The 72089-nt window shown below is 44.0% G+C and overlaps 2 protein-coding genes across 3 annotated transcripts; both read right to left on the bottom strand.

Annotated features, from left to right (window-relative positions):
* Positions 1-25791: 25791 nt before the first annotated feature.
* LOC102713386 (fatty acyl-CoA reductase 1-like) lies at positions 25792-34142 on the bottom strand. Of its 2 annotated transcripts, none has more exons than XM_006659211.2 (10): positions 34001-34142; positions 33783-33886; positions 29919-30118; positions 29710-29810; positions 29429-29621; positions 27863-28024; positions 27693-27774; positions 27316-27585; positions 26404-26531; positions 25792-26226 (listed from the first exon to the last, which is right to left on the bottom strand). In XM_006659211.2, exons 1-10 carry the CDS (start codon positions 34095-34097, stop codon positions 26064-26066), a joined length of 1500 nt encoding a protein of 499 aa, XP_006659274.2. In that variant the 5' UTR covers positions 34098-34142; the 3' UTR covers positions 25792-26063. The 2 variants fall into 2 exon arrangements, 1 of the variants encoding a protein (XP_006659274.2); XR_001550802.2 differs by having other exon boundaries at positions 26136-26226; positions 26404-26488.
* Positions 34143-39442: 5300 nt separating this feature from the next.
* On the bottom strand, positions 39443-48377 carry LOC102720392 (fatty acyl-CoA reductase 1-like). The gene is made up of 10 exons (XM_006664854.3): positions 48223-48377; positions 47984-48087; positions 44140-44339; positions 43933-44033; positions 43654-43846; positions 41799-41960; positions 41629-41710; positions 41253-41522; positions 40311-40438; positions 39443-39896 (listed from the first exon to the last, which is right to left on the bottom strand). Exons 1-10 carry the CDS (start codon positions 48299-48301, stop codon positions 39734-39736), a joined length of 1482 nt encoding a protein of 493 aa, XP_006664917.1. The 5' UTR covers positions 48302-48377; the 3' UTR covers positions 39443-39733.
* Positions 48378-72089: the final 23712 nt, after the last annotated feature.

The following is a 72089-nucleotide window of genomic DNA, read 5'->3' as shown; positions in this document are numbered from 1 at the left end:
GTTGACTCAAATTCAAAGTAAATACACACGCCAACACGAATATACCGAATTTACTTCTCTTTTTACGTGGGCGGCGCAACAACTTTTTCATAAGGACTATTTATACCTTCACATTCTCACACACGTCATTAGTCCTCATCACTTGATTGTCATTAATCACCAAAACAAATTAGGGGCCTAGATGCACTTTCAATCTCCCCTTTTTGGTGATTGATGACAACCATATGATTCACAAGAGATAATTGAATAAAATTGACGAAATTTTGACACAAGGTAAAGATTGAGCTTCCCCTTAAGGTATGCATTATACGCATGGAGTAACTCCCCCTTACACCTTGCATCTCACAGTAAGCACAAATATGAACAAGCATAGATATAGCAGGCTCACAAAAGATATTACATCACATCACATAGTCTTAAACGAATAGAAACTAGCAAGTGTTCCACTACATAGACAATGCACATTAAACATGTGATGCAGATAATTCGATGAATGCTATGCAATGTAAATAGTTCAAGTGTTCCAACCAACTCGACACTAAGGAAAGATAGAAGATAGACTACTTCTCCCCCTTTGGCATCAAGACACCAAAAAGAGAAGAAATGAAGGAACATGGTGAGAACTCAGTTGTGGGGTGCATGTGTGTCGGGATCAAACTCATCTTCAGACTCCCATTGCCACACCTCTGGCTCACTCACTTGGCCTTCAGATCCAGTGTCAGAATGTGGCAAGTTGATATGCTTCTTGATCTCCTTCAACCTCTGAGTGTTCTTCTTTCTTGCATTCCTTTCTTTGACAAGAATGCTAAGGTTGGAGGAATAGATGTTGAAGATCTTCTTTAAGAACTTGGTTGGGGAGGAGGACTTTTGCTGACTTGAAGCTCTGGCGCGACCCCGGGAAGAAGGAATGTCACGCTGTCGAGAGCCGCCAGCCTGGCTAGAACCACTACACTGACTGGTGCCTCTTTGCTCCCCCTCTCCTCCAGACTCATAGATTGGCTGATCCAGACGAAGACCAAGTTTGGTGTGCTTCACTTCCTTGACGAAAGTGGTCCCAGTGACAATCTCAATCAAAAACATGATGTAAGGAGAGTAGCCCAGACCCTTTCTATGAGAGACAGAGGTATTGCATATTTCATCCCAAATGAACCTAGGCACATTGAAGGGATTTCAGAGCCTCATCCTGCGAAGAATGTTGCGAGTGTAGGAGTTGATATGGCTAGCATCACCATCCTTGGGAGTAAGGGTCTTCCTCAACATCCTGTTGAGATAGACAAAGGTAGGCTTGAGTCCTTTTACTGCCCCCAAGTCTGGACTGCCTCCAGGAATATACATGCGGGACAACATCCCATCAGCAAGAACATCTTCGCTGTGCACTTTGTTGTAGATATCGACAAGGTACTTATCAAAGCCAAAAAGGACCACATAGTCAAGGTAGGTGACATTGTATCACCTCCCCTGAGTCATCCAAAACATGGTGTTCCCCTCAGGTCCTCCAAAGTACACTGTGGCATAGAACTGAGCTATTATTTCCTCACACCAATCATATTCAAGTTCCATGATCTCCAAGAGATACATGCGCCTGCAGATGCTGATGATCTCATTGACCACAGGAACATCCAGCCGGCGCAGTCCATCCCAGTCTATCCACGGCATGGGGACAGTCTTGTGTTGCTTTGCCATGATCACTGTCTCATAGAAATCCTGCTGAAACTTGGTCCAGAAGCGACTATCTGAGGCAGACCTTGTCGCATCTGGCCCACTCTGAGATCTGGCCCTCACAAGATCTTCCACCTTCTTGTTCTTGTTGGTCACACTGCCTCTGTTGCCAACTGGCCTGTGAATGTACAGCGGACCAACCGCGTCCCCAGTACGAAATCCCTGTCTGGTTGGATCAAAGCGCCCTGCTGGCACCTTGGCTGTGACCCTTCTTTCTGGCAACCTTCCTCCAAGATTCACCCTCTCTGTTTGAGGGACGTGCTCATGGTCGCTGGGAGACCAATCACTGTCAGGGGCATTCTCTGAGGAGGAGGTGGGAGTGCGAACCCTCTTTCCTTTTTGCCTGCTGGAAAGCTTCTTGTTTGGAGCCATGATCCTTTCACACAAACAAGAACAAGAAAATAAGGATTGGAAGACTCTAGGAATGCAAAACATGAGATGGTGCTCGGGGTTGAATCCTCTTCGGAACTTCCGAAGCAGCCGTCGAAACTTCCGGTGACCGGAAGTTCCGGTCAGTCCTTCGGAACTTCCGAAGGGGTTCAAACCCGAACCCCAAAACCTAAGATTTGCATGATTGATCCGTGGAAATTGTGAATAGGCTCTAGGAAAGTACTCTATAACCACGGATCTAAGGTTCTACCAAGTGGAATCAAAAGGCATTGTCCCATGGCATGTAGATCTGAGGAAGAACCAAAGAGAAACCGAAGAAAATACCTTGAGACGATTAACTTGTGAAGAACTTGATGGAGATCGTCCCTTGAAGGCCTCAAATCCCCCTCTACACCACGTGGGATGAGGAGACCCTCCAAAGAACTTGGATCTAGCCCTAGGTGAAGTTGGGGAGTGAAGAACTAGGGTTAGAACCGTGGGAGAGAGGTAAAAAGTGAAAAACTTTTACCCTCCCCACGGCCTCCCCCTTTATATACTTGGAGGCCCCTTCGGAAGTTCCGGTCACTTCCACTGGAACTTCCGTCAAAGATACAGAACCGAAACTGGAGGTTTCGGAACTTTCAGTCGGGCTGACCAGAACTTCCGACGGAGTGGAAATCCGTTCTGTAAGATCTCCAAAACTTCTGGTTAGCATGACCGGAACTTCCGACGATTTCTGGAGGACTCTAAAAAACTTGTTTTTCGAAAGGGAAGACTCGACTAAAGACATTTTGATGACTTGGATGAGTATGATTGAAACACATTGATCCATAATGAGAATGCAACTAGCTAAACCACAGACATTCATGACATGTTGCGATTCAATACAATGAAGCAAGAGATGAATTTTGCACATGCATGTTACACTTCCTAAGAGGGGCATGTATGAATCCATATAAGTTGTGCTAGAACCTAACATTTACATAAAATGGAGCTCCAAAAGCACATGGATTCAATTTATGCACAAAAGAGTGACTAGTGATCATTCATGAATTGAATACGGCAATTTGTCACAATGTGCTAAGCATGCATGCAACATATCAAGCCACATTTTTTGAGAATCCAAGATATTTAGCTCACTCCTTAGGGAACAAAACCTATTCTCATCCAAGGGCTTGGTAAATATATCCGCCAATTGTTTTTCGGTTCCCACATGAGAAATTTCTATGTCGCCTTGGTGGAGTGATCTCTTAGGAAGTGGTGGCGAATATCTATGTGTTTTGTGCGAGAGTGTTGGACCGGATTGTTGGCAATTTTGATGGCACTCTCATTGTCACATAGAAGGGGCACTTTGCTCACATTTAAGCCATAGTCTTGCAGAGTTTGCTTTATCCAAAGCAATTGAGCACAACAACTCCCCACCGAAACGTATTCCGCCTCGGCGGTGGATAGGGCGACGGAGTTTTGCTTCTTGGAAGACCAAGAAACAAGGGACCTACCCAAGAATTGGCAAGTTCCCGATGTGCTCTTCCTATCCATTTTGCACCCGGCATAATCCACATCGGAATAACCAATGATATTAAACCGTGCGCCCTTAGGATACCAAAGACCAAGATTAGGTGTATGAACTATATACCTAAGGATTCTCTTAACGGCCACAAGGTGACATTCCTTGGAAGCGGCTTAAAATCTTGCATACATACATACGCTAAGCATAATGTCTGGCCTAGATGCACAAAGATAAAGCAAGGATCCAATAATGGAACGGTATACCTTTTGGTCGACATCTTTACTTTGCTCGTTGAGGTCAAGATGCCCATTTGAAGGCATGGGTGTACGGGCCGGTTTGGCATTCTCCATGTCAAACTTCTTGAGCATGTCCTTAGCATATTTGGTTTAGCAAATGAATGTTCCCTCCTTTAATTGCTTGATTTGAAGACCGAGGAAGAACTTCAATTCGCCCATCATGGACATCTCAAAACACTTAGTCATCATCCTACTAAACTCATCACTAAAAGCTTGGTTAGTAGAACCAAACATAATGTCATCGACATATATTTGGCACACAAATAAATCTTTCCCATGTCTTTTAGTAAAGAGAGTGGTGTCGGCTTTGCCTATTTCAAAGCCATTTTTCACAAGAAAATCACGAAGGCATTCATACCATGCTCTAGGAGTTTGCTTAAGCCCATAGAGCGCCTTGTGAAGCTTGTACACGTGATTTGGGTACTTGGGGTCCTCAAAGCCCGGCGGTTGTTCTACATATACCAACTCATTAATAGGCCCATTAAGAAAGGCACTCTTCACATCCATTTGATATAGCTTGAAGTCATGGTTAGTTGCATAAGCAAGTAATATCCGAATTGACTCAAGTCTAGCAACCGGCGCGAAAGTTTCACCAAAATTAAGTCCCTCGATTTGTGTGAAACCTTGCGCCACTAACCTTGCCTTGTTTCGTGTAACAACACCGTTTTCATCTTGTTTGTTGCGGACGACCCATTTTGTACCAATCACGTTTTGTTGTGGTCGTTCTACTAGCGACCACACATGATTGCGCGTGAAGTTGTTGAGTTCTTCTTGCATGGCCATCACCCAATCGGTGTCTTCAAGTGCCTCTTCCACCCTAAGTGGCTCAATAGAGGAAACAAACGAGTAATGTTCACAGAAATTTGTAACACGAGATCGAGTTGTTACCCCTTTATTTATATCACCAAGAATGTTGTCGGTGGGATGGTCACGATGGATGCTTTGATGAACTCTTGGATGTGGTACTTGTGGTACATCTTCACGGCTTTCTTCATCTTGCTCATGGATCGTTGGTGACGGTGGTTCTTGTACTTGTGATGTTGATGGCTCAACATGTGTTGATGTAGAAGGGTCATCTCTATTTGACACTTAAGGACGTACATCCCCAATAGCCATCCTCCGTATAGCTTCGTAGGGTATTTCTTCTTCATCTAGCACATGAGAATCAACTTGCTCCTTTTGGGAGCCGTTAGTTTCGTCAAACATCACATCACGCGCGATCTCAACAACACCGGAGGTCTTGTTGAAAACACGGTATGCACACGAATTTGATGCGTAGCCAAGCAAGAACCCCTCATCCACTTTAGGCGCAAATTTGGATGCTCTTGCCTTCTTGTTAAGAATAAAACACTTACTACCGAAAACTCGTAAGTATGAGATGTTCGGTTTGTTACCGATAAGAAGCTCATAGGAAGTCTTCTTTAGAAGGCGATGGAGATACAACCGGTTGATGGCGTGGCATGCAGTGTTGACGGCTTCAGCCCAAAACCGATCCGACGTCTTGTACTCATCTAACATGGTCCTCGCCATCTCTATAAGTGTTCTATTCTTCTGCTCTACTACACCATTTTGTTGTGGGGAGTAGGGAGCGGAGAACTCATGCTTGATGCCTTCATGATCAAGATATTCTTCAATGTTGGTGTTTTTAAATTCACCACCATTGTCACTTCGGATTTGCTTGATCTTGACATCAAACTCATTTTGGGCTCTTCTTGCAAACTTCTTGAATATTTCTTGCGTCTCACTCTTGTCATGCAAAAAGAAAACCCAAGTGTAACGTGAAAAATCATCTACCACTACAAGACCATATTTGTTACCTCCGATGCTTATGTAAGCAATCGGCCCGAAGAGGTCCATGTGTAGAAGCTCCAAAGGTCTTGTGGTGGTCATCACATTCTTGATAGGGTGTCGCGCTCCAACTTGTTTCCCGGCTTGACAAGCACTACACACCCTATCTTTCTCAAAATGTACATTTGTTAGTCCTTCAATATGATCCCCTTTTAGTAGTTTGTGAAGATTTCTCATTCCAACATGGGCTAGTCTCCGATGCCATAACCACCCCATGTTGGACTTGGCCACTAGACATGTCTCAAGGTTCGCTTCTTTCGAAGAGAAGTCAACAAGATAAAGCTTGCCCTTGAGAACACCTCTAAAAACCACGGAGGAATCATTCCTTCTAAAAATGGTCACACCCACATCGGTAAATAGACAATTATAATTTAGAGATTTTAATTGAGAAACGGAAAGAAGATTGTAATTTAGAGATTTTACTAAAAGAACGTTTGAGATAGAGAGGTCATTGGAGATTGCAATCTTACCCAATCCAAAGACCTTTCCCTTACCATTGTCTCCAAAGACGATGTTCTCTTGAGAGGATCCATTTACATCAAGAGATGAGAACATCGACTTTTCTCCGGTCATGTGGTTGGTGCAACCGCTATCGATCACCGAACTCCTTCCACCGGAGACATATTCCTACAAGAGATCAACTTCTTGCTTTAGGTACCCATACTTGCATGGGTCCTTTCATGTTAGTGACAAGTGCTTTTGGCACCCAAATAGCTCTCTTGATGGAAATATGTTTGCCCCGAGAACCAACATAGCGAGCCACAACACGACCATTGGTATTCCTCCTAAGAACATAAGATGTGTCAAATGAACAATGAGGCATATGAGTAATACGGAGGATACTTTTGGCCTTGACAAAGTTGTCAAGTCCTTTGATCTTCTTGATCATCACACTCCTATCAACTCTTCCCTTAGGTGGAGGAATGTATCCAAGGCCTTCACGGTTGTGGTTGTCACGTTGGTACCCGAGATACTCCTTTAGGGCCTTACTACCCATGTGGCACTCGAGAAGGCCGTTGTTGAGTAACCTCATGAGCTTCTCATTTTGAGCGGTCAAGGCTTTTACGGCCTTGGCGTTTGAGGTGCAAGCATCAAGGTCATGGTCCTTGCATTTAACACATGGCTCATTGCTTGACTCCTTTGAGTTTTTAGATATCTCACTAAGGGAGGGAGAACTCTTGTTGAGTGTGTCAAGCTTATCCTCTAGAGAGTGGTATGCCTTTTCCAAGCTTTCCACCTTCTCTAGAAGCTTTGCATTTGACTCCTCAAGTAGTGAGCATGAGTCCTTGGTGTCTTTATAAAGACGCACAAGTGTCTCATATCTCTTTCTCTCCTTATTGAGTTCACTCTCGAGTTCAAGGTTACGCTCTTTCTCATGAAAGAGCATATCCTCTTGCTTCTCGAGAAGGGACTCTTGACCCTCAATAGTGTCAAGCAATTCACACATCGTTGGCAAGGACTCCTTGCTTAGCTCATCGACCAACTCATCTTCAACCTTATCATTATCACTCCCACAAATTTCATCAATCAAGTCATGACTAAATAATTTTGAGAAAGGTGATACCTTGCGCTCTTTTGCCATAAGACAAAAAGGAGCGTCATTGTCGCTATCATAGTTGAAGAGGGTTGGTGGTGGTGGTGTTGAAGACTTGATGGCGACGGTTGCCATTCCATCTTCATCACTTGAGCTTGAGTTGCCCACGGTGTCGGAGGTCCACTCATCACCGATATGAGCTTGCCCCCTTTCCTCCTTCTTCCCATGCTTGCCCTTGTTCTTCTTGAAGTGCCTCTCCTTCTTCTTCTTCTTCTTGTTGTCATCGAGCTTAGGGCACTCGGCGATGAAGTGTCCGGTTTCACCACACTCAAAACACTTGCGTGATGAGTGCCTTCCCCTTGACTTGCCAAAGTTTGACTTGGAGGCGCTTCCCTTGAAGAAGCCGCTTCTCCTCATGTACTTCCCAAGCTGCCGGACGAACAATGCCATGTCATCCTCGGCTTGAGAAGTACATTCTTCATCAACCTCGGCCTCCTTGACGGCTTTCAAGGCTATGTCTTGTTTCTTCCGTGTTGAGCCTTGAGAGATAAAGTTGCAAGCATCCTTGGATTCTTGCTCCATCAAGTCATGAGCGAGGATTTGCCCAAGCACATCATGAGGTGTCAACGTGTTGAAGTCGGCACGCTCACGTATAAGAGTTACCAAGGTTGAGTTCCTTGGTGTAATGGCCCGGAGCATCTTCTTCACAACATAACTATCCGTCATGTCCTTACACCCAAGTCCCTTGATCTCGTTGACGATCTTGCTCAACCAGTCGTACATCTCACTTGGGGTCTCCTCCGGCTTCAACACAAACCTCTCCAATTGTCCCTTCAAGATTTCCACCTTGGATTCACGCACCCCGTCGGTGCCTTCATGAACATTGCGGAGGGTGTCCCAAATTTTCTTGGCGCTCTTGATCCCGTCGACCCGGTTGAACTCACTTGAACTCAATGCACTGAGCAATGCATTGGTGGCTTGAGCATTCTTATGCTCATTCTTGTCATCTTCTTCGGTGGGCGCGGTTGGATTCTGTAAAACATAGCCATTTTCGACTATCCTCCAAATAGATGGGTTAATAGACTTTAAGTGCATCTTCATCCTATGCTTCCAAGCGGCATACTCCGTACCATTGAAGTACGGTGCTCTTCCGCTATAAGAGGAATAGGATCTAGATGTGGAGTATTCATGCCCGACGGTGGAGTAATCACCGCTTCGGCCATGAGGAATAATAGCATCATCACCCTTCCTCTCTCCCGACATGATCTCTCCAAGCGGTTAAGCCTAATAAGGAGATTAGGCTCTGATACCAATTGAAAGAGTATATCAAGGCCTAGAGGGGGGGTGAATAGGCAATTTAAAAATTAAACCTAAAAAGCGGAAGCTGAGACTTTCAGAAGTTCCGGTCAGTGGCTTCGGAACTTCCGGCCTTCGGAAGTTCCGTTGATCTTCGGAACTTCCGACAGCACCAGATCTAGAACGAGAAAGGAGTAGATCTAGCCAACCAAACCTCAAATAAGCAAACCACCTCCAAGTTTTCCACAAACAGCAATTAGAGTACGTGTCACGCCCGGAGTTTTATCCCAAGACTAAAATCGTAAAAAGAAATTCGTAAATAACAATTGGTTTAATTAACTCAGGAAAAATCCCTCTAAAAGGAATTAATTTAATTAAATCGAGGTTCCAAATCAATTAACTGGATTTAAATTCAAATTGCAGAACAATAAAATTTGATGAAACAAATTAATTTAAAACTCGGCAAAAATAGGGTTTTCCTTTTTCCCTCCTTTTTCCTTTCTTTTTCCCTTCCTTCTCAAATTGGGCTGAAGTCCAATTTTCCTCCTCTCTCTTTTTCTTTTTCTTTTTCCTCCTTCCCGGGCCGGCCAGCCGAGCCGGCCCACTTTTCTCGCTCGGTTGGCCCAGCCGACCGACCGCTTTCCCCCGCCCCGCGCGCGCCCCAGCCTGGGCCGCCGCCCGGCCCAGCTCGCCGTGTCGCCCGTGCCCGCGAGTCCGCGCCGCCTCCCTCCTCCCTCGCGACACTGACAGGTGGGGGCCACCTGTCAGCGACCGCCTCCCTGCCAGCCCGCGCGCCCGCGCCGCCCCGTGCCGCGCGCCGTGCCGCGCCGAGTCTGAGTCCGCGCCGCCGCCGCAACCACCGCCGCCGCAACGGCCGCCGCCGAGACCGCGTCGCGCTCGACTCGGTCTCCAACCTCCGCCCGCCCTAGCCGGCGCCGCCACCCTATAAATCCCGAGCCGCCGTGCGCCGTCGCCCACTTTTCGCCTCCGCCCGAGTCGCCGCCGCGTTGTCGTCGTTCGCCGCCGCCAGTTGATTCCGCCGCCTGCCGCCGGTCGTCGTCGTCCAGCTGCGTCACCGCCTCCGCCTCGCTGTTGCCGACTTGCTGCTGCCCTCGTCGCCGCCAGGGAGCCTCCCCAGCGCCGCGCATCCCTTCGCCACCCGGTCGCCGCTGCATCCGGCCTCCTCGCCGTCGCCCACCGATCTCCGCCGCCACCGCCGATCTTCCGCTCCTACCCGCGTCACCACCTTCGCCTCGATCTCGCCGACTCGTCCGCACGGTCGTCGCTGCCGGTGAGCGTCTCCCTTCACCTCCCCTCACTCTCTCCCTTTCCGGCCGACCGCCGCCGAGCCGCACGCCGTTGCCGGACAGGTGCGGAGCTCCTCCTCGCCGTCGCCTGCTACGGTCGTCGTCGCCCTCGCGAGGCTGTCGTCAAGCCGCCGCCATCCGCGCCCGTCCACGTCCACTCTCACGCCCGGCCGTCGTCGTCGCGCCAGTCCGCTGCCACCGCCTTGCTCGGCTGCGCCGTGTGCGCCGCCGTCTCGGTTGTCCGCCGCGCGTCGTCGCTGGTCGCCGGTCGTCGCCGTCGCGCCGTCGTTGCCGTGCCGTGCGCCGCCGCCGTGCGACGCCGCTCCCGCCGCCGGCCGCGCTCTCCCCTCCCCCTCTGTTCCCCTCTCGCTGACCGACGGGGCCCACTCGTCAATCGCCACCGCGCCCTCCCTTCCTCTCTCTCTCCTCCCCGGGCCCGCATGTCAGCCGCCCATTTCCCCTCTCTCCCACCGACAGGTGGTCCCCACCTGTCAGCCGTCAGCTCCTCTCTCCTCGCTGACGTCAGCAGCCCCATTAATTGCGCAATAATTGATTTAGGACTTTTCTGTTTAGCTAAAAAACCCAGAAAACTTCTAAAATTCATAAGTAATTCATCTAGTCTCCGTTTAGGTCCATTCAAGTTTCATTAAATCCAGAAAAATGCCAAGAATCCATTAAAAATAGTTTCTTTCTCTGTTTCAGTAGTTTTTTAGCCTGTTTTTCTTGTTTTGCCTTGTTCGTCGTAGGTTTTTCCCCCGTCGCAGCGCCGTTCGTTCTCGAAGTCGTCGCCGAAGTTCCTCATGGGTCTAAGCAAGGCAAGTGGCACGCTTCTTTGATCATATTGAACTATGATTATAAAATCCCCTGCTTTTACATTCAAACATGCATTGTATTCAAATGTATTTACTTTATTGGGCATTTACCTTTATACCCGTTGATCCCCATTTATTATTATTGTCATCCCAGGGTTAATTTGACTAGATTTAGGATTAGTCAATGCTTAGCCATGCTTAGTTCAACTAGCTCACCAATTCTTATTTAATTATTGATTAGACTTTGATACACCTTTAATGGTTGTTATCATTATTCATTTCCCGATGTGGATTAATACAACTAAAATATTGCTTATGGTGGGCTGTGGGTGCATGGTTTTGAATGTTGTGCCCATGGCAATTAAGGACCGGTTCTCAGGAAACCCTGAAGGTCTTACGCGTACTAACCACAAGCCAGAATGGGCAACGGTGAGACTCGTAATCTAGCTTGTCCCTATTCGACGTACCGAGGCAAGGGTAGGCGTGATGGAGTATGGACGGGCAATCGTGGTGTAACGGAAGCCTCTGCTGCTTCCGGATCTATCAAGGCACAAGAGGGGACTGCCCGATGTGGTGTAAAGGAGGGGGTGCAACCTGAAGTGTGGTGCGATTGTCTAGGGAGGGTTAGGTGAAAGGTCTAATCATGGTTTCCGTACTGAGGTATCGTGGTGATACGTTGGGGCATGGTAACATGCTTGGGAGCCATGTCTTGTGGGTAAAGTTGTACACCTCTGCAGAGTAAAACTATTCGAATAGCCGTGCCCGCGGTTATTGGGCGAACTGACAGACTCACTGGGATTAGTCGAACCCCTTTAATAATTTTACTAATCTTGGAACTGGTTTGACCCTGCGCAATGTGGTGTAACGTTGGCAGAGGTTTGGGTCTGTCGCAACGTGGTTTAACGTTGGGCAGAGGGTTGACCCTGTCGCTACGTGGTGTAACATTCGACAGTGGTTTGGGCCTGTTGCAACGTGGGGTAACGTTGGACAGTGGATGATTATTTTAATTGCTTACTTTACTTTTATTTCAGTCTATTTTATCTACTGTTTTGCTAAACTACTGCAGCTTTGTGCAATTTAACCTTAGCCTATCCTTGTTACCCTATTGCATTCATTATTCTCCTCTCTTGGGTGTTACTTGTTGAGTACGGTGGTTTGTACTCAGCCTTGCTTAATTTTTCCCCCACCAGACCAAGTGCCAGAGCCTGTGTCAGAAGAAGGTTGTTCCGAAGGTTGAAGTAAGGTTCAGTCCGCCGTCAAGAATGCCTGTGGTGTGGAGCCGTCATCGCTAACTGAAGCTGAAGATTAGATGGTCTAGTCTTGTTTTCCTTTTCCGCTGCATTTCGATAGATAATCGTTTTTATTTGTTTTTAAGTTGTGGAACTGTGTATTAATTTGTCATAGTGTGTACTCGGGCTGATTCCTGGACCGAGATTTAATGCATGCTATTGTTTAGAAATTTGGTGTAAATTTCTGGGCGTGACAGTATGTGCGGCAATCAAAAGCAATACTTAAAAAATAAGTTAGAGAGATTTCACCACAAGTGTAGACGGAGACTTTTTACTGAAGTTCCAATCCTTGAGGGATTGTACTCTCCGTTGAGGAGCTCAAACTTGAGCCGGGTTCCACAACCCTTTTCTCGGGGTTGCACTCGTGCACTCCCCCTCACTCGAGGTATCTCTTCCCTTTCGGAGGTGAGATCCAACATTCACAAACTTTTTCCCGGCACACCACAAGAGCTTCGGTGGCTCGAGAAACAACGTCTAGCCGTCTAGGTGTCCTCAACCACCAAGAGTAACAAGCTAGCAAGGAGATCTTAGGATGAATCTAGTGCTCACGAAATTTCTCACGAAGTTAACACCAAGCACTCAAACCAACTCAAAACAACCAACTCTCACACACACAAAAGACAAATCACTTAGATCCGTGGAGAGAAGGAAGTGAGAAAGCATGGCTTAAAGTGAATCTCATGAAAAACAAGCCAAGGGCCAAATGAATGATTAATAGAAGCAGCAACCCTAGCTTGAGGGGTTGGGGGGTATTTATACCCCCCCTCTCAATTTCTGCCCGTTGGGGGCAAAAGATTCCTTCTTTGGAACTTTCGGAGGTTGTCACGCCAAGAAATTCCTCACACGAATTTCTGAACTTAATTGTGTATTAAAATCCCTGTCCAGGACCAGCCAGGGTACACAAAAAGACAATGTCGATTACATAACCATCGTTCTTAGAAACAACTGAAAATAACACTTATTCCAGCGGAAATGCAGCGGAAAGAAAAAGGTAGACTAGCTCCAGCGGGTACGGCTCCAGTCCACAGGCAAAGCCTCGACGGTAGATCAGCTCACTCCTGAGAGACACCTCCATCGGACTCAACTTCTAGCTCTGAAGGGGGAAAAAGTTGGGCAAGACTGAGTACAAACCACCGTACTCAACAAGTGACACGGAAAAGAGGGTAATAAATGATGCATAAGGATTATCAAGGGCAGGCTAGGGTTAGGTGCAATAAAGCAGCGGTTAAACAAATACCAGAGAGTAAAAGGAAATAAAGGTAATTGAATACATTAAAGGATAAGTAAATAACAGTTGTAAAGTACCACAACACTGTCCAATGTTACACCACGTTGCAACAGGCCCAACCACTACTCAACGTTACACCACGTTGCAGTAGTCCCGAGTGATAACCAGTTTACTCAAGTTATTAAAGGTTCACTAATCACAGTAAAGCTGGGAGCTTGCCCGTAACCATGGGCACGGCTATTCGAATAGATTATACTCTGATCAGAGGTGCACTACTGTACCCACAAGACACGACTCCACTACACTTGAACGTGCGCCGACATACCACCATGGTATACCGGAAAGGAGACCGTGATAGGACCCGTCACATAACCCTCCCTATTTAATCGCACCGCACTTCAGGTTTCACCCCCTCCTTTACACCAGATCGGGCAGTCTGCTCTTGTGCCTTGGTAGATCCGAAAGCAGCAGAGGCTTTCGTTACACCACGATTGCCCGTCCATACTCCATCACGCCTACCCTTGCCTTGGTACGTCAAATAGTTCGAAGTCATGCTCCAAATCCCACCTTACCTATTTCGGCATGTGGTTAGCCCTTAATTACTTCCAAGGTTTCCCGTGAACCGGTCCTTAATTGCCATGGGTGCGACTCTCAAAACCATGCACCCACAGCCCACCATTATCAATATTTTAGTTGACATTAGCCCGAACCGGGTAATGAATCAATATCTCAGCTATTCAGAACTAAGCATGATTAAATGTGATCCCATGAGCTACTTGTTCTAAGCACGGCTAAGCATTAACCTAGGCCTAACTCAAATCAAGTTACCAATGGTCCATCATGAATAAAGTTGGATAGACAACGGCATAATAATAAGGTTTACCCAAAAATAACATACAGTAAATACTTTAATTAAAACAATGCATATTTGAATAAACAAAGCGGGGAATTTGCAATAATGGGTTCAATATGATCAAAGATGAGTGCTACTTGTCTTGCTCTGGCCCCTGGGGAACTTCGGCGATGATCTCGAAGTAAACCGGCTCTTCGGCGGGGGCCGAATCTACGCGATAAAGCATAAAAATAAATAAAACAGGCACAAACTCTACTGAAACAGCAAAAGAAAGTATTTTTAATGGATTCTTGACCATTTTATGAATTTAATGAAATTTGAATGGACCTAAACGGAGACTAGATGAATTACTTATGAATTTTAGAAGTTTTCTGGGTTTTTTAACTAAACAGAAAAGTCCTAAATCAATTATTGCGCAATTAATGGGGCTGCTAACGTCAGCGAGGAGAGAGGAAGCGCTGACGGCTGACAGGTGGGGACCACCTGTCGGTTAGGGAGAGTGGGAAGGAGAGACTGACACGCGGGCCCGGGAAGAAGGAGAGGAAAAAGAAAAAGAAAAAAAGAAAAGGAAGGGAGGAAAATTGGACTTCAGCCCAATTTGAGAAGGAAGGGAAAAGAAAGGAAAAAGGAGGGAAAAAGGAAACCCCACTTTTGCCGAGTTTTAAATTAATTTGTTTGGCCAAATTTTATACTTCTGCAAATTTGAATTTAAATCCAGTTAGTCAATTTGCGAGGCTCGATTTAATAAAATTAAGTTCTTTTAGAGGAATTTTTCCTGAGTTAATTAAGCCGATTGTTATTTACGGATTTCTTTTACGATTTAAGGTTTAGGACAAAACTCCGGGTGTGACAGAGGTATCCTTCGGAACTTCCGGTCAGTTCAAAATAGCAGCCCCCAACACTTAGAAAATTCAATGTCAACTGCGAAAAGTCAAGTCAACGGAAGTTCCGGTCAACACCTTCGGAACTTCCGTTAAACTTACAGAACCGATTCTGGCTCCTTCGGAACTTCTGAAGGTCTCCGTCGGAACTTCCGTGAACCTTACAGAACCGATTCTGGCTCCTTCGAAACTTCCGAAGGTCTCCTTCGGAACTTCCGTAAATTCCAGCACAACTTAAAAAAGATAACAAAAGATGCACTTCAAAAACATTTCCGAGCAACGGATTCATTCCTAGATTTCATTTGTACACCCCTCTTTATAGTACGGCATTCCTAGTTGACTCAAATTCAAAGTAAATACACACGCCAACACGAATATACCGACTTTACTTCTCTTTTTACGTGGGCGGCGCAACAGCAACTTTTTCGTGAGGACTATTTATACCTTCACATTCTCACACACGTCATTAGTCCTCATCATTTGATTGTCACTAATCACCAAAACAAATTAGGGGCCTAGATGCACTTTCATTCTTGTTCGATTTCATCTCGTGTCCCCACCAAATTCCCTTTGTGCACCCTGCCTCTGGCATGTCCATGTGCCCCTGCGCCAGCAGCGCCACCGCCACCGTCATCGTTGTCACCAGTCACCAGACGTTCGCTGTGTATCCCCTATTTGTGCATAGGAACTGCCATTTTGCACTATCCAGCCACAAGCCCTGCTGTTGCTGCTATTCCGTTCGCCCGATTTTAGATCGGTGCGACAAATCGATCAGTTCAACAACATGAATTTGTGATTCATACGTGAGTGGTTAATAAGTTCGTCGTGCGAATCTATGGTTTGTACATGAATCAGTAGGAAGTCGTCAATTCAGGGTAAGTTATGATTTCCAGTCCGTTTTCTTGTTTCATTTAGGTTAGTGAGAAAACAACAAAACTTCTAACAATCACAACAAATTAATCCAAAGTGTGTTTAAGCCCATTCAAGTTGCAGTGGATCAATAATTATTTCAAGAATCTAGTAAAAATAGTTTCTTTTACTGTTTCAGTGGTTGTTTGTATTGTTTTGAGTGTTCTTAAATGTTTGTTATAGATTTTGGTGATGGGTTCTAGTCTACTATGAAGTGGTAGCTGAACATAGCCAGCACCACTTCCGGTGTACCTTGTGCTTCATCTGTAGAGACTTGATTCACATGACCTTGCACAACCTGATTGCTTCTGGAACTTGGCGTAGGTCGAGCTCCATTGTTGTTCTGCTTCGACTTTAGGCACTTGTCGGCGAAGTGTCCCATCTCATTACAAATATAGCACACAAGGGTCCTTAATTACACCTTGTGTAAGAGGGGGTGAAGTTGAAGTTGGCGTCGTCGCGCGATGAGGTGCAGCTTAACGTTCTTGCAACAACTGTTGTTGATGTCCCCCTTGGTTATTTCCTAGATAATATGCTCGATGTTGACGAACTATAATTTTAGTAGGGGCACCTGCATGTTAAAAAGATGTTCTTGGCCTTTGAATGCTACTCTGCCTAGACATGAAATGAGCCGCTTTTCTTTTACGGTCCACTTTGTTTAATTGATCCTGTTGGCACATAATCTTGTCCACCAGCTTCTCAAAATCAGCATAATCACTTGAGACCAAGTGATTAGTGATCTCATCATCAAACCTTCGGGTAACTTACTTTGACGCTCAGCATCGACACTGATGTCTTCCAGGGCATATCATGCTAAGCGATTAAATTCATGTAGATACCCGTGGAAAGATTGGTTCCATTTAGTCAGAGAATGGAGCAATTGCTTCTTCCTCTCCCCTAAGCCAGCGGAGATCCAGGACTTGCATAAATTCTCACAAAATTCCACACAAGTAACCTCTGGCCCAGCTAGTCTAGTCACAAGAAAGTTATCCCACCCTTATAGTTGATGTGCTACAAGCGACACTTCTCCTAGTCAGTGCACTGCGGTAGGTTGAGATTCTCTATGGTGAGTAACTAGTCATTCGCCTCAATTGGATTGGAAGTGCTTGAGAAGGTTGGAGGTCTAACTCGCATAAACTCTGGCAACTTGGAGGTGGCGATGGTGGAGGGTTATGCTGCTCTTGTTGGTTGTGAGTAGCGACAACAACGACAACTTGGGTTCCTTGTTGTTGCATTTGATGCATCATGAATGCCATCATCTATGTATGGTTTGCAAAAACTTTAGCAATGGTTGGTTTCTCAGGCACCAGAGGAGGTCCATTGAATCGTTGTTTCCTCCGATCCGGCTCTAGTATCGCTCTTGAGCTTGAGTCATATCCAGTTGCATGGGATTTTCCTCTTGTGTTCACCCCTTATCCCATGAGAAAAAGGGAGACAAGAAGTAAAAGAGAGGCTCAACTAACAGAAATTGAATTATTATCTTTATTACTCAACTGAATTATTGTTTTAAGTGGTAAACACACTGAAAAGAACACATGACACCAAAAACAAGTAGTCATACAACAAACCCACTTGGCATGATACATAGCTAGACCCCAAACACAAGCAGCCTAAGCACACAAACTAGCAAGCACAAAACTATCAAGACAGCCAAACAACTTCCAAAGCCTTCTGAGGTGATCCCATATCTAGCTCCACTTCTATCTCCATCTCTTTATTAGATCCTGGATCTTCGTCGGTACAACTGATGGTCCTAATCCTTGTGCGAAACTGGCTGGCAGGGATAGCACCACAGTCTTCAAAACTTGTGGCGAAGAGTCTTCTTTTGGGTGGACTACGATCTCTCTTAGGGGTAACTTTAGTCTTAGCACCGAATAGTACAAGCACTCCTTTCAACTCAACATTCTCCTCCTGTAGCTTCCTGGTGGTATGCTTCATTAGTTGATCTTCACCAGCATGCCGTCGTTGAGCTCCTTTAGAGCTCTCATGGATTCCTCGTGTAGCTTGTCGTAGGCTTCTAGAAGTTTCCTCATGTGAACAACAGTGGTGTCGTCCTCATCAGTTGTCTAAAAAAAACCATACATAGCATGGTCGAATCATGACATGAATGGTAGCAGTAGGCAGACTCCATAACAACCCATGTTAGTTAACTCGGAGCTCAAACAACATATGGTAGGCAATCTCCTAGCAAGCATGCTGGTGCATGCCACCATAAGTTTTTATTCGCATATTGGGCCAATACCCAGGCACTCTTGAAACTTCTAAGCAGACTCAATGAGACAACTTTCTCACGAGAGGAGGCACTGGCTGTACTCTAGTGAATACTCAAACCCACAAAAGTGTGTCACGAGTGACAACTAATACACAAAATCTCATATGTCGTTACCACAGTGATTTCAAGAAGGCATCTATATAAAAGAAAGCAAGTGAATCAATAGATGCCAAGAGATAGAGAGAAACGGAGAAAAGAACACTACAAAGAACCAAACTTTTTATGAAAGAAAATTTTTCTCATGAACGAGGCAAAACCTAGACCAACAATCTTGACCAGAAATGATTCCAAACATAACTTATTTATAGAAACGCCAAATAAAATGTCACGCCTAGAGATTTACACCAAATTTCTGAACAATAGCATGTATTAAATCTCGGTCCAGGCATCAGCCCGAGTACACACTATGACAAATCAATACACAGTTCCACGACTTAAAAACAAATAAAAACAGTTATCTATCGAAATGCAGTGAAAAAAGAAAAACAAGACTAGACCATCTAATCTTCAGCTTCACTAGCGAAGACGGCTCCACACCACAGGCATTCTCGACAGCGGACTGAACCTCACTTCAACCTTCGGAACAACCTTCTGACCGGAACTCTGGCACTTTCTCTGGTGGGGAAAAAATTAAGCAAGGCTGAGTACAAACCACCGTACTCAACAAGTAACACCCAAGAGAGGAGAATAATGAATGTAATAGGGTGTCAAAGATAGGCTAAGGTTAAATTGCACAAAGCTGCAGTAATTTAGCAAAACAGTAAATAAAATAGACTGAAATAAAAGTAAAGTAAACGTTTAAAATAATCATCCGCTGTTCAACGTTACACCACGTTGCAATAGGCCCAAACCGCCGTCGAACGTTACACTACGTAGCGACAGACCCAAACAACTGCCCAATGTTACACCACGTTGCGCAGGGTCAAACCAGTTCCAAGATTAATTAGGTTATTAATGGTTCAACTAATCCCAGTGAATCGGTCAGTTCGCCCAATAACCGCGGGCACGGCTATTCGAATAGTTTTACTCTGCAGAGGTGTACAACTTTACCCACAAGACATGGCTGCCAAGCATGTTACCATGCCCCAACGTATCACCACGATACCTCAGTACGAAAACCATGATAAGATCTTTCATCTAACCCTCCCTAGACAATCACACCGCACTTCAGGTTTCACCCCCTCCTTTACACCAAGTCGGGCAGCCCTGTCTTGTGCCTTGGTGAATCCGGAAGCAGCAGAGGCTTTCGTTACACCACGATTGCCCGTCCATACTCCATCACGCTCACCCTTGCCTTGGTACATCGAATAGGGACAAGCTAGATTACGAGTCTCACCGTTGCCCATTCTGGCTTGTGGTTAGTACGTGTAACACTTTTAGGGTTTCCTGAGAACCGGTCCTTAATTGCCATGGGCAGGACTCTCAAAACCATGCACCCACAGCCCACCATAAGAAATATTTTAGTTGTATTAATCCTCAACGGGATATTAATAATGATTACAACCATTAAAGGTCTATCAAAGTTTGACAAATAATTAAATAAGAATTGGTGAGCTAGTTGAACTATAAGCATGGGTAAGCATTGCCTAAGCCTATTTCTAGTCAAATTAGCCCTGGGATGTCAATAATAAAGAGTGGGAATCAACGGATATATTGGTAATTGCCCAGTAGATAAATAAAGTAAATAGATTTGTATAAAACAATGCTTGTTTTATGTAAAGCGAGGAATTTTATAAACATAGGTTCAATATGATCAAAGAAGGGTGCCACTTGCCTTGCCTAGACCCACGAAGAACTTCGGCGACGACTTCGGGAACGAACGGCGCTGCGACGGGGTCAAAACCTACGACAAACAAGGCAAAACAAACAAAACAGGCTAAAAAAAACTAATGAAACAGAGAAAGAAACTATTTTTAATGGATTCTTGGTATTTTTCTGGATTTAATGAAACTTGAATGGACCTAAACGGAGACTAGATGAATTACTTATGAATTTTAGAAGATTATCTATGTTTTTAAACTAAACAGAAAACCTTAATAAATTATTGCGCAATTAATGGGGCGGCTGACGTCAGCGGAGGAGAGAGGGGCTGACGGCTGACAGGTGGGGGCCCGGGGAGGGGGAGAGAGAGGAGGCAAGGGGCAGTCAACGGCTGACGAGTGGGACCCACTCGTCAGTGGCCCGGAGCAGAGGAGGAGGGGGAGGCGGTCTCGGCCGAAGGGGAAGACGGCGTCGGCGGAGGGTGGCGACGGCGACAACCGGCGGTGCAAGGGCGACGACGTCGGTGGCATCGACTGGCGACTGGAGGGCGACGACGGCATCGGCGACCACCGGCGCGAGGCGACGGGTGGTGGCGCACGGCGAGGCAGGGGTGACGGCGAGCGGAGGGGGTGGCAGCGATGTCCAAGGCACGCAGGCGCGCGACGGCGGCGTCCCTGGCGACGGCTCACGGAGAGGAAAAAGAGGGAGAGGGGGATGGGATGCGGCGTTCGGCCGGGGAGGCGGCGACGGCGCATCGCGGCGACGGCGGTGACGGCCGGGTGGCGCGCGCACGGAGAAAGAGGAGGGGGATGCAGCAGATTGGCGGTGCGGGAAAGCGGGGCGGCAAAACGACGGCGTGACGGTGACGACGTTGGGCGGTGACCCGACGGCGGCGGGTGCGTGGCTCCTGGCGCTTGCCGACGGCACGGGGAGGTCGGCAGCGGCGGCGAAGAGGAAAGAAAGACGGAGAGAGGAGAGGAGAGCTCACCAGCGGCGATGGAAGGCGGCAGCACGTCGGCGAGGAGGAGGAACGGGCGATGGCGAACGGAGCGTCGCGCGGAGAGGAGAGGAGAGAGCAGAGGAGAGCTCACGGGGAGGTCGCGAGCGTGGATGGCGACGCGCGGATGACGAAGTCGGGCACGACAGCGAAAAGGGAGAGGAGGCGGCGAGGAAGCTCGGCGACCACCGGTGGCGACGAAGGCCAACGGAGAGGCGGCGAGGATGAGGCGGCGGTGGCGACGCGGTCCCGCGGCAACGAATGGCGTCCGGCGAGCGGAAACGATCGACGGCGGCAAGGAAGCGGCGGTGGACGGAGGAGGCGAAAAGTGGCGGTGGGGCGGAGAGGTGGGGGCTTTATAGGGTGGCGGCGCCGGCTAGGGCGGAGCGGCCGGTGGAGACCGAGTCGGGCGCGGCGAGGACTCGGCGGCGGCGGTTGCGGTGGCGGTGGTTGCGATGCGGCGGCGGCGTGACGCGGCGCGGCGCGGGCTCAGACTCGGCTGGCGCGGGCGCGGTCGCTGACAAGTGGGCCCCGCCTGTCAGCGGCGCAAAGGCGGAGGGAGGCGGCGCGGACTTTGCGGCGAGCACGGGTGCGCGAGCGGGCGAGCTGGGCCGACGGCCCAGGCAGAGGGGAGGCGCGCGCGGGAAGAGGAGGCCGGTCGGCTGGGCCGGCCGAGCGGGGAGTTGGGCCAGCTCGGCTGGGCCAGCCCGGGAAGGAGGAGAGGAAAAAGAAAAAGGAAAAAGAAAAGGAAGGGGAGGAAAATTGGACTTTGGCCCAATTTGAGAAAGAAGGGAAAAAGAAAGGGAAAAGGAGGGAAAAAGGAAAGCCCCACTTTTGCCGAGTTTTAAATTAATTTGTTTGGGCAAATCTTATGCTTCTGCAATTTGAGTTTAAATCCAGTTAATTGATTTGCGAACCTCGATTTAATTAAATTAATTCCTTTAGAGGGATTTTTCCTGAGTTAATTAAGCCAATTATTATTTACGAATTTCTTTTTACGATTTAGGCTTGGGATAAACTCAGGGCGTGACATAAAATCCCAATGCATCAAATAACTAGACTCAATCCTATTCCATTGAGTTGACATGCCAAAAATGAATACAAATCAATAAAAAAAACTTGACTAGGTTTTTCTCAAAAGACTTTTGAACTCCAAAAAAACAAAATTATGAAATTTAGAAACCATGAGAACCAACATACTTTTTTTTCCAGAAGACTCAAAACTTTTTGAAAATTCAAACATGCACATGAAAGTGGAATGGCTCCTCATGGGTTCCACTTGGCTTGTCCCTCGGTCAAGGTGGTCTTTGATATAAATTTGTCACACTTAGAAATTTATAGCAATATCCGAACGATAGTATGTATTAAATCTCAATCTAGGACCAGCCCAAGTAGACACTGTGACAATTCAATATGTATTCATCGTCTCAATTAAAAAATAAAATAAACATGGTCTAAACAACTTAACGCAGCGGAACGATAAAATCTAATGCAACATTTCAGGGAAGCGATGACACCGGCAGAACTCCACAAGTAGCCCTTGAGCGTAGCAACTCGCATAATATTCAAATGGCTCCTCGTCGAACGTAACTTCGACTTCTTGGGAAATTGGGAAAAAAACAAGGATGAGTACAACCACCACGACAAGCATGCAATTCAAATGCATAAGGGTTTACAAAGGAAATACGTATAAAGGTTCACTTTTGCAGAAACAATAGTTAAAAACAATTACTTTAGCAAAAGCACAAATAGCAATTAAATAAATAGTAATTAAGTAACAATATTAAATCAACCACTGGTCAGTGCTAAACAACAGTGCATCTGGCTTAACACTAATACCTGTGCTCCCTTTAATACCATGCTAAACCACATAGTACTAGCTCAATAATCTTAACAAGTTTTACCATGTTAATTTAATTATAAAAATAGTAAAACTAATCACAGCTAATCTCGATCAATCGCTCAATAACCAATGGCTCAACTACTTAAACAGTTTTAATTTGATCAGAGGCATACAACTTTACCCACAAGACACGACCCCATGTATGTACCCGTACACTGCCATGTCACCACACCGTCCCGAGAAGAGGTTGCGACAGAACCCTTCACATAACTCATTCTTAACCATTCACACCACAATAAGGTTACATCTCCCACACCCTAACCTGGGTTGGCAAGACTTCCCCCTTGTGCCACGGATCCGACAGCTGATTAATCCATACCCGGACCGACCCAATTACTTCACTTTCACCCTTGCCTAGGTGCCTAGGAGACGAATGAGCTATATTTCAAGTCCAGTCATTGCCCATGTTGGCTTGTGGTAAATACAAATATATCTCATAAGGGTTTCCTATGAACCGGTCCTGAATTATCATGGGCACAACTTACAAAACCATTTCACTCATAGTCCACCATTAGTCATAAAAACCCCTAAAACGAACTACTTTCATTGTGAGGCAAAGTTCTGACTTATTAACGAGAATGAATATAGTGTTCCCATAAGCAAATTTTGTGAAGTTGATACTAAGTAGGGCTAAGTAAATCAGCTTAAATAAAATAAACCCCTAGGTTGGTAGATACAACAATATGACTCTATAGCGATGTTAACCCATAAGCATATAATTGGGAAACCAGTGCATATTTGAAAATAGCAATGCAAAAATAATTTTAAAAATTGGGATCAACATGCTCAAGGATATAGCAAAGTAAGAAAGTGACTTGTCTCGCGACTCTTGGCCACAAAAATCCAGAACAAGCAACTGAAATCACTCAAAACAGTACAAAGGGCAACTGAAACAGTAAAAAATAAATTATTTTTAACAGACTTTTGACAAAATTATTGATCCACTATAATTTAAATGGGTTTAAATGGACTTCGCGTATCATTTTTAGAAGTTAGGTGGTTTTCTAACAAAACCTGTAAAACAAGGTAACGACCGGGTAAATAGATCTTACCCCAAACTGACAACTTGCTAATGACTGACGTTCGATTCGCAGATTCACACAATAAACTCATTAACGGCTGAAGGAAAACACTGGACCAAGGACGACTTCATATGATAGGACAGAAATATGCACGAATCAGGGATTCACATGACGAAAGAGCACTAAAACATGGCTCGTGAAACATACAGCCGAAACAACGACAAGGTTAGCAACATGAAAATCTATAGGGTTAATGACCCGTTAATAAAAATTTAACGATTCGCTAAAAAGGAAAATTAACATCTTGCTAAACGGATTTAACAAAAAGTCAACTGACGTGTATGAAATGGAGAAGTAGCATGGTTGATCGACGATCCGTTAAATGACTCACGTGAACTTAAGTGGCAAATATGATATACTCCCTTCATCTCTAAATATTTGACGCCGTTGATATTTTTATACACGTTTGACCATTCGTCTTATTTAAAAAATTTACATAATTATTAATTATTTTTTTATCATTTAGTGTACTGTTAAATATATTTTTATGCATATATATAGCTTTATATATTTGATAATTTTTTGAATAAGATGAATAGTCAAACATATATAAAAAATTCAACGATGTCAAATATTTAGAAACCGAGGTCAAATATTTAGAAACCAAGGTAGTAATAGATTAGACAGGTTTGATGTGGCACACGTCTATGCTATTAATAGCGGCTACGCGCAGCAAATCTACGCGGATAGCAGCGGAACAGCAGCAATTCTGTGAATCGTGCACGAACAACAGTTTGGTAAATGCGAACAAGAGCGGCAGCACCAGTGCACGGCCAGCTTGGGAGGGTGGCTGCAGCAAGAAGCAACCCTGCATGAAACGGGGTTTCGCGCGACAGCAGCAGAGAGGCGGCTGGCGAATGGCTGGGCAGGGGCAGGGGCACGCGCGAAGGAAGGGCTCGGCTTGGCAGCGCGTGCGCGAACAGCGAGCTCTGGGCCAAGGAGGAGGGGCTGGCCGCTGGGGTGGATTTGGTGGTGTGGGAGGGGGGGGGGGGGGGGGGGAGGGGAGGGGGCTTCTATTTATAGGGGCTCATAGATAGAAAAAAGTTAAATCCTTTCATTATAAAAAAGATAAGATAGATATCAAAGAATAGATTGATTCTTGATTAGAGTCCATGTGAATATAGGATTCATATGAGATTTAAATATGGAGGGGGAGGTGTTCGGCCGGCCTGGCCTGGGGTTGGGCGCACGACCAAGGGCATGAGCAAGGCTGGCCTGCTTGCGCTTGGGCCAAGGTTATGCAAATTTGGCCTTTCGGCGCACAAACGACGACATAAGGCTAAAAACTGGAAAAACGGATAAATGATTGTCGACTTTTACTGAAACTTTGAATAACTTTTATTTCGTAAATTATTAATCCGTTTCTTCTGAAATTTTGACTGTATGTCCAGTTAGTCACATTTGACATCACAAAATATGAAAACATATATTCATAGCCTTTAGGTAAAATTATTCAAGCAATTTCTTTTAGTTAATTAACTCATTCGATTTATAAAACTGACTTATTGGCTTAGGGAAAGGCTCGGGATATTACATATTTGTGGCAGGCTCGGGATATTACATATTAGTGGCTTAGTCAAACTTGACTTCTAATCTTCTATCGCATAAGGGCATTACTAGTAGAATAAACACTAACATGGATTGCATTTTTGAAGTTAACATGTTTGTTATTGGTTCTGCGTTTACTATTATTCTGCAAAGTTTTTTCCTTCTAGCAATAACGAGCAGAGCCTAGCAGCCCAGTAGCGTGAACTCTGTTCCACGTCTGCCATAGCAGCCGTTAGCCAATTCGACACCACCATATCAATTTTGGTCGTAAAATTCCTCATATTCTTGACCTACTAGCCTAACACAATCAACTTAGCCATTGCCACAATAGCATGCCAGTGAGCCAATGGACTAATAAAAGATATTGTTTTGCACCTCTGCCCAATTAATTGCCAATTCATACTCATAGCAAACATTAATGAGTCTGAATAAATACAACAACTGGTATATACCTACCGAGTATGGGTAATTTTACCATCCTTGATAATATATCTATAGGTGTCAAAAGTTACACTCAGAATTTCGATACCTAACCAGAGGTACCAAATTTTATACTAGAAAATATGATATCTCACTGTACTTTCTTAAGAATAATAAAATTATTCACTGAGTATTATTAGTATTTTAATTAAAAGAATTCAAGAGCTACCTAGTCACACAGATACTTGACTACACCAGGGATGTGAACCTTGTAGAAATACTCCTCCCAATCAATTGACTTGGGGTCAAAATCAAAATAGTATCCGCCGTCAGTTTTCTGCCCTTGCTTCTTCATCGCAATCCTCAGCTTCTGTGTGTTGATGTCGTCGAAGCTATATAAAAAAGCCAAGAGAGACCGACAAAATTAATTCTGAGTAGACTGCGTCAAGGTACAAAATTACACAAACTCATCGGGTAGTGAACAAATTAAAGGTTGCTAATTTGTTGCATTTTTGACATATACATGCTCGGCAACAGCAAGTGAGAGTGAGAGGGGGCTTGGTGCGTACCAGCCTTTGAACAAGGTGTAGGGCGCGTAGAGCTCCACCAGATGCATGATGAAACTGTACTTCCTGCTCATCTCCTCGTAGCGCCCTGAGAACATGCCGCACAGCGCAATGTTCACCAACCGAATTATCTGTAATGTAACTTGCATCGGCAATCATCTTTGAGAGAAAAATTAAGGAAACTTTGCTAGAAATTAATTCAGCAAGGACAAACTGATTGATTCGTTTGCAGCTGCAGGGGTTGCTTAGTATTTCTGAGAAAAAAAACCAGTAATTTTTATCATCTTGCTGGTAAAAATGTAACCCTTCGCGCGCTCCTTTCGCTCGGTCGTCTCGTTCATAGTGTAGACATAATTCCTACTTCAATGTGATCATTTACATAGTTTCGAAACATATATATCGCAACTTGGATAAAAGTAATCTTAAACGACATATAGTAACAAAATTGAAGTAAAACATGAACCAAAGTAACACATCCCACAGCACTTCGATCAAGTTGAATCAAATGAAATAGTTTACTGCTTTGTGCGGCCGGCTTATCCATTAAAACCTGAATTAATTATTTACTTCAATTTTTCAGATAGTTTTTCTCTAACTAATAATGACCTATCTTCGGTAATATTTACAGTGTTTCCGAGTAAAGAATAGAGAAACTTCAGAATATATAGTTGTGCATTTTTACGGGCTTTGAGTACTGTATAGGTATCACAAGATAAAACATTCCTTACATCGAAAATATTAAATATGTGCTGTACTTTATAGATATGATTCGTGTCACAAAGAAGCTTTTTACTGTTTGTCCACCAATAAGTTCGATAGATGAGGAACAAAACAAACTCTTTTTTTTTTCTTCAAGAAATCAGCAACAAAATTAGCAAACTCATCCAGAACAGCACAGAAGGAGACCAAACTGACCTCGAGGGCTAGCTTGTAGTTGACGACCATGTGGGCGCGGAAACTGGCCACCGTGCTGAAGCACCGCATCCTGCGCAGCCTGGCGCGCTCGCCGTTCTTCCCCGTGCGCAGCGGGTTAGCGAGGAAGTAGCGGTGGCCGGTGTCCACAAGGACAGCGTACAGCGCCGGGTTCCGCAGCGACGACGTCACGTGGTAAACGGTCTGCGCCGGCTGCTCCGAGTTCGCCGCCATTGCCGCCATCATGGCATTCACCACCATGTCCCCCGGTATCTGCAAGCATGTCCCAAGCACTCACAGCCAGTACGTGCTCCGATTACGGATCCGCCATTGTTAGAACATGATCCACCCTTATTAATTGTTTTAGGTTGTTAACTCACCACGTCCATTATCAGATCGGGATCGACGAGGAAGAAGGATAATGCCTGCTTGGCGTAACCGATGAGCACGGAGTCGATCGTCCTGAAGAAGGCGAATTGTTCAATGATCCATCAGAATTTAGGAAAGGAGGCGAGATGTGTTCTTGATGAAGTTATATATTTTTCATGACCTGATTCCTTCCGTCCATCCTGGCAATGGCTCCTTGAGGATACTGGTTATGATGCTTGGGCGGATGATCACCATGGGGAGGTCACCGCCGAGGTGGCCGAGCAGCATCTCCCCCATTGCTTTGGTGAAAACATAGGTGTTTGGCCATCCAAAATGCTTGGCCCTTCGGTTGTGCATGCAACGGAAGAACCAAACGTTTTTGTCAGTTTCGAAGAAATGTTGATGCAAAAGCAATCTACGAAACAAGTATCTATAGGCATGTGATACTCTCCTTACCACATAATAAGTGCATTTTTAAAATTAAAATTTATCTCATAGAGTGAAAAATTAATAGGCTAGTGGTCCATTCAATCCTATTAAAAGTCCAAATGCCAGCCCATACGTAACGCTATCAAGATTAATACCACCTTTGAAGTTAACATGGATAAATCTCAACATAAATAGAGTACTATGTGATTAGTTGAGAGTGCACACGGAGCACCACATGCGCACGCGCCAAGAAGGCCATGGGTTTGGCCAAGTGGTTTTGCACCTAGGCTAGAGGCCATCCCAAGTGGTTTGGAAGGCATAACCAACGGACACATAAATCACGCATTAATCAATTTAATTATTTCAGATAATCGTTACGACAATAACATAACATGTGAACCAATTCAATTGATTCAACCAATCATTTCGCGTGAATGAATTCAATTGATTCAACCGATCACTTCGGATTAACAGACAAAGGATCAATGGATGATTCACTTCTCCTGAAAATCCTCCTGTGTATATATATCGTCCTCTTGCCCAGGATTGTAAAAAAAAAAAATCCAAACCAGAATCATCTAACGTTATGTTCTTGCACTGCTTCGGTTCCGACCACTCGTCATTCGTGTGTGTTCATCTGCATCGACATCTTCACATCATCATGCCTACCGACGGAGACAATGGCGGTGGCAGCGGAGGCAAAAATGGCACTGGTGGAGCTAGCAATTTTATATTTCTAACTCTAGTATTAAACATCTTAAAAGTACATGATTTTCACGTAACCAGCAAATTCATGTTTAGCACTGTTAAAAGTTCAATATATCTATCTAGATGTCATGTTTAGTGTATTGTTTTTTTCATTAATTGAAGTATACCGAATAATGACTATAAATTCAATCGTGTATTTGAGTAGTAGTAGTTATCCCATCAATCATCTCATGTTCAAATCTCTATTCATTTTACCCATGTCTATCTCTCACTCAATAAAACTTTCTTATTTAATAAGTGGCATTTAAGTTATTTCTTCTTGTAACTAATGGACCTCTACAGCAGTGGAAATGCACTTATATTCGGACCGAGGGAGTATATGTGTTTTTTTATGGCTCAAAGTTTGCAATTTTGCACTGAAATCCAATTTTTTTTTATGTTTGTTTTGTCTCTCCAGGTAAAGTTTTTATCTGCTTCCAGTTCTCACAATTTTATTACCCATGTTATTTCAGTAGAGAAATTTGAACAGATCAACAAATATCATGCTATTTATTTGTTTAATTTATTTTTTTAATTATTGGTAAATGATTTTAGAAGATTGGTAGCTGACCTCTTGAGCCCAAGATTCTTCATGGTTCTCTTCTCAGCCTTCATTGAACAACACTTGGTTCTCATCTCAATCTTGGTCTCCTTGATCAGATTTAACTCGGATGTAATATCCAGGTGTGCACCATCCCTAAGTGCTTCATTCATCAAGAATGGTTTCTCCAGTATGAGTCCCTCTTGTTCTCCAGCTACATAGGCTGTTAAGTCATTATTACACCATTAGATTCGATCAGAATGGAGCACATCTGCACAACATGTAAAGCTACTGCTACTTTTCATATATACCAGTCGAAACATGAAGCAACATCTTCAGTTTTGTGCATTTCTTAGCAAATTCACAGATGTTCTTCGCTCCCATTACGTTTGAGTCAAAAGCCACATCGTATCTGCAATCGTCGCAAGAGACCGACAAAATATGTCGACATAGTTTATATTATCTGGGTATTTTCTGAGCAGAAAACTGCCTACAGTTTTCATAAAAATTGTACTTAAACCTTTCATAAAAGTTTGTAGTTGCAGCACTGTTGACGACGATATCGATTTCCTTAAACAACTCTGTCAATTTGTCAGAATCTAATCCCAAGTTCTCATAGATTATGTCTCCTGCCAAAGGACAGAGCTTTTCTTCAAGGTAACTTTTGAACCCACTGCCATACTGTTCTTTCAGAATCTGAAAGATATCCGTCCCTATCACCTGAAGAGGTCATAATAGCATTTCACGGTCTGGATTAATTGTATATTTCTTTTCTGGAAGTAAAGAAAATAAGGGCTGAAAATGAAATTTTCCATAGGATTCCAGAAGTCATTTGTTTTTTTTTTCTACTGAAAAATAGAATTGGACGCATCTGAAATTACTGTATGTGCAGTTCTTTCATCTTATCTGTGGATTATTAAGACTGATTATTTACTTCATGATTCAAAAACAAACGTTTCTGTTTATCTACACTACTTTATATTATTAGTATTGTACTCCCAGTATTATGGTCGGTGGAAAAATCTCAACTGTAAATATGTTTTCAAAGTTTATTTGTTTTGTGTTGTTGCTATAACTTCCAATGAATTTGGTGAAACTTAAAGAAGTTTCAGTTAGGGCAAGCTGAAATTGTTTTATATTGGGGATGCTAGTTACTACTTCCATTTCATAAAAACTTTATTTTAAGATTTGTGTGTTTAATGTTTGACCATTCATCTTATTTAAAAAAATTGTAGAAAAACTTCAAAAATTATTCATGCCTAAAGTATTATTCATGTTTTATCATTTAGTAACAATAAAAATATTAATCATAAAAATTTTGTAAATAAGATGAATAGTTAAATATTGTATCCAAAAACTGAAAAGTGTTTATTTTGGGACGAGAGAAGTATTAGAAACTATTTTTATTTTAGCTTTTATTAAAGTACTATTTATGACTCATCAATACATATTGTGTCAGTGCTTTTAAACTAAATATTTAAGTGTTATTAAGAGTCAAAGTTTTAAATTTTTGACCACACGTTTATCAAGAAACAACAAGATTAATTGAACCGTTTGGTGTAACTTGTACAACACCAAATGAATTTAATTAAATCTACAACTGAATATATTTTTATATCATATTTGTTTTGTGTTGTTGTTATATTTTTTCACGAATTTTGTGAAACTAGAAGTAGTTTTACTTAGGACAAACTCAAAGTATTTTATATTGGGCATACTAGTTATCAAAGACGCTTTTGATATTTATTTTCTTAAAGTACTTTTTATGGCTCATATAAGCATGTTATCTTAGTGCTTTCAAACTAAATATTAAAAATTTATCAACAGTCGATGCTTTATAATTTTGAATACACCTTTATCATCAATGACAAAAAATGGAAATAGAGGGAGTACCGTGTACAACACTAAATAAATATAATTAAATCTACAGCTGAAAATATTTTTATATTACAGTTATTTTATGTTGTTGCTATATTTGTTCTATGAATTTGGTGGAACTTGAATATGTTTGGCTTAGCACAAACTCAAAATGTTTAATATCGGGGATACTGGTTATTAGAGACACTTTTTATGTTTACTTTTATGAAAGTACATTTTTGGAATTATCTAGACATGTTATCCTAGTGCTTTCAAACTATATCATTGAAAGTTATTAGCAGTCAAAGTTTTACATTTTTGACCACTCATTTATTTAAAACAATAAGATTTATTGAACTGGTGGGACTAAGATGTGCTACACCAAATGAATTTAATGGAATCCACAAGTGAATATATTTTCATGGTGTATTCATTTTGTCTTGTTGCTAATTTTTTCTATGGATGTGGTGAAACTTGAAGAAGTTTGAATTAGGACAACCTCAAAGTGTTTTATATTGGGGATACTAGTTATCATAGATACTCTTTATGTTTACTCCGATTGAAGTAATATTTATAACTCGTCAATACATGTTGCCTTAGTGCTTTGAAAGAAAATATTTAAATGTTATTAATAGTCAAATTTTTAAAATTTGGACCACACATTTATCAAAAACTACAAGAATTATGGAACTGGAAGTAGTAACATGTACAAGACCAATATAAGTTTAATTAAATCCACAACTGTTGTTATTTTTTTCTATGAATTTGGTGAAACTAAATATTTAAAAGTTATTAATAGTTAAAGTTGTAAAATTTTGACCACTCCGTTATCGAAATTGACATGAATTATGCAACTAGATGGACTAACATGTACCAAACAAAATATATTTAATTAAATCCAGAACTAAATATATTTTTATAGTATATTTTTTTGTGCTGTTGTTATATTTTTAAATTGATGAAACTTGAAGATGTTTGACATAAGAATAAACTCAAAGTATTTTATATTGGGGGTGGTAGTTATCAGATATACTTTTTTGTTGAAGCACGTATGTTATCATGGACCCCATTCACATACAAGTTTTCTTTAGATGCACATTTCTATGTCTTTTGACCCCTATACTATAGGCGTGTTTGCGATAATTTGCTACCAGAGGTCCGGCTTCAACCCGGCAAGCTATCACACATGTGTCATCTATCAACATGTATATAATTTCATTTCGGAAACAGAGGTTGTTTTCTGGTACATGATATGCACGTCATCTTTCTATATAAAGTTTTTTAACCATGCTTTGAAATAATTCCTTAAAGATATCATATTTTCTTGGAGCTTTTTTACCGTCCTTACAAAGTAATTTCATATACTAGAGGAGATATTAGTGTAAGAGCTTGGTACCTTCAAGTAACAAATCGCTTGAGTTACCAAAATTCTATGCTAAAATTTAAATACCTCAAGTTATTTTTCCAAGCATAGTAAAATCCGTCTTTCTAGTGTACCTTTTTATGTATCAAAAAAAAGTTGTTCCAGTATAAGAGCTTGTTACCTCTATTTACTATATATATATCTCAAGATACTAAATTTACAGTAAAATACTCGTGGTATCTTGAGATATATTTTCTTTATGGACAGAAATTTTCCTTTGTGTATTTGTGCTAGTGTTAGCTAGTATCCTGTCGATAATATTTGTCTCATGTGTGTCAGCAACATGCATATCCTCCATGATATATTCCATTTAAGGCTTGTTTTTCGGTTAGTTGGGATTTAATCCCCAAGAGAAATCTATCCCGAGAGGGATTGGGTGAACCCCTTCATGTCACCCAATCCCTGTGGGGTTTGAATCCCTAACTTTCCCATAATTCCTTCCATAAAAACATCTGTTCGTTTTGGCAGGGATTTATAGAAAGTAGCAGGTTGGAATTTTACACATTATCATACAAGATAACGAAATTTTTTTCACATAACCGATGGAGAGGATTAATTTCTCGGCTAAGACAATAGAAAAATCCTGGGATGAGCCAGGCTAGAACCCCGACTAGGCTTAACCGAACAACGATTTTTCTGTGGGCCGTGATTTATTCCGTGGGAGAGATCAAATCCACGAGGCTGTGCCCCGATCCCGCCCAATCCCCTCCAACCGAACAAGGCATAAACGTGTGTTAGAAAACCATAGACTTTTCGTGCATTGCAGATGAGTTTTTGGAGATATGAAATATGTCAACATTATACGCGCATGGACGCATATTGTGATGGATCGTTAGCTGGAAAATAAATTGTGTCAGGGATTACTTCTCGTTTCAGTAACTCTTTCTTATGGTAAGTGAAAAATCCAAACAACCATCGAGGATAGATAGACTGTGACTTACTCAGGCTATAAAAGTATCTCAATATACCACAATGTGCCTAAAAAGTATGATACTTAACGTATGTTTCTAAAAATGGTAAAAAAACTTAAAAAAACATGCAACAGGTGACATGACAAAAGAAACAAACAAAAAGAAGAAGGAGCAGCACGAAATACAACTTCACCTCGTTCTCAACGCGGCGTGTCGCGGAACCGATGTCGGTGGCTCGGACGACCAGGTAGAGCCTCTTGACGTCAGGCTGAACCCTGAGTATCTTCTCTATAAGCACTGCACGTACACACACGGTGGTGAGCCGATCGAGCCCAAAATCACCACCATCACATCAGTCAAGCACACAGAACGCTAGCTACCGATCGATCGATTACGGAGAATTTCGTTAACCTTTTCCAAGGAACCCGGTTGAGCCGGTGATGAGGATGCTCCTCCCTCTGAAGAAATTCACAATAGTTTCAGAATCCATGTGAGCACTGATCGCCATTAATTAATTGGTGTGACCAGTGCGCGCGTGTGCTGGGCACTGCTGGTCTGCTTTTCTGTGTGTGCGTCTATCTGCAGCACTACGTGAGATTATATATAGATATTTCTGCGGTGTGGCTGGGCCACGTACGTGGTAGGTGTTCGGTAGTCGAGAGGTGGTATTATCCTCTGTTGCTGACATTTCCTTCGTCCATTCCGACGATTCTGGACAGGTAGTTGTTGGGAGATTCAACCTGATTGGAACTTTGGAAGTTCTCATCCCCTTCACCAGCTAAAATGTTATTGTAAAAGCCGGCACCATTAGCAGTTATACGATCGAAATAGAGTTTAAGAAGGGTAAATGGTAGATAAAATCAAAACCAAAAAACTTTCTCGAATAAAAGATTACCACCGGTTACGCCGCTCCTGCGTCGCCGATCAGATCGTCGAGATCCAAAAGAACACCGGTAGATGAAAGTAGAAGATGTAGATTGAATGAACTCAATTTTATTGCATCAACTGGTATTTATAAAGTGCATCAATATCACTCCTCTCAAAACTTTCAATCTAGAATCGAAAACTATAACATCTAATTTTCTAATTTTTAATTTTACAAAAGACACACCAGAGACATACCCATCGGTATCTCTTTATATCGAAAAATCTATCCTCTTTATTATAATAGGACTCATATGTTAGTTTCGAGATCAAATACAATTTATCCAAACTAAATAATCCAAAATCAACTGCAGCTATCACGGCAACGTACCGCCACTACCAACCGTACGAATCGGACATTGCCTCGGTGCTACAGTGCTGCACAAGCTACAGTGACGAGTACTATGCGGTACTGTAACATATACAGTAGCACGCCTTCCTTTTTATTTTTCTCGTCCGATTTTGATCCGACTTACTTCGTGATTTTTCCAACCCTTACATACACAACATATAAGCCTGTTAACTCTATCTCACGGTGTTCCTACATGAAACAAAAGGCCATTAACTCCATCCCATACAGTTTCCATTCGCATACGCATGCTGGTGCATGACACCATAAGTTTCAATTCGCATATTAAGCCAATAATCAGACACACTCGAAACTTCTAAGCAGACCCAATGAGATAGCTTTCTCGCGGGAGGAGGCACTCGCTGTACTCTAGCGAATACTCAAACCTACAAAAGTGTATCATGAGTGACAACTAATACACAAAACCTCACATGTCGTTACCACAGTTATTTCGAGAAGGTATCTATATAAAAGAAAGCAAGCGAATCAATAGATGCCAAGAGACAGAAACGGAGAAAAGAACACTACAAAGAACCTAACTTTTTATGCAAGAAAGCTTTTCTCATGAACGAGGCAAAATCTAGAACAACAATCTTGAGCAGAAATGATTACAAAAATAGTTTATGTATAGAAACTCCAAATAACATCCCAATGCATCCCACAACTAGACTCAATCCTATTCTATTGACTTGGCATGCCAAAAAGAATCCAAATCAATACAAAAGCTTGAATAGGTTTTTCTCAAAAGAATTTTGAACCGCAAAAAAAACAAAATTATGAAATTCAGAAACCATGAGAACCAACCCACTTTTTTTTCAAGAAGACTCAAAACTTTTTGAAAATACAAACATGAACAAGAAAGCGGAATGGCTCCTCATGGGTTCCACTTGGCTTGTCCCATGGTCAAGGTGGTCTTTGATATAAACTTGTCACACCTAGAAATTTGCACTAATTTCCGAACGATAGTATGCATTAAATTCCGGTCTAGGACCAACCCGAGTAGACACTATGACAATTCAATATGTATTCGTCATCTCAATTAAAAAATAAAATAAACGGAGTCTTAACATTTTAACGTAGCGGAACAACAAAATCCAATGCAACATTTCAGGGAAGCGACAACATCAGCACAACTCCACAAGTAGCCCTTCTGCGTAGCAACTCGCATAATATTCATACGGCTCCTCGTTAAACGTAACTTCGACTCGTTGGGAAATAGGAAAAAAGCAAGGGTGAGTACAACCACCACATACGACAAGCATACAAGACAAATGCATGAGGGTGTACAAAGTAAATACGTATAAATTTTCACTTTTGCAAAAACAACAGTTAAAAACAATTAGCTAAAGCACAAACAACAGTCAAAATAAATAGTAATTAAGTAACAATATTAAACCAATCACGGGTCGTTGAACGTAACTTCAACTTCTTGGAAAATGGGCAAAAAGCAAGGGTGAGTACAACCACCACATACAACAACCATGCAAGACAAATGAATAAGAGTGTACAAAGGAAATACGTATAAATTTTCACTTTTGCAAAATCAACAGCTAAAAAAATTACTTTAGCAAAGGCACATACAATAGTTAAATAAATAGTAATTAAGTAACAATATTAAACCAATCACTGGTCAGTGCTAAACGACACTGCACCTGGTTTAACACTAATACTAGTGCTCCCTTTAAAGTCATGCTAAACCACATAGTACTAGCTCAATAATCTTAACAAGTTTTACCATGTTAATTTAATTATGAAAATAGTAAAACTAATCACAGCTAATCTCGATCAACTGCTCAATAACCAATGGCACGACTATTTAAACAGTTTTAATCTGATCATATGCGTACAACTTTAACCACAAGACACGGCCTCGTGTACGTACCCGTACACTGACATGTCACCACACCATCCCAAGAAGAGGTTGCGACAAAGCCCTTCACATAACCCATTCTTAACCATTCACACCACAATAAGATTACATCTCCCACACCCTAACCTGGGTTGGCAAGACCTTCCTCCTTGTGCCACAAATCCGACAGCTTATTCATCCATATCCGGACTGACCCAATTCCTTCACTTTCACCCCTGCCTAGGTGCCTAGGAGACGAATGAGCTATATGTCAAGTCTAGTCATTGCCCATGTTGACTTGCAATAAATATAGTTATATCTCATCAGGGCTTCGTGTGAACTGGTCTTGAATTACCATGGGCACAACTCGCAAAACCATTTCATTCATAGTCCACCATTAGTAATGAAAACCCCTAAAAACAACTACTTTGATTGTGAGGCAAAGTTCTGACTTATTAACGAGAATGAATATAGTGTCCCCATAAGAAAATTATGTGAAGTTGATACTAAGCAGGGCTAAGCAAATCAACTTAGATAAAATAAACCCCTAGGTTGGTAGATACAACAATATGGCTCTATAGCGATGTTAACCCCATAAGCATGTAATTGGGAAAACCGTGCATATTTGAAAAAGCAGTGCAAAAATAATTTTAAAAATTAGGATCAACGTGCTCAAGGATATAGCAAAGAATTGTTAAGAAAGTAACTTGTCTCGCGACTCTTGGCCACCAAAATCTTGAACAAGCAACTGAAATCACTCAAAACAGTACAAAGCGTAACTGAAACAGTAAAAAATAAATTATTAATAATAGATTTTTGACAAAATTATTGATCCACTACAATTTAAATGGGTTTAAATGGACTTCCCATTAATTAAGTATGATTTTTAGAAGTTAGATTGTTTTCTAACAAAACCTGTAAAACAAGTTAATGACCTTTTAAAGGCAACTTGAATGAAACAAGGAAATGGCTGGGCAAACAGATCTTACCCCAAACTGACAACTTGCTACCGACTCAAGTTCAAATCGTAGATTCGCACAATGAGCTCATTAACAGCTAAATAGGAAAACACCGGACGAATCACAACTTCACATGATAGGACAGAAACATGCACGAATCAATGATTCACATGACGTAAGAGCACTGAAGCATGGATCGACATACGGCTGAAACAACGACAAGGCTAGCAACAGGAAAAACAATAGGATTAATGACCCATGAAACAAAATTTACCGATTCATTAAAAAGAAAAATTAACATCTTGCTAAACGGATTTAACAAAAGATCAACTTACGCGTACGAAATAGAGAATTAGCATGGTTGATCTACGATCCGTTAAATGACTCACACGAACTTAAGTGGCAAACACGATTTAATAGATTAGACAGGTTTGGTGCGGCACGTGCGCGGCTACGCGAATAGCGGCTACGCGTACGGGTGTAAGTGGGCAAGCCCGCCAACCCGCTTATAGGTCAATTAAGCGGGTAACCCGACAGGCTGCCCACTTAATTAGCCTATAAACGGGTTGACGGGCCGGCCCCCACTTACACCCTTAGCTACGCTCAGCAAATCTACCCGGCTAGCAGCGTAACAGCAGCAATTCTGTGAACCGTGCACGAACAACAGTTTGGTAAATGCGAACAAGAGCGGCAGCACCAGTGCACGGCCAGCTTGGGAGGGTAGCTGCAGCAAGAAGCAACCCTGTATGAAACGGGGTTTCGCGCGGCAGCAGCCGAGCGGCGGCTGGCGAATGGCTGGGCAGGGGCAGGGGCACGCGCGAAGGAAGGGCTCGGCTTGGCAGCGCGTGCGCGAACAGCGAGCTCGGGCACGGTTTGGCGCAAGGAGGGGCTGGCCGCTTGGGTGGATTTGGTAGGGTGGGGGCTTTTATTTATAGGGGTTTAGAAATAGAAAAAACTTGAATCCTTCCTTATAAAAAAAAGAAAAATAGATAATACAGGACTCCTATGGATTTGGATAGGGAGAGGGAGGTGTTCAGCCCGCCTGGCCTGGGGCTGGGCGCACGACCAAGGGCATGAGCCAGGCTGGCCAGCTTGCGCTTGGGCCGAGGCTACACAAATTCGACCTTTTGGCCGACAAACGATGACACTAGGGCTAAAAACTGGAAAAACGAATGAATGATTGTCGACTTTTACTGAAACTTTGAATAACATTTCTTTGACGAATTATTAATTCATTTCTTCTGAAATTTCGACCGTATGTCTAGTTAGTTACATTTAACACCACGAAATATGAAAACATGTATTCACAGCGTTTAGGTAGAAGTAATCAAGCAATTTCTTTTAGTTAATTAACTCACCCGATTTAGAAAAATAACTTATTGGCTTAGGGAAAGGCTCAGGGTATTACATACTAGTGGCTTGGTCGAACTTCAGGTCTAATCTTCTGTGGCACAAGGGCATTACTGGTAGAATAAACACTAACATGGATTGCATTTATGAAGTTAACATGTTAGTTATTGGTTCTGCATTTACAATTATTCAGCAAAGTTTTTTCCTTCTAGCAATAACGAGCAGAGCCCAGCAGTCCAGTAGCGTGAACTCTGTTCCACGTCTGCCATAACAGCCGTTTGCCAATTCGATACCACCATATCAATTTTGGTTGTAAAATTCCTCATATTCTTGACCTACTAGCATAACACAGTCAACTTATCCATTGCCACAATAGCATGCCAATGAGCCAATGGACTAATAAAAGATATTGTTTTGCACCTCTGCCCAATAATTAATCGCCAATTCATACTCATAGCAAACATTAATGAGTCTGAATAAATACAACAACTCTGGTATATACCTTCTGGTATATACCTACCGAGTATGGGTAATTTTACCATATTTGATAATGTATCTATAGGTGTCAAAAGTTACACTCAGAATTTTAGTACTTAACAAGAGGTACCAAATTTTATACTAGAAAATATGGTATCTCCTAGTATTTTTTTAAGGATGGTAAAATTATTCACCGAGTACTATTAGTTTTTTAATTAAAAGAATTCAAGATCTACCTAGTCACACAGGTACTTGACTACACCAGGGATGTGAACCTTGTAGAAATACTCCTCCCAATCAATTGACTTGGGGTCAAAATCAAAATAGTATCCGCCGTCAGTTTTCTCCTCGTGCTTCTTCATCGCAACCCTCAGCTTCTGTGTGTTGATGTCGTCGAAGCTATATAAAAAAGCCAAAAGACTGACAAAATTAATTCTGAGTAGACTGCGTCCACGATACAAAATTACACAAACTCATCAGGCAGTGAGCAAATTAAAGGTTGCTAATTACTACTACCTCCCTCCCTAAATGTTTGACGCCGTTGACTTATTTATATGTGTTTGACTATTCGTTTTATTAAAAAACTTTGTCGAATATATAAAGCTATATATAGATAAAAATATATTTAACAATACACAAAATGATATAAAAATAATTAATAATTAAGTAAATTTTTTAAATAAGGCGGATGGTCAAACATGTATAAAAGAAATCAATGGCGTCAAACATCCAGTGATGAAGGGAGGAGTTGCATTTTTGACATATGCATGCTCAGCAACAGCAAGTGAGAGTGAGAGGGGGCTTGGTGCCTACCAGCCTTTGAACAAGGTGTAGGGCGCGTAGAGCTCCACCAGATGCATGATGAACCTGTACTTCCTGCTCATCTCCTCGTAGCGTCGTGACAACATGCCGCACAGCGCAATATTCACCCAGCGAAGTATCTGTAATGCAACTTGCCTTGGTAATCATCTTTGAGAGAAAAAAAATAGAAAATTTCTGTCTAGAAATTAAGCAAGGACAAACTGATTGATTCGTTTGCAGCTGCAGGGGTTGCTTAGTATTTCTGAGAAAAGAAAACTAGTAATTTTTATCATCTCCTTTCGCTCGTCTCGTTCATAGTGTGTCAACATGATTTCTTCTTCAGTATGATCATTTACATAATTTGAAAACATATCAAAATATCACAACTTAGATAAAAGTGAACTTAAACCACATATATTAACAAAATTGAAGTAACAATGAACCAAAGTTACACATCGCACAGCACTTCGATCAAGTTGAATCAAATGAAATAATTTACTGCTTTGTGCGGCCAGTTTATGCATATGATCGAAAATTTGTACTGTATAGATATGATTCGTATCACAAAGAAGCTTTTTATTGTTTATCCACCAAGAAGTGTTGAATAGTCAACAAAGGACCTAAGATATAAGTGGGGGAACCTCTCATCTCAATGGATAGCTTTTGAGGTTGGAAAGACTCTTTACGATTCTACAATTAGTACATCAGGTTAGAGATGTTAATCTAGTCAGGCTCTGATACCAATTGTTAGATCGTAAAGGGTCTTTTCTACTTCAAAAGATCATTGAGGTGAGGGGCTCCCTCACTTATATTCTACGTCCTTTGCCCTCCACAACCAATGTGAGACTATTAGTTCAATAGATGAGGAACAAAATAAACTCTTCTTTTTTTTTTTAAGAAAGCAGCGACAAAATAAACAAACACATCCAGAGCACAAAAGGAAACCAAACTGACCTCGAGGGGCAGCCTGTAGTTGATGACCATGTGGGCGCGGAAGCTGGCCACCGTGCTAAAGAAGCGCATCCTGCGCAGCCGGGCGTGCTCGCCATTCTTCCCCATGCACGGCGGGTTGGCAAGGAAGTATCGGTGGCCAGTGTCCGACAGGACAGCGTACGGCGCCGGGTTCCGCAGCGACGACGTCACGTGATAGATGGTCTGCGCCGGCTGCCCCGAGTGCACCGCCATTGCCACCATCATGGCATTCACCACCATGTCCCCCGGTATCTGCATGCATGTCCCAATGAACTCACACACAGTACGTACTCTTGAGTATCTGATCCGCCATTATTAGAACTTGATCCATCCTTATTGTTTTAAGTTGTTAACTCACCACGTCCATTATCAGATCGAGATCGACGAGGAAGAAGGGCAACGCCTGCTTGGCGTAACCGATGATCACGGAGTCGATCGTCCTGAAGAAGGCGAAATATATGTTCAGTGATCCATCAGCATTTAGGAAAGGAACGAGATGTCCTTGACGAAGTCATATGTTTTCGTGACCTGATTCCTTCCGTCCATCCCGGCAATGGCTCCTTGAGGATACTGGTTATGATGCTTGGGCGGATGATCACCACGGGGAGGTCGCCGCAGAGGTGGCCGAGCAGCATCTCCCCCATTGCTTTGGTGAAAACGTAGGTGTTTGGCCACCCAAAATGCCTAGCCCTTCGGTTGTGCATGCAATGGAAGAGAGCAAAATATTTTTTCAGTTTTCAAGAGATTTTGAGGTGAAGACACTCTACAAAACAAGTATCTATAGACACGTAAGTACTCTCTTTTTCGCCAAATAAGTGCATTTTTGAAATTAAAATTTATCTCACAAATTAAGTGTGATAAATTATTAGGCTAATGGTCCATTCAATCCTGTTAAAAGTCCGCATGCCCATACCTAATGCTACGAGGATTAATCTCAATATAAATAGGGTAGAGTACCCGTTGTAGATCAGACGGAGCACCACAGGCACACGCCCAAGCCGAGCCGGCTGTGGGCTTGGCTGAGTGGCCCAAGTGGTTTGGAAGGCATATCCAACTGATTCACAAATCATGTGGATGAAATCAATTTAATTAGTTCGGAGGATCATTATCACGCATGAATCAATTTAATTTAGTTATTTCGGATTTCGGACGATCATTACTATCATTTCAGATTAATAGATTGAAATCCTCTTTTCCGGGATTGTAAAAAAAATCCGCAACCAGAACTTTCCATCCTTCCTGCGAGAGAATCCTCAAACCTTTTGTTCTTGCACTGCTCGGTTTCGATCACTCATCGTTCGTACGTGTGTTCCAGAACATTATATACTTCCTCCAAAAGAACCCTCAAACCTTCTGTTCGTGCACTGCTCCAGGGGATGTTTGTTTAGGGACTTATTTTTAGTCCCTAGTCACATCGAATATTTGGACACTTATTATAAATATTAAACGTAGACTATTAATAAAACCCATACATAATCTTGGACTAATTTGCGAGATGAATCTAATGAGCCTAATTAATCCATGATTAGGCTATGTGATGCTACAGTAACATTCACTAATTATGAATAAATTAGGCTTAAAAATTCGTCTCGTGGATTAGCTTTCATTTATAAAATTAGTAAACATCTAATGTGATATGGGGCTAAAAAGTTTCAGTCACTCGTCGTTCGTAGTGTTCATCTCTGCATCGATTTCTTGACAACGTTATGCCCACCGACCGAGACAATGACGGCGGTGGCGGAGGAGCTAGGAACGATTCCACCAATGGAGGCGAGGCATCAACCCCTACATTATTTCATCCAGCTCCCAGAGTGTATTCTGGGAATTTTATATTTCTAACTCTAGTGTTAAATATGTTTAAAGTGGATGCTTTTCACGTAATCAGCATATTCATGTCTAGCACTATTACAAGTTCACTAAATTTAGATGTCATGTTTAGCATATTATTTTTCTGGATTGGAGTATGCCAAATATTGAGAATAAATTCAACAGTGTACTCGAGGAGTAGTAATTATCCCATCAATCATCTCATATTCAATTCTGTATCTATTTTACCCCTATCTATCTCTGACTCAATAAATTTTTATTATTTAATAAGAGGCATTTAAGTCATTTTTTCATGTAACTAACTTAACTCTACAGTGGTAGAAATGCACATATATTCGGACCTAGGGAGTACATGTATTTTTTTTTTATGGCTCAAAGTTTGCAATTTTGCACTGAAATCCAAATTTTTTAGATGTTTGTTTTGTCTCTCTAGGTAAAATTTTTTATATGCTTCCATGAAGAAATTTGAACAAATCAACAAATATCATGCGATTTATTAGTTTAATTTATTTATTTTTAATTATTGGTAAAAGATTTTAGAAGATTGGTAGCTGACCTCTCCAGCCCAAGATTCTTCATGGTTCTCTTCTCAGTTTTCATTGAACAACACTTGGCTCTCATATCAATCTTGGTCTCCTTGATCAGATTTAACTCGGATGTGATATCCAGGTGAGGACCATTCCTAAGTGCTTCATTCATCAAGAATGGTTTCTCTAGTATGAGTCCCTCTTGTTCTCCAGCTACATAGGCTGTTCAATTCATTGTTAGAGCATTAGATTCAGAATGGAGCACCTGTGCACAACATGTAAAGCTACTGCTATTTTTTCATATATACCAGTCGAAACATGAAGCAACATCTTCAGTTTTGTGCACTTCTTAGCAAATTCACAGATGTTCTTCGCTCCCATTACGTTTGAGTCAAAAGCCACATCGTATCTGCAGAGTCTCAAGAGACCGACAAAATATGTCGACATAGTTTATATTATCTGGTAATTCTGAACAGAAAACTGTCTACGGTTTTCATTAAAAAATGTACTTAAACCTTTCATAAAAGTTTGTAGTTGCAGCACTGTTGACGACGATATCGATTTCCTTAGACAGCTCTGTCAATTTGTCAGCATCTAATCCCAAGTTCTCATAGATTATATCTCCTGCCAAAGGACAGACCTTTTCTTCAACGAAACTTTTGAACCCACTGCCATGCTGTTCTTTCAGAATCTGAAAGATGTCCGTCCCTATCACCTGAAGATGCCATAATATTATTTCACGGTCTGGATTGCATATTCTTTTCTGGAACTAAAAAAAAGGTTGAAAATAAAATTTTCATACGATTCCAGAAGTTATTTATTTTTGTATACTAAAACATAGCATTTGATGCATCTGAAACTATTGTATGTGCAGTTTTGTTGATTTATTTTGAGTTGTTGCTTTAACTTTCTATTAATTTGGTAAAACTTAAAAAAGTTTGTCTTAGGACAACCCGAAACTGTTTTATATTGGGGACACTAGTTATTAGAGACGCTTTCTTATGTTTGCTTTTATTTAAGTACTACTTATGACCCATCAATACATATTGACTTAGTGCTTTTGAACTAAATACTTAAATGTTATTAAAAGTTAAAGTTTTAAATTTTGAGCACACATTTATCAAAAAACAAGAAGATTTATTGAACTGGTGGGTGTAACTTGTACAACACCAAATGAATTTAATTAAATCTACAGCTAATATATTTTTATCTCATATTTATTTTGTGTTGTTATATTTTTTCATGAATTTCGTGAAACTCGAAATAGTTTTACTTACGACAAACTCAAAGTATTTTATTTTGGCGATACTAGTTATCAGAGACGCTTTTGTATTTACTTTTCTTAAAATACTTTTTGTGGCTCATATAAGCATGTTATCTTAGTGCTTTGAAACTAATTATTAAAAAGTTATTAACAGTCAATGTTTTATAATTTTGACATCACATTTGTCATAAATGACAAAAATTATGGAAATAGAGGGAGTAACGTGTACAACACCAAATAAATATAATTAAATTTCAAGCTGAATACATTATTATATTATATTTATTTTATGTTATTGCTATATTTGTTCGATGAATTTGGTGAAACTTGAATATGTTTGACTTAGCACAAAGTCAAAATGTGTAATATCGGGGATATTAGTTATTAGAGACACTTTTTATGTTTACTTTTATTAATGTTTCGGAATTATCTACATGTGTTATCCTAGTGCTTTCAAACTAAATAATTGAAAGTTATTAACAGTCAAAGTTTACAATTTTGACCACTCATTTATTTAAAATGACAATAATTATGGAACTGTAGGGACTAACATGTACTACACCAAATGAATTTAATTAAATCCATAAGTGAATATATTCTCATGGTATATTCATTTTATGTTGTTGCTAAATTTTTCTATCAAATGGTGAAACTCGAAGAAGTTTGAATTAGGACAACGTCAAAGTGTTTACTTTGATTAAAGGGTACGCCTCATCAATACATGTTGTCTTAGTGCGTGCAAACAAAATACTTAATTGTTCTTAATAGTCAAATAATTAAACTTTGGACCACACCTTTATCAAAAACTACAAGAATTATGGAACTACTAGGAGTAACATGTACAACACCAAAATAAATTTAATTAAATCCACACCTGTGTATATTTATACAGTATATTTATTATGTGTTGTTGTTATATTTTTCTATGAATTTCGTGAAACTTGAAGAAGTATGACATAGGACAAAATCAAAGTGTTTTATATCAGGGATACTAGTTACTTGAGACCTTTTGTATTAACTAAATATTTTTATGACTCATCTATACTTGTTATGTTAATGAATTCAAACTAAATATTTAAAAGTTATTAGTAGTCAAAGTTTTAAAATTTTTACCACTCTGTTATCGAAATTGACATGAATTATGGAACTGGAGGGACTAACATGTACCCAACAAAATGAATTTAATTAAATCTGGAACTAAATATATTTTTGTAGTATATTTATTTGATGTTGTTGGTTTTTTTTTCAAATTGAGGAACTTGAAGAAGTTTGACATTGAATAAAGTCAAAGTATTTTATATTGGGAGTGGTAGTTATCAGATATGCTTTTTGTTGAACCGCGTATGTTATGATGGACCTCATTCACATGAGCCATTTTAAGGTGCTCCACCTTACCTCTATGGAGGTAAGAGTTTCAAATCAATCTCCACCACTGATAGTTAATTTTATATTTGTAATTTTAGGTATGTTTGCATGTCTCAATTAAAAAATGAACAGCTTGAATGGAAAAAAGTAACACACATCATATTTTCTCACGGAACACATATCCACAATTAAGTCATGCATGGCAGAAATTAGGGGAATTAACTACCTATTTTACACAAAGCTTATCATTGATGACTTTGCATGCACGTTTTTAGGAAGATGACTTTACATATCGATTAAATTGAAGCTTGGAAGATGCGATCTTTCCTCAAAATTTGTAATAAGTGATACTCAAATAAATATAATTCAAATATCTTGATTCTGTGAACAGTTGAAATTTGTGTTTAAATTGAAAAAATGGTAATAACATTTGGAAATTGGTGCTTTAATATTAAAATTGAATTTTCACTCAAGGATTTTACGTTAGCTTTAAATACGTTAGAAATTGGTTGAGCATATTTTGTATAACTATGAGACATAGTTCATACAATTGTAAAAAATGGTGTGTAATATCATGTTACTATTACCATATTGATACACACTTTAATGGTGCAAACCATTATTATATTTCCTAATTATGAGGTCTTACCTCCCATAGGGTTAAGACAAATATTGACCATTGGATCAATGTCTAATGAATGGTCCAAACAAAACATGGAGTACCTTAAAAAAGTCCCATTCACATACATGTTTTCTTTAGATGCACCTTTGTATGTCTTTCGACCCCTATATTATAGGCGTGTTTGTGATAATTTGCTAGCAGAGATCCGGCTTTAACCTGGCAAGCTATCACACATGTGTCATCTATCAACATATATCTAATTTTATTTCAGAGACAGGGGTTGATTTCTGGTATTCGGTATGCACGTCATGTTTCTATGTAAACTTTTTTTTACCATGCTTTGAAATAATTCCTTAAAGATATCCTATTTTCTCATGGAGTTTTTTTACCGTCCTTACAAAGTTACTTGATATACTATAGGAGATACTGGTGTAAGAGCTTCGTACCTTTAAGAGTAATAGATATCTCAAGGTACTTAAATTTTATACAAAAATTTTGATACCTCGAGTTATTTTCCCAAGTGTAGTAAAATTTGTCTTTCTAGTGTATCTTTTGATATATAAAAAATTGTTCTAGTGTAAAAGCTTGTTACCTCTATGTAGTAGATATCTCGAGATACCAAATTTCATACTAAAATACTCATGGTATTTGAGATATTTTTTCGTTACGGACCAAAAGTTTCCTTTATGTGTATTTGTGTTAGTGTTAGTATCATGTCCATAATATTAGCTAGTCTCGTGTCATATGCAAGTGAGCAACATGCATACCCCTTGTGTATTCCATTTAAACTTGTGTGAGAAAACCATACACTTTTCATGCATGGTAGATGAGTTTCCTGCGATGCGAAATATATATGTCAACATTAGACGTGCATGCACGCATATCGTGATGGATCGTTAGCTAGAAAATCCGTTGTGCTAGGGGTTACTTCTCGTTTCAGTAACTCTTTCTCATGGTGAGTGAAAAATCAAAACAACCATGCATCAAGGATAGATAGACTGTAACTTACTCAGGCTGTAAAGAAAAACATACAACAGGCCAGGTACTGTGACGAAACAAACAAACAAACAAACAATCAAAGGAAGAGTCGCACGAAATACTACATCACCTCGTTCTCAACCCGGCGTGTCGCGGAACCGATGTCGGTGGCTCGGACGACCAGGTAGAGCCTCTTGACGTCAGGCTGAACCCTGAGTATCTTCTCTATAAGCACTGCACGCGCACACACGGTGGTGAGCCGAGCGAGCCCAAAATCAATCGATCAGCACCATCGCATGCATCAGTCGAACACACAGAAAGCTAGCTAGGTACCGATCGAGATTATATATGGAGATTAATTTCTTTAACCTTTTCCAAGGAAGCCGGTTGAGCCGGTGATGAGGATGCTCCTCCCTCTGAAGAAATTCACGATACTTTCGGAATCCATATTGTGAGGACTGATCGTCACTAATTGGTGACCACCAGCGCTGGACACGTACTGCTGCTCTGCTTTTGTGTGTGTGCGCGCGTCTCTCCGCAGCACTACCTGAGATTACATATATATATATATATATATACATAACTGCGGTGTGGCTGGGCCACGTGGTAGTTATTAGGTAGTCGAGAGGTGGGAGATTCAACCTGTAGTCTTTTCGTTCTATCCCGAGGATTTCTTTATTTTTTCTTAAGGACTCGTAGTTTTCTAATAAGGCTCATAGTATTTCTCTATTAGGACTTTTCGATTTCCTCTTTTATATATATATATATGTATATATCTTTTAAGCTATATAAGAAAGGGTGCAACGGTTTATTCTATTTCCACTACGTTGTAATCATAATCTTACAGTGGCTATTGACGGTTGACGTATGTTGTTTTTTTCTCGCAAGGGTTTCCACGTTAAATTCCGTATCTCCGTTGCATCTTAGATCTGCTTAATTTTTTAAACAATTTATCTATATCAGGTATCAATTGGACTTTCATATAACCAATGGCATGTGACGTCCGTCGTTCCCTAGAGTATATGCTATAGTTAGCATGTGGTCATAACAGGTGTTGTCTTCATGTTTAAATATTAACCTAGGATAAGAGTCAACTCTACTTTCAAGTCATATCACACCTCTAAGACCAGCTTTTGTAACTTAATTTGTAAATATATTTAACACACGCTCTGACAATAAACTCTATGTTATCAAACATCCCTCGGCAATATGAATTTGTTCTACACACGAACCTCCATCTACCTACATATGACTATATGAGTGTGCTGTTTATGTTGCTCAACCTCAAGCTTGCAACTCACTCTTGACTTCCGATTGACCGCCTACGATTCTAGTCATGAGCTGAAGCCGACGAATTGACACTTTCTATCAACGAAATTAAAGACCCAACTGCCACATCTGGCCACAGCCAACTGCCCAAATTAAGTATATCTAACCTCAGTCATCTAATCATTGATTGCCTTAGCATTCACTCAACTCAAGCAACATGTCTGATCATTAATGTCCATTTTCACTATAGCTCATCAAATAATTTCGGCTACCCGCTTGAAGTGCTCAACACCACTGAACAAGCCGTTCATCACCAACACATGCTCTCGTGTGAAGGTCTCTCCTTGGATATTATATGTGAGTTGGAAAGTGTTGGGCACCTCTTTCATATTTCTCACTTGGATCTCTCTATATATGGCCAGACTATTACACCACTTGTTACAATAAAACTTGCCCAAGTAGCTACATGATCAAGTTGTAGGATATATATATATGTAGGAGATGAAATCTTGATATATAATTACACTTAGGCGCAATCTTTGTTAACGAGGTAGGCAGGGGCTCTAGTGATGGTAGCTTTTCCCCAAACTAAAATAGTTACATTGTATTAGGATAGGAACGTCGACCCTTGACAGGCTACGTCATTGCCTCGTTGGCAAGTTGATTCCTCTTGCCTATTCTACTACCGCCATGTGGTTACACCGGTCTTTGTATTAAAGAATGACTCTATGATAATTTTTTTGAAGTAGGGTCAGATATGGGGTGTTTGTGGTATCAAGGTTTGTCACGCCTAGAAATTGCTCACATGAATTTCTAAACTTAATTATGCATTAAAATCCCTGTCCAGTACCAACCAGGGTAAAAAAAGACAATATTGATTACATAACCATCGTTCTTAGAAACAACTGAAAATAATACTTATTCTAACGAAAAAATGTAGTGGAAAGGTAACGTAAACTAGCTCCAGCGGGTATGGCTCCAGTCCACAGGCAACGCTTTGACAATGAATCAGCTCACTCCTGAGAGTCACCTCCATCGAACTCAACTTCTAACTCTGAAGGGGGAAAATTGAACAAAGCTAAGTACAAACCACCGTACTCAACAAGCAGCACGGAAAAGAGGGTAATAAATGATGTATAATGATCATCACTCCTGAGAGTCACCTCCATCGAACTCAACTTCTAACTCTGAAGGAGGAAAATTGAACAAAGCTGAGTACAAACCACCGTACTCAACAAGCAGCATGGAAAAAAAGGGTAATAAATGTTGTATAATGATCATCAAGGACAGGCTAGGGTTAGTTACAATAAAACAGCATTTAAATAAATAACAGAGATTAAATTGTGTAAATGTATTTAAGTAAATAAAGAGTAAATAAATTACAGTTGCAAAATACCACAACATTGTCCAACGTTACACCACGTTGCAACAGGCCCAACCACTACTCAACGTTACACCCTTAAAAGTTCGACTAATCACAGTGAAGCTGGCAGCTCGCCCTTAACCGTGGGCACGGCTATTCGAATAAATTTACTCTGATCAGAGGTGTACTACTGTACCCACAAGACATAGTCCCACTTGAACGTGTGCCAACATACCACCACGGCATATCGGAAAAGGAACTATGATAGGACCCGTCGCATAACCCTCCCTATTCAATCGCACCACACTTCAGGTTTCGCCCCCTCCTTTACACCAAGTCGGGCAGCCCCCTCTTGTGCCTAGGTGAACCCGGAAGCAACATAGGCCATCGTTACACCACGACTCCCATCCATACTCCATCACGCTCACTCTTGACTGGGTATGTCAAATAGTTTGCAATTACACTCCAAATCCCACTGTTGCCCATTTTGGCTTGTGGTTAGCACGAAAATAACTTGCAGGGTTTTCTGCGGACCGGTCCTTAATTGTCACGGGTGCGACTCTCAAAACCAAGCACCCACAACCCACCATAAGCAATATTTTAGTTGGCATTAACCCGAACCGGGTAATGAATCATTATTAACAACTATTCAGAACTAATCATGATTAATGAGTGATCCCATGAACTACTTGCTCTAAGCACGACTAAGCATTAACCTAGGCCTAAGTCTAATCAAGTTACCCCTGGTCTAGCATGAATAAAGTTGGATAAACAATAGCATAATAATAGAAGGTTACCCGTAAAATAAATATAATAAATATTTTAATTAAAACAATGCATATTTGAATAAGTAAAGCGGGAAATTTGCAATAATAGGTTCAATATGATCAAAGATAAGTACCACTTGCCTTGCTCTGGTCCCTGTGATACTTCGGCAACGATCTCGAAATAAACCGACGCTTCGGCGGGATCCGAATCTAAGCGACAAAACACAAAAATAAATAACACAGGCATAAACTCTACTGAAACAGCAAAAGAGTATTTTTAATGGATTCTTGACAATTTTATGAATTTAATGGAATTTGAATAGACTTAAATGGAGACTAGATGAATTAGTTATGAATTTTAGAAGTTTTCTGGGTTTTTAACTAAACGGAAAAGTCCTAAATCAATTATTATACAATTAAATGGGCTGCTGATGTCAGCGGAGAGAGGGTGGCGCCGACAGGTGGGGTCCACCTGTTGGTGAGGGGGAGAGGGGCGAGAGGAGCCGGCTGGCTGATAGGCCGGGCCCAGTCGGCGATGAGAGGGGAGAGGGGAGAGAGAGGGGGCGGTGGCTGGCACGCGGGCCCCACTGGTCGGTGACACAAAACAGAGAGGAGGGGGAGACGGCCTTGGCCGGGCGGAGGAAGGCGGCGGAGCTCGGGCGTGGACGACAGCGACCGGCGGACAGCGGCGACCGGCGACGAGCGGCGCGAACTGGCGGGCGGCGGCGCTCGGCGACGGCCCGACGGGCGGTGGCACGGGAGCCGGCGGCGACGCTAGGGGCGGCGGCGCCAAATGGATGGTGGCGGTAGCTCAGGAAGGACGACGTCGGCAGCGCGACAGGAGGGCGGCGGCGCTCCGGCGACGATAGGATTCATCGGCGACGGCAAGGCGGGGACGACATCGAGCAGGGGGGCGACGGTGATGTCCAAGGCACACACGCCCGCGGCGGCGGCGGCCTCGGCGACATCCTGCGGAGAGGAAAAGAGGGGAAGAGGGGAGCGGCGATGGCTTACCGACGTGTCACGTCCAGAAATTCCTCACACGAATTTCTGAACTTAATTGTGTATTAATTCCCTGTCCAGGACTAGCTAGGGTACACAAAAAGACAATGTTGATTACATAACCATCGTTCTTAGAAAAAACTGAAAATTACACTTATTCTAGCGGAAATGCAGCGCAAAGAAAAACAAAGGGGTAGACTAGCTCCAGCGGGTACGGCTCCAGTCCACAGGCAACACTTTGACGGCGGAACAGCTCACTCCTGAGAGGCACCTCCATCGGACTCTGCTTCTAGCTCTGGGTTGGGAAAGTTAAGCAAGGCTGAGTACAAACCACCGTACTCAACAAGTAACACGGACAAAGGGAAATAAATGATGCATAAGGATTAACAGGGACAGGCTAGGGTTAGTTGCAATAAAGCGGCAGTTTAAATAAATAACAGAGCTTAAAGAACAAAGGTGATTAAGTACAGTAAAACATAAATACACAGCAGTTGTAAAGTACCACAACACTGTCCAACATTACACCACGTTGCAACAGGCCCAACCACTGCTCAACGTTACACCACGTTGCAGTAGTCTCGAGTGATAACCAATTTATTCAAGTTATTACGGTTCACTAATCACAGTGAAGCTGGGAGTTCGCCCTTAACCGTGGGCACGGCTATTCGAATAGTTTATACTCTGATTAGAGGTGTACTACTGTACCCACAAGACACGACTCCACTACACTTGAACGTGCGCCGACATACCACCACGGCATACCGAAAAGGAGACCGTGATAGGACCCGTTACACAACCCTCCCTATTTAATCGCACCACACTTCAGGTTTCACCCCCTCCTTTACACCAAGTCGGGCAGTCCCCTCTTGTGCCTTGGTAGATCCGGAAGCAGGAGAAGCTTTCGTTACACCACGATTGCCCGTCCATACTCCATCACGCCTACCCTTGCCTGGGTACGTCAAATAGTTCGAAGTCATGCTTCAAATCCCACCTTACCCATTTCGGCATGTGGTTAGCACTTATTTACTTCCAGGGTTTCCCGTGAACCGGTCCTTAATTACCATGGGTGCGACTCTCAAAACCATGCACCAACAGCCCACCATTATCAATATTTTAGTTGACATTATCCCATGAGCTATTTGTTCTAAGCATGGCTAAGCCTTAACCTAGGTCTGACTCTAATCAAGTTACCCCTGGTCCAGCAATGAATAAAGTTGGATAAACAACGGCATAATAATAAGGTTTACCCGAAAATAACATAAAGTAAGTACTTTAATTAAAACAATGCATATTTGAAGTAATAAAGCGGGGAATTTGCAATAATGGGTTCAATATGTTCAAGGATGAGTTTCACTTGCCTTGCTCTGGCCCTTGGGGAACTTCGGCGACGATCTCGAAGTAAACCGGCTCTTCGGCGGGGTCCGAATCTAAGCGACAAAGCACAAAAATAAATAAAACAGGCACAAACTCTACTGAAACAGCAAAAGAAACTATTTTTAATGGATTCTTGATAATTTTATGAATTTAATGAAATTTGAATGGACCTAAACGGAGACTAGATGAATTACTTATGAATTTTAGAAGCTTTCTGGGTTTTTTAACTAAACAGAGAAGTCCTAAATCAATTATTGCGCAATTAATGGGGCTGCTGACGTCAGCGAGGAGAGAGGAAACTGACGGCTGACAGGTGGGGACCACCTGTCGGTGAGAGAGAGGGGGAGGAAGAGACTGACACGCGGGCCCGGGGAGGAGAGAGAGGAGGCGGGCGCGGGGAACGACTGACGAGTGGGGCCCACTCGTCAGCGGGAGAGGAACAGAGAGAAGGGGACAGAACGCGCGGTCGGGCGGAAGGCGGCGACCGGCGGGAGCGGCGGGCGACGCGGCGACGGCGACGGCGCGACGGCGATGACCGGCGAGCGGCGACGGCGCGACGGCGACGACGGCCGGGGCGGCGACACACGGGCGCAACCCGGCAGAACAGCGGCGACGGCGACTGGCGAGCGGCGACGGCGACTGGCGAGCGGCGACGGCGCGGCACGCGCGGGCGCAAGCAACGGCGGCCAGACAGCGGCGACGCGGAGGCGACGACGACCACGGCGGCCGGCGGGAGCGGCGAGCTTCGGTCTTGTCCGGCGACGGCGCGCGACTCGGTGGTGGTCGGCCGAAAAGGGGGAGAAAGAGGGGAGGAGGGTGCAAGTGCTCACCGGCGGCGGCGAGGGCGCGGGAGGGTCGGCGAGACCGAGGCGGAGGTGGCGACGCGGGCGGGTGCGGGAGATCGGCGGTGGCGGCGGAGATCGATTGGCGGCGGCGAGGCGACCGGGCGCGACGGCGACGACGCGACGGAGGAATGCGCGGCGCGGGGACGTTCACCGGCGACGACGGGGACGGCCACTGGTCGGCGACAGTGACACTGAGGTGATGACGCGGCTGGACAGCGGCGAAGGCGTCCGACGGCGAAGTTGCGCGGCGGCGGCGAGAGGCAGCAGCGCGGCGGCGACTCGAGCGGACGGCGGAAAGTGAGCGACGGCGCGCGGCGGCTCGGGATTTATAGGGTGGCGGCACCGGCTAGGGCGGGCGGAGGTTGGAGACCGAGTCGGCGACGACACGGTCTCGGCGGCGGCCGTTGCGGCGGCGGCGGTTGTGGCGCGGCGGCGGACTTGGACTCGGCCGGCGCGGCGCGGGCGCGGGCGGGCGAAACGGTCACTGACAGGTGGGCCCCACCTGTCAGTGGCGCGTGAGAGAGGAGGGAGGCGGCGCGGACTCGCGGCGCGGGCGACGCGGCGAGCTGGGCCGAGCGGCGGCGCGGGCACTGGCGGGCTGAGGGGAGCGGCCGGCGCGGGTGGGCTGGCCGAGGAGGAGTGGGCCAGCTCGGCTGGGCCGGCCCGGGAAGAAAAAGAAAAAGAAAAAGAAAAGGAAAAAGAGAGAGGGAGGAAAATTGGACTTCGGCCCAATTTGAGAAGGAAGGGAAAAAGAAAAGAAAAAGGAGGGAAAAAAGGAAAACCCCACTTTTGCCGAGTTTTAAATTAATTTGTTTGGCCAAATTTTATACTTCTGCAATTTAAATTTAAATCCAGTTAGTCGATTTGCGAGCCTCGATTTAGTTGAATTAATTCCTTTTAGAGGGATTTTTTCCTGAGTTAATTAAGTCAATTGTTACTTACGAATTTCTTTTTACAATTTAGGCTTAGGACGAAAGTCCGGGTGTGACACGACGTCGGGGACGGCGGCGGCAAGTCGGCGAGGGCTACGAACACCGAATGACGACCAGCGGCAAGGATGGCGAGGCACGGACGGCAAGATCGATCGACGGCGGCGAGGCGACGAGCGCGGCGCTGGTTTGGGCGAGTGGAGAAAAGTGGTGACGGGGCGGAGAGGCAGGGATTTTATAGGGTGGCGGCGCCGGCTAGGGCGGGGCGGCGGTTTGGAGACCGCGTCGCGCACGCGGGCACGGCGGGTGGCGGAGTTGGGGTCGGCGACGGCTCCGGCGTGGGCACGGTTCGACCGGGCGAGGAGGCGAAGCAGACTTCGACGGCCGCGGGAGTTGGGCTAGGCTGCTGGTGGCCCAGGCAGAGGGGGAGGTGCGCGGCGCGGGGAGGAGGTGGAGCTGGGCCGACCAGCGGCTGTTGCCGGCCCAGGAGGGAGAAAGGGAGGAGAAAGGAAAAGAAAAAGAAAAAAAAGAAATGGGGAGGGGAATTGGACTTCGGCCTAAGTTTGGAATGAGGGGAAAAAGATAGAAAAAGGAGGGAAAAAGGAAAACCCCGCTTTTGCCGAATTTTAAATTAAGTTTTGGGCAAAATTTCATATTGTTCTATTTGAGTTTAAATCCAGTTAATAATTTTGCGGACTTTGATTTAATTAAATTAATTTCTTTAGAGGGATTCTTCCTGAGTTAATTAAGCCAATTATTACTTATGAATTTCTTTTACGAATTTAGGCTTGGGATTAAACTCCGGGTGTGACAAACCTACCCCCTTAAACGGAATCTCGACCCCGAGATTTCGAGGTGCTGGAGAAGAGGTGCGGATGGGCGGCCTGGAGCTCATCTTCTCTTTCGCATGTCGCTTCTTCTTCTGAGTGGTGACTCCACTGAACTCTGTAGAATGTGATCACACGGTTCCGAGTCTTTTTTTCACTCGTTTCCAGAATCCGTGTTGGCTTCTCCACATAGGTCAGATCTTCCTGTAGATCGATGTGCTCGCAGTTGGTTTGTTCTTCAGGCACATGTAGACACTTCTTGAGCTACGACACATGGAACACGTCGTGGATTCCGGCCATGTTAGCAGGGAGTTCTAACTGATAAGAGACTTCTCCCCTACGTTCCATTATTCGGTAGGGTCCCACGAACCGTGGTGCCAACTTTCCCTTGGTCTAAAACCAGCACACTCCTCGTAGAGGGATGACACGAAGATACACAAAGTCTCCGGTCTCGAAGGCTAGATCTCTTCGTCGGTTGTCTACATAACTCTTTTGCCTGGTTTTAGCGGTTTTCAACCTTTCGCGGATAATTCTGACTTTTTCTTCGACCTGACTCAAAACTTCAGTCCCAAAAACTTGACGTTCTCATGTCTGATCCAAGAAGAAAGGTGTACGACATTTCCGTCCATACAAAGCTTCAAAAGGTGTCATTTGTAAACTAGCCTGAAAACTGTTGTTGTATGAGAACTCCGCATACGGTAAATTCTTATCCCATGCTCCACCAAAGTCGAGAGTGCATGCTCGGAGCATGTCCTCAAGAATTTGGTTTACCCTTTCGGTCTGACCATCTGTCTACGGATGATAAGCTATTCTAAAATTCAGACAGGTTCCCAACTTGTCACGCCCAGAAATTTACACCAAATTTCTGAACAATAGCATGTATTAAATCTCGGTCCAGGCATCAGCCCGAGTACACACTATGATAGATCAATACACAGTTCCACGACTTAAAAACAAATAGAAACAATTATCTACCGAAATGCAGCGGAAAAAGAAAACAAACTAAACCATCTAATCTTCAGCTTCAGCTGGCGAAGACGGCTCCACACCACAGGCACTCTCGACGGCGGACTGAACCTCACTTCAACCTTCGGAACAACCTTCTTCTGACACAGGCTCTGGCACTTGCTCTGGTGGGGGAAAAATTAAGCAAGGCTGAGTACAAACCACCGTACTCAACAAGTAACACCCAAGAGGGGGAGAATAATGAATGCAACAGGGTATCAAGGATAGGCTAAGGTTAACTTGCACAAAAGCTGCAGTAATTTAGCAAAACAGTAGATAAAATAGACTGAAACAAAAGTAAAGTAACATTTAAAATAATCATCCACTGTCCAACGTTACACCACGTTGCAACAGGCCCATACCACTGTCGAACGTTACACCACGTAGCGACAGGGTCAACCCTCTGCCCAACGTTAAACCACGTTGCGACAGACCCAAACCACTACCAACGTTACACCACGTTGCACAGGGTCAAACCAGTTCCAAGATTAATAAAATCATTAAAGAGGTTCATCTAATCCCAGTGAGTCTGTCAGTTCGCCCAATAACCGCGGGCACGGCTATTCGAATAGTTTTACTCTGCAGAGGTGTACAACTTTACCCACAAGACATGGCTGCCAAGCATGTTACCATGCCCCAACGTATCACCACGATACCTCAGTACGGAAACCATGATAAGACCTTTCACCCAGCCCTCCCTAGACAATCGCACCACACTTCAGGTTTCACCCCCTCCTTGACACCAAGTCGGGCAGTCCCCTCTTGTGCCTTGGTAGATCCGGAAGCAGGAGAAGCTTTCGTTACACCACGATTGCCCGTCCATACTCCATCACGCCTACCCTTGCCTGGGTACGTCGAATAGGGACAAGCTAGATTACGAGTCTCACCGTTGCCCATTCTGGCTTGTGGTTAGTACGTGTAAGACCTTCAGGGTTTCCTGAGAACCGGTCCTTAATTGCCATGGGCACGACTCTCAAAACCATGCACCCACAGCCCACCATAAGCAATATTTTAGTTGAATTAATCCTCAACGGGATATTAATAATGATTACAACCATTAAAGGTCTATCAAAGTGTAACAGATGATTAAATAATAATTGGTGAGCTAGTTGAACTAAGCATGGCTAAGCATTGACTAACCCTAATCCTAGTCAAATTAACCCTGGGATGACAATAATAATGAATGGGGATCAACGGGTATATAGGTAAATGCCCAATAGGTAAATAAAGTAAATAGACTTGCACAAAACAATGCATGTTTGAATGTAAAAGCGGGGAATTTTATAATCATAGGTTCAATATGATCAAAGAAGGGTGCCACTTGCCTTGCTTAGACCCACGAGGAACTTCGGCGACGACCTCGAGAACGAACGGCGCTGCGACGGGGTCAAAACCTACGACAAACAAGGCAAAACCAACAAAACAGGCTATAAAACTACTGAAACAGAAAAAGAAACTATTTTTAATGGATTCTTGGCATTTTTCTGGATTTAATGAAACTTGAGTGGACCTAAACGGAGACTAGATGAATTACTTATGAATTTTAGAAGTTTTCTGGGTTTTTTAACTAAACAGAAAAGTCCTAAATCAATTATTGCGCAATTAATGGGGCTGCTGATGTCAGCGAGGAGAGAGGAAGCTGACGGCTGACAGGTGGGGACCACCTGTCGTTGAGAGAGAGAGCGAGGGAGAGACTGACACGCGGGCCCGGGGAGGAGAGAGAGGAAGGGAGGCGCGGGGAACGGTTGACGGGTGGGGCCCACTCGTCAGTGAGAGGGAACAGAGAGGAGGGGAGCAGAGCACGGCTCGGGCGGACGGCGGCGGCCGGCGGGAGCTGCGGGTGACGCGGCGGCGCCGGCGCACGGCGACGGTGACGGCGACGCGACGACGACGGCGCGACGACGACGACCGGCGTCCGGCGACGGCGCGACGGCGACGATGGCCGAGGCGGCGATGCACGGGCGCAACCCAGCAGAGCAGCGGCGACGGCTGGCACAGCGGCGACTGGCGAGCGGCGAGCGCGGGCACGGGCGAGCGTAGGCGATGGCGGCTAGATGTCGGCGACGCGAAGGCGACGACGACCGTAGCGGCCGGCGGCGAGGGCGAGCTTCGCACCCGTCCGGCGACGGCGTGCGACGCGGCGGCGGTCGGCCGGGAAGGGGAGAGAGAGGGGAGGAGGATGGGGATGCTCACCGGCGGCGGCGAGAGCGCGGACGGGTCGGCGAGATCGAGGCGAAGGTGGCGATGCGGGTTGGAGCGGGAGATCGGCAGCGGCGGCAGAGATTGACGGGCGGCAGCGAGGGGCAGTGCTAAGGATCGGCGGTTAGGTGGGGACCGAGGAAGAGAGGAGGCGCATGGCCGACGGCGGCAACGGCGCCCGACGACGACGGCGATGACGCGACCAGCGGCAATGGCGTAGGACGGAGGCCGGCGGCCGGCAGCAGATGCGTCGCAGCGGCACGACGGGGACGCCGGGCAGCTCGGGGAGGCAACGACGGCGCGATGAGCGTGGCGAAAGCGGGAGGTGGTTAGCGGCGGCACGGATTGAGGCTGGTGGTGACGCCCGGCAGTTGCGGCGCAGCCGTTGGGCCGGCGCGGGCGGAGAGGCGGCTCGACCGACGACGCGGCGGCACGGGCGAGGCACAACCGGCGAGGCGAGGGGCAATGCAGCTCAGCGCGACGACGGGGTGCGCGGATTGCGGGCGGCGCGGCTGCACAGCTCGGGCACGAGCGTAGCCAGCACGGGCGAGGCAGCAGCCGAGACAAGCTCGGCGCGGCACGGCGACGAGCGATTGGCAGTGGCGGGCGGCGACAGCGCGGCTCGGCCACGGCCACGACGCGACGAGCGCGATGGCGACAGCGCGACCGGTGGTGACGACGGAGAAGGCGGCCGCACCAAGAGGAGGACAACGGGGGACGGCGCCGGCACGGGGAAGAGGCGGCGACAACGCACCGGGCTCGGTGGCGCTCCAGCGGCGGCGGAGCCACCACGGCGACGACGAGGCGACGAAGACGGCAGGTGGAGGGGCGACGAGCGATGCAAGGCGACGGGCGGCATCGCACGGTCCGGGGCGATGGCCATGGCGCCGGGAGGTGGAGGCGGCAGCGGGCGCCGGCAGCGATGGATTGGCGATCGCGGGGCGACGGCGTCACCGGGCAGAGATGCGACAGCGACGCGGCGGGGGCGCGCGGCACCTGGCAACGGCGCAGCGGCGAGGGGACCTAGCGACGGTGGAAGAAAGAGAGGAAGAGAGGAGGGGAGGGCTCACCGACGACGACGGTGGACGGCAGCAAGTCGGCGAGGATGAGGCGGAGGTGGAGACGCGGACGAGCGGCGACGTCCGACGGCCGACGAGAAGACGGCGGCTGACGACGCGGCGGGAAGCTTCGGGCGGAGGGGGAAAGTGGCGGCGGGGCAGCGGAAGGGGGTTTTATAGGGTGGCGGCGCCGGCTAGGGCGGAGCGGCCGGTGGAGACCGAGTCGGCGACGCGGCGAACTCGGCGGCGGCGGTTACAGTGGCGGAGCGGCGGGCGGAGGAGTTGGGGCGGCGGTGGACTCGGCTGGCGCGGCGCGGCGGGGGCGCGGAGGCGGGGTTTCGGTCGCTGACAGGTGGCGCAAGGGAGGCGAGGCGGACTTCGCGGCGGCGCGGGCGCGGACGCGCGAGCGGGCGAGCTGGGCCGAGGCGGCCCGGCGGAGGGGAGGCGCGCGCGGGAGGAGCGGCCGGCCGGCGGGGAGTTGGGCCGGCTTGGCTGGGCCGGCCCGGGAAGGAGGAGAGGAAAAAGAAAAAGGAAAGAAAAAAGGAAGGGAGGAAAATTGGACTTCGGCCCAATTTGAGAAGGAAGGGAAAAAGAGAGGAAAAAGAAGGGAAAAAGAAAAACCCCATTTTTGCCAAGTTTTAAATTAATTTGTTTGATCAAATTTTATACTTCTGCAATTTGAATTTAAATCCAGTTAGTCGATTTGCGAGCCTCGATTTAATTGAATTACTTTTAGAGGGATTCTTCCTGAGTTAATTAAGCCAATTGTTGCTTACGAATTTCTTTTACGATTTTAGGCTTGGGATGAAACTCCGGGCGTGACACAATTCTTCCTGTAACTTCTGCCAAAACTTTGAGGTGAACTGACTCCCTCGATCAGAAACAATCTTTTTAGGTACTCCATGTAAACACAGGATACTGGCCAAGTAAATCTCGGCTAGTCTCTTCCCTGAGTAGGTGGCGTGAACCGGTAGGAAATGAGCGACCTTGGTCAATCGATCCACGATTACCCAGATTGACTCATGACCGACAGAGGTCCTTGGCAAACCGGTGATGAAATCCATCCCGATTTCTTCCCACTTCCATTCCGGGATCTAAAGAGGCTGTAACAGTCCTACTAGCCTTTGGTGTTCCACTTTGACTCATTGACAGACATCGCGCAAAGCGACGTATTCTGCAATTTCCCTCTTCATACTGACCCACCAGAATTTCTCTTTCAAATCTTGATACATTTTTGTACTCCTGGGATGAATAGAGTAATGCGTTTGATGAGCTTCTTGAAGTATCACTCCTTTAGCTCCTTGTTATCAGGTACACACAACCTGTTTCCTATCCAGATTGTTCCATGTTCATCTTCTCAAAAATCTCGAGCTTTACCAACTCACATATTCTTCTTTAGTTCTGCTATTTCTGGATCATTCGCTTGGGCCTGACGAACTTGATCCACCAATGTTGGCTGCGCCTCTAGGGCTGCCACAAAACCTTCTTCGACTAAACCCAAATTGAGTCGTTCGAACTCCTGCTGCAACTGTTCATAGACTTCCGTTGATACAGCGGCATTGCAGTAATTCTTCCGGCTTAAAGCATCTGCAACCACATTTGCTTTGCCTGGATGATAATGTATACTTAGATCATAATTCTTGATTAATTCCAGCCATCTTCGCTAGCGGAGATTCAATTTTGGCTATGTAAAGATATACTTTAAACTCTTATGGTCCGTATAAACTTCACACTTGTTACCAATTAGTTAGTGTCGCTAGAATTGTAAGGCATGCACTACGGTTGCTAGTTCCAAATCATGAGTCGGGTAGCTACCCTCATGCGGTCTCAACTGACGAGAGGCATAAGCAACCACGTTTCCTTCTTGCATTAGCATACATCCAAGCCCAGATCTAGATGCATCGCAGTAAACTTAGAAGTCTTTCACCTGATCTGGCAAAATCAACACTGGGGCTGACACCAATCTCTGCTTGAGCTCTTCAAAACTCTTGGTGCACTTGGCACCCCACTTGAACATCTCTTCCTTTTTCAACAGCTATGTCATTGGCTTAGCAATCTTCGAGAAATTCTCAATGAACTGACGGTAATAGCCCATAAGTCCTAAGAAACATCTGATCTGGGAAACCGTCTTAGGCGGGATCCACTTTGTTACCGACTCCACATTACTGGGGTCCACTGCTACTCCTAGAGCATTGATCACATGACCTAAGAACTTCACTTCCCGAAGCCAAAAATCACACTTACTGAACTTGGCATACAACTGATGCTCTCTTAACTTCTCTAGCACTATCCGCAGATGTTGCTCATGCTCTTCTTTTGACTTGGAGTAGATAAGAATGTCATCGATAAAGACAACCACAAACTTATCTAAGTATTTCATGAACACCTTATTCATGATGTTCATGAAAAATGCCGGGGCATTGGTAAGTCCAAACGACATTACTGTACATTCATACAAGCTGTAGCGAGTAGTGAATGCTATCTTGGGAATATCTTTTTCCCAAAATCTCAACTGGTGATACCCTGACCTCAAGTCATTCTTGGAGAAAACCTTAGCTCCCTTCAACGGATCAAACAGATCATCAATCCTTGGCAGAGGATACTTATTCTTGATGGTGACATCGTTCAAACCATGATGTTCCACACACATTCTCTTTGTTTTATCCTTCTTCTCAACAAAGATAACCGGGGCACCCCAAGGCGAGGTACTTGGTCGAATGTAACCTTTCTGAAGCTATTCATCCACTTGCTTCTTCACTTCTGCCATCTCGTTGGCTGCCATCCTATAGGGTCTCTTATGGATCGGTACAGTTCCAGGTACCAAGTCGATACGAAACTCGATCTCTCTTTCTGGCAGCATTGTGGTGAGATCATCTAGAAAGACTTCCGAATACTCACCAACCACTAGTATATCTCCCAATTTCTTCGGATCTTTGACTACTTCCGATGGTTGCTCCACTGCTTCCATTTGGTTCAAACTCGTTCCAACTTTCACAGACTTTGGTGATTGATAAGTCACAACTCCACCACTTTCACTGGTTAAAGTGATGGTACGCTTGGCACAATCAATCACTCCTTGATGTTTGGTGAGCCAGTCCATTCCCAAAGTGACATCTAGGTCTTTGGATTCGAGAAGGATGAGATTGGCTAAAAACTAGGCTCTTTCAATTTCTTTGGGCACATTTGGACTATAGCTGACTGAGGTCATGCTATTTCCTGGGGTACTAACCCACATCGGGTTCTTAAGTTCTTTCTTTCTTAACCCATGCAATCCCACAAATTTCTTTGAAACAAAGGAATGCGTAGCACCAGAATCAAAAAGTACTATAGCAGGTACGGAGTTGACAGAGAACGTACCCAGTATCACTTCTAGCGTGGCTTGTGCTTCTTCTACAGTGGCGTGGTTGACTTGAGCCTGCACAAACCTCTGCCTGCTACGCTTCGGCTTCGGGCACCTGTCGGTGAAGTGGCCTGGGTCGCCATAGTTGTAGCACACCCCAGGCTTAGCACCTGTTTTTCTTCCTGGCTGGAGGAGGCATGTCGATGGAGGAGCATTTTGTTGCCCAGGAGCTGGTGCTGGGAGAGCACGCTGAGGTGGAGCACGCTGGTACGAGCCACTGTTGTTGAAGTTGTTGGGATTGAAGGGACGGTGCTGGCGAACAATGAAGGTAGATTGCCCATGCTGCTGACTGGGAGGGTGAGGGCCGGTGTGGAACCGGGGCTTCTGTGGGTGCGGCTGGTTGGATCTGAACTGGGTGGCCTTCATGTCCATTTGAAGGTGCTGGTCCTCCTGACGGATGGCCTTGTCCACCGGTCTTTCAAAATCGGCATAGTCGCCCGAAAGCAACTATTTCTTCATCTCATCCTCCAAACCTCCAAGAAACTTCTCTTGCCTTTCGGCGTCCGTGCGGAAATCCTCGGGGGCATATCACGCTAAGCGATTAAACTCGTGCAGGTACTCGGTTACTGTCTTCGTACCCTGCTGCAAAGCACGAAAGTCGCGCTTCTTCTATGTGACTATTCTATCAGGGATGTGAGCTTTGCGGAAGTTGAGATAGAAGTCCACCTAAGTAACTTCAGGCATAGCAGTGCGGGTAACCAAGATATTATCCCACCAAGCAGAGGCGGGACCCATCAGCTGGTGTGTAGCAAAGGAGACCTTCTCCTGCTCGGTGCACTGCAGTAGATTGAGCATCTTTTCAATAGCATGGAGCTAATCATTTGCCTTCATGGGGTTGGTGGTGCTCGAGAAGGTCGGGGGACGGACGCGGAGGAACTCCGGCAACTTGGATTGCACCGAGGGTGGTCCATGTTGTTGGTTTTTCTGCTTCTGATTCTGGTTTAGGAGCTGTTGTAGCACCTGTTGGTGCTGCTGCTGCTGTTGTTGCATCTGCTGCATCATGAGGGTGAGCATCTGCGTCTGACTAGCAAGGATCTAAGGGAGGGACGGGTTCTCTAGTGGAGGAGGTGGGTGAGGTCCTTCGGTGCTGGAGTGGTCAGTGTCACGGTTACCGTTGCGAGTGTTCACCAACTGCATGAGCAGGAGGGAATAGAAAGAGAAAAAAAGAAAAAGAAACAGCTAAGCAAACAGGGGCTTTATTTAATTAATAAGTGAACTGTAATTGTCTTACTTAGGAACACACATAAAAACCACACAACTCCTAGCGGTACAACCATAACCCCTCTACTGCTATGGTTCACCACTAGCTCCAAGTGAAGCAAACCTAACACACCAAAGCTAACAAACAATGACTAAAGAAACGACACTAAAGGCGACGTCTAGTGCTCGGAAGGAGAGCGACGGTCGACGACAGGAGACGGATCTTCCTCGTCTTCAGAGTGGCTCCTGGAGTTGTTGGGGAGACTGGCTTCGGCTTCGTTAGAGGCGGACCCACTGCTGCTGCTAGAGACTAAGACGGTCCCATTGCGGTTTCCAACAGCGTTGTTGGGGGAGGCGCTGTTCTCTGGGACTAGGGTCGGCGACGTTGGCACCATCTGCATCAGGGGTCGCAGTTCAGACGGGGCTCTGGGATAGGACTGAACTCTTGGTGGTCCGCGGGTTCTCTTCCTTACCATGGTGCGAAGCCTTGCGCCGCCGGGCTCCGAGAGTCCTTTGAGCCTGCCGTTCTCCTTTAGACGATCGATCTCGTTCTGCAGGCGGACGATCTGCGTGAGCTTGGCGTCATTTAGAGCCTTGGTCACTTCATGGAGATGGTGATGCATCTGGTCGAGGCCTTGCAACACCGTTCACATCCTACCAAAGGTAGTGTCTTGCTCGCTCCGGGCAGATGAAAACCTGCTGACCATGGAGTTGGGTCCATGGCCAGGTGATAACGGTAAACTGAGTGACGGAATGTCAGGTCGTGCCTGGCCCTAAGTGTGGTCATCAAACTGTAGGCGGCCTCCTGACAGGCATGCTCGTGTGTGCCTCCGGCTCCTTCTGCTTCCACGTTAGGAAGATAGCCAGGAATCCCATGTAGCTCCAGTCTGACGCGGTGGGGGAACTCGCCACTGAGAGAGTGGATCGTGGTGTACTCCGGTTCATAAGGGTAGCCTGCAGTGAGGGGCACCATTGCCAACTCTGCCACGAATCCAATAGTTCCATGTCCGCGGTGGAATGCGGGGTGATCGGTCATCTAAAGAACAACAAGGATTAAGAATTGATGGATGCAAAATTTTGTTTAAGATAAACAAATTATAAAAGAAACAAAGTAAATAAAGTTTCACTCATAAATTAATTTACTCACGCTTTTTGACCAGAGAGATTTGACTTTTTAAATGACTCATGCATTTGAGAAGCACTAACCTATTTTCAAAGCAACTCTAACTTTCACAAACAATGCACAAACATGAAAAGCATAGGGCTCTTAGGGTTTCCATTGGGCTGATCCTACGGTCAAAGGTGGCTCTGATACCAACTTGTCACGCCCATAAATTCCTCACACGAATTGCTGAACTTAATTGTGTATTAAAATCCCTGTCTAGGACCAGCCAGGGTACATTAAAAGACAATGTTGATTACATAATCATCGTTCATAGAAACAACTAAAAATAACACTTATTCTAATGAAAAAAATGCAACGGAAAGGTAACGTAGACTAGCTCCAGCGGGTACGGCTCCAGTCCATAGGCAATGCTTTAATAGCGAATCAGCTCACTCCTGAGAGTCATCTCCATCGGACTCAACTTCTAACTCTGAAGGAGGAAAATTGAGCAAGGATGAGTATAAACCATCGTACTCAACAAGCAGGATGGAAAAGAGGGTAATAAACGATGCATAAGGATCATCAAGGACAGACAAGGATTAGTTGTAATAAAGAAGCATTTAAATAAATAACAGAGATTAAACAGCATAAAGGTATTTAAGTAAATAAAGAGTAAATAAATAACAGTTGCAAAATACCACAACACTGTCCAACATTACACCATGTTGCGATAGGCCCAACCACTACTCAACGTTACACCACGTTGCAGTAGTCCCAAGTGAAAGCCAGTTTACCCAAGTCATTAAAGGTTCAACTAATCACAATGAAGCTAGCAGCTCGCCCTTAACCGTGGGCACAGCTATTCGAATAGATTTACTCTGACCAGAGGTGTACTACTGTACCCACAAGACATAGTCCTACTACACTTGAACATGCACCGACATACCAGCAGGACATATCGGAAATGGAACTATGATAGAACATGTTCCATAACCCTCCCTATTCAATCGCACCACATTTCAGGTTTCGCCCCCTCCTTTACACCAAGTCGCGCAGCCCCCTCTTGTGCCTAGGTGAATACGGAAGCAGCATAGGCCATCCTTACACCACGACTCCCATCCATACTCCAGCACGCACACCCTTGCCTGGGTATGTCGAATAGTTCACAATTACACTCCAAATCCCACCGTTGTCCATTCTGACTTTTGGTTAGCACGGAAATAACTTGCAGGGTTTCTTGCGAATCGGTCCTTAATTGTCATGGGTGCGACTCTCAAAACCAAGCACCCACCACCCACCATAAGCAATATTTTAGTTGGCATTAACCCGAACCGGGTAATGAATCATTATTAACAACTATTCAGAACTAATCATGATTAATGAGTGATCCCATGAACTCCCTGCTATGAGCACGACTAAGCATTAACCTAGGCCTAAGTCTAATCAAGTTACCCCTGGTCTAGCATGAATAAAGTTGGATAAACAACGGCATAATAATAGTAGCTCACCCGTAAAATAAATACAATAAATACTTTAATTAAAACAATACATATTTGAATAAGTAAAGCGGGAAATTTGCACTAATAGGTTCAATATGATCAAATATAAGTGCCACTTGCCTTGCTCTGGTCCGTGGTGTACTTCGGCGACGACCTCAAAAAAAACCGGCACTTCAGCGAGATCCGAATCTAAGCGACAAAGCACAAAATAAATAAAATAGGCACAAACTCTACTGAAACAACGAAAGAAAGTATTTTTAATTGATTCTTAAAAATTTTATGAATTTGGTCGAATTTGAATGGACTTAGATGTTTTCTGAGTTTTTTAACTATACAGAAAATTCCTAAATCAATTATTGCGCAATTAAATGGGGTGTTGATGTCAACGGAGAGAGGGTGGTGCCGACAGGTAGGGTCCACTTGTCGGTGAATAGAGGGGAAGAGAGGTCGACCGGTGGGCCCGAGGGGAGGAGAGAGGGGCGAGAGGAGCCGGTAGGGCCCAGTCGGCGGTGAGAGGGGAGAGGGGAGAGAGGGGGGGCAATGGCTGGCACACGGGCCCCACTGGCCGGTGACGTAGAACATAGAGGAGAGGGAGACGGCCTTGGCCGGGCTGAGGAAGGTGGTGGTGCTCGGGCACGGACGACGGCGACCGGCGGAGGGCGGCGACCGGTGCAGGCCCGACGAGCGGCGGCGATGCTAGGGGCGGCGGCACCAAAGGAGGGTGGCGGTGGCTCGGGAGGATGACACCGGCGACACGATAGGAGGGCGGCGGCGCTCCGGCGATGATGGGGTTGCGTCGGCGACGACGAGGAGGGGACGACGGTGAGCAGGGGGTCGACGGCGAGGTCCAAGGCGCGCACGCGCGCGGCAGCGGTGGCGGCCTTGGCAACATCCCGCAGAGAGGAAAAGAGGGGAAGAGGGGAGCGGCGACGGCTTACCGGCATCGGAGACGGCGGCGACAAGTCGGCGAGAGCGGCGAACACCGGATGACGGCCAGCGGCGACGACGGCAAGGCACGGATGGCGAGATCCATTGACGTTGGCAAGGGGACGGGCGTGGCGGTGGTTCGGGCGAGTGGAGAAAAGTGGTGGCGGGGCGAAGAGGCAGGGATTTTATACGGTGGCGGCGCCGGCTAGGGTGCAGCCGGAGACCGCGTCGCGCACGCAGGCACGGCTGGCGACGGCCGTTGCGGGCGGAGGAGTTGGGGTCGGCGACGGCTCAGGCTTGGGCTCGGTTCAGCCGGGCAAGGAGGCGAAGCAGACTTGGGTAGGCGTGGGAGTTGGCCCGGGTAGTTGGCGGCCCAGGCGGAGGGGCAAGTGCGCGGCATGGGGAGGAGGCGGAGCTAGGCCGAGCGGCGGCTGTTGCCGGCCCAGGAGGGAGAAAGGAAGGAGAAAGGAAAAGAAATAGAAAAAAAAAAGAAAAGTGGGGGGGGGGGAATTGGACTTCGGCTCAATTTGGGAAGGAGAGGAAAAAGAAAGAAAAAGGAGGAAATAAGGAAAACTCCACTTTTGCCAAATTTTAAATTAAATTTTGGGCAAAATTTTATATTCTTCTATTTGAGTTTAAATCTAGTTAATAATTTAACGGACTTTGATTTAATTAAATTAATTTCTTAAGAGGGATTTTTTCTGAGTTAATTAAGCCAATTATTATTTATGAATTTCTTTTACGAATCTAGGCTTAGGATTAAACTCTGGGTGTGACAAGGGCCAACAATGAATTTTTTTGTACAACACATGTATGAGATTGTATGCTGTGCTAACTCCGTTTATTTGCGCCGTTAAGTTTTATATCTATGTTTGAATACTTGTTGATTAAAAAAATTGGATTAACATTAGTTATTTTGTAGTGATAAGTTTAAGCACGATTTATATATAATTCCGCATACTTGCATAAACATTTTGAACAATGGTCAAAATTACATTCAAAAGTCAATAACGTAAAAAAATAGCAAATAATAAAAAGGCACCAATACTTTGTTTTATATTTGATACAAGCTGTGACAGATCTAATTGTTCACGATTATAGTTACCTTTGAAAAGGTAAAACAAATCTTGGCCAGGTAAAACAAATTAAGGTTCTGTTTAGTTCCAAAAAAATTTCCCAAAAACATCATATGGAATCTTTGAACATTTAAATGGATACATGAACATTAAAACTAATTACACAGCTATGGCGAAAATCGTGAGAGGAATCTTTTGAGCCTAATTAGTATATGGACCATGGTTAGCCATAAGTGCTACATTAACTAACACGTGCAAATAATGGATTAATTAGACTCAAAAGATTCGTCTCATGATTTCCACGCAGAATCTGAAATTCGTTTTTTATCCGTGTCCAAACCTCCTTTTGACAACCGGTCAAACGTTCGACGTGATCCTTTTGCCAAAATATTTTGGCAACTAAACAAGACCTTAGGGGCTGTTTAGTTCCCAAAAGTTTTCACCCAAAAATATCATATCGAATTTTTAGACATCTAAATAAAGTATTAAACATAGATAAAACGAAAAACAAATTGCATAGTTATGAGAGAAATCGTGAGATGAATTTTTTGAGCCTAGTTAGCATGTGATTAGTCATAAGTGCTACAGTAACCAACATGTGCTAATGACGGATTAATTATACTCAAAAGGTTGGTCTCGCGGTTTCTTGGCGGAATCTGTAATTTATTTTTTTCATTTCTGTCCGAAAACCCTGTCCGACATCCGGTCAAATGTCTGATGTGATATTTGCTCCAAAAAATTTTGCAATCTAAACGCACCCTTAGCTTTTTCCCAAAACAGTCATCTTGACTTCCTGTTGTCGTAGATATGTACCCCTGTCCCATCTTGCCTTTCCTCTGTCATGCATATCTGTTTGGTGGGAGGTGTGTGGGTGCCCCTCAAGTACAATAAAAGCTATACTTGTAAGAACATTCCCTCTAACTTATATTTATAGGCTAAATTTTAAAATCTGAACTTTAGGGGATCATTTTAGAATTTTTTCATCGTAGTTTATTTTTCATCCTTTACTCATAGATCACTAAAAACACATTTTAAAAATATTTATTTACATATTATTTATTTTTTTGTTAGCAAATACGCCGCCCGGGGTTTTCTCTTAAAAAATCAAGCAAATACCCGTGGTTGGATGTTACCCGTCCCCGACATAACAAGATTCAATGATCTATTTATTCTATAATTACTTAACGAGCTATTGCTTCAACGAACCAGCTAACTGCTACCAATTAACAACTTATTTAATCCACTCACCTCCAAAGTCACAAATAGCTACGTAGTACAATCAACAGTTAAACTAGGTGGCAAAAGTAAGATGAATAAAGCAATTAATCTGGTGTTAAATTTAACCATAACTAGCAATACCGTGCTGATCCTTAAAACATAACGAGCAAACAGTACGTGGGTGCCTGTCAAGTACAATAAAAGCTATACTCGTGGGAATCGCTCTGGTGTTTTCGATTATACTTATATTTATAAGCTAAATTTTAAATTATGAACCTTAGATTCTTCGATTTTTAGTAAATCATTAAAGAGTTATTTTATTATAGTTTATTTTTTATTCTTTTCTCCTCTATCACTAAAAACACATATATAAATATTTATATATAAATTATTTTTTATTAGCAAATATGTCGTCCCGGGTTTTATCTTAAATAATCAAACAATTACCCCATGCTTGTGTGGTAGTTGGATGTTACCCCGTCCCCGACATGACAAGATTCAATGATCTATTTATTCCATAATTACTTAACGAGCTATTGCTTGAACGAACCAGCTAACTGCTACCAATTAACAACCTGTTTAATTCCCTCACCGGCAAAGTCACAAATAGCTACAAGCACCAGTTAGACTAGGTGGCAAAAGTAAGACGAACAAAACAAGTAATTAATCTGGAGTTAAATTAAACCATGAATTAACAATATAGTGCTGATGCTTATTACATAACGAGAACAAAATTGGTCCAAACAATGTAGGTCCAAACAAAATAGTGCAGAGTATGGGGTGGGTTTTATTAATAGTCTATATTTAATACTTCTAATTAGTATCTAAACATTCGATGTAACAGATACTTTAAAAAAATTAGGAGGATCCAAACACCCTGTCAGTAGTCATGAGAGTTAGGTTTCATGTCAGGCAGAGAGATGAATGTGCATGCATGGCCCCAGGAGTTGGTTGGCCAATGCATGGCTGATTAAATATACTAGTTTGGTGGTTGCTGCCTGAAAGCGTTGTACTTGTAACTCGTAAAACTTGTAAGGATTTGCATGCATGTCTCTTTGAACTAGCTAGAGCTACGTTCCTTTCAAGTGCACTCCAGCGTCTAAATCGATTTATATGGCAAAATTGGCCCGTGTCCATGCTTCAATCAGCTGATAATATATGATGGTGCACCAA

Source organism: Oryza brachyantha, chromosome 8 (genome assembly GCF_000231095.2).
Source record: "Oryza brachyantha chromosome 8, ObraRS2, whole genome shotgun sequence".
Classification (NCBI taxonomy): Eukaryota; Viridiplantae; Streptophyta; class Magnoliopsida; order Poales; family Poaceae; genus Oryza; species Oryza brachyantha.
Note: the sequence above shows the minus strand (reverse complement) of the source record. Positions and strands in the feature narration are given on the sequence as shown.

Excerpts from the sequence above, each read along its gene's own strand:
- LOC102720392 (XM_006664854.3), bottom strand. The coding sequence starts at position 48,301 with ATGGATTCCGAAAGTATCGTGAATTTCTTCAGAGGGAGGAGCATCCTC. Across the intron at positions 44,340-47,983 it reads CACGCCGGGTTGAGAACGAG|GTGATAGGGACGGACATCTT; the intron begins GTGATGTAGTAT and ends TGGCATCTTCAG. Across the intron at positions 39,897-40,310 it reads TACACCTTGTTCAAAGGCTG|CTTCGACGACATCAACACAC; the intron begins GTAGGCACCAAG and ends TTTTTTATATAG.
- LOC102713386 (XM_006659211.2), bottom strand. The coding sequence starts at position 34,097 with ATGGCGATCAGTGCTCACATGGATTCTGAAACTATTGTGAATTTCTTC. Across the intron at positions 33,887-34,000 it reads AACCGGGTTCCTTGGAAAAG|TGCTTATAGAGAAGATACTC; the intron begins GTTAACGAAATT and ends GTGTACGTGCAG. Across the intron at positions 26,532-27,315 it reads ACTACAAGCTAGCCCTCGAG|ATAATTCGGTTGGTGAACAT; the intron begins GTCAGTTTGGTC and ends GTTACATTACAG.